The 72,089-nt window shown below is 40.2% G+C and overlaps 1 protein-coding gene across 1 annotated transcript; it reads right to left on the bottom strand.

Moving 5' to 3' along the window:
• Nucleotides 1–12,955: 12,955 nt before the first annotated feature.
• BARX2 (BARX homeobox 2) lies at nt 12,956–70,912 on the bottom strand. Its single transcript, XM_073603308.1, has 4 exons — nt 69,769–70,912; nt 25,175–25,481; nt 21,063–21,147; nt 12,956–19,731 (listed from the first exon to the last, which is right to left on the bottom strand). The coding sequence occupies exons 1-4, from the start codon at nt 69,953–69,955 to the stop codon at nt 19,441–19,443; spliced, it is 870 nt and encodes a 289-aa protein (XP_073459409.1). The 5' UTR covers nt 69,956–70,912; the 3' UTR covers nt 12,956–19,440.
• Between the last annotated feature and the right edge of the window lie 1,177 nt (nt 70,913–72,089).

Below are 72,089 nucleotides of genomic sequence, written 5' to 3'. Positions count from 1 at the left end.
GACGCATGAAGCCCAGGTGCATGGGTTCATCTTCACTAACCGACTCTGTACCAGGAGCCATGGAAGGTGAGGGAGACAAGGGTGGGACTGCAAAGCTTGGAGACCACAGGAGGCTTCTGCAAGCGATCCTTAAAAGAGAGTCTTTCTCCGAGTCTGGAGGCAATGAGGATGGCAAACGTGATCAACTTCTCTTGCTCAGTGGGTATATCTCGGGCTGCTCTCTCATTCTTGATGTTATCCGAGAGACCATAAGAAAAAGCTGCCACAAGGGCCTCATTGTTCCACGCAACCTCTGCTGCCAGAGTACAGAATTCAATGGCGTAATCGGCAGCAGTTCTCGTAACTGTTTGATGGATATGAGGCACTTGGCAGCAGAAGCAGAGCGTGCGGGAACGTCAAATACCCTTTTAAAAGAAGCCACAAACTCAGGGTAACTCAAGACAACAGGTTTTTGCATCTCCCATAGAGGGTTTGCCCAGGCCAAGGCTCTCTCAGAAGTCAAAGATATCACAAAACCTACTTTGCTTCTGTCCATGGGAAACGCCTGGGGCAGCATCTCAAAGTATATCTCAACCTGGTTGAGAGACCCTCTGCATTGGACTGGATCACTGCAAATTGCTGGGGAAGCGGAGCGGAACCAGACATATCTCTTATAGAGGTAATACTCGAGGCGGGTGCTTGCACAGAGACTGGAGCAGCAGCAGGGACAGCCTGCAACAAAGGTTGTACCAGAGCAGCCACAGTGGGAGATTCCAGGTGAGCCGTGCGACTCAGGAGCGTTTGTAATGCCATGGCAAACTGATCCATGCGGTGATCCTGCTCATCCAATCTGGAGAAAATATTACCAACAAGTGGATTGACTGCATCTTCACATATTTAATAATAAAAGTAAATAGAACATACCTAGTCAAAACATAGCCAAAGTTTGGTAACCGGAACAGATATTCAGCCAAGCCAGAAGGTCAGGGATCAGTGTAGTGGAACAGCAAGCAGGATATGGAGCCAGAAGGGATGTCAGCTAAGCAAGTCTTTAACAAGAACGCAGGAGATCATCTCTGTGATGTTGATCAAGGCGAAGGCAGAGATACTCTGGGCTGGATGGCTTAAGTAGGCAGGACTGGCAAGCAGGATATCATAAACAGGTGAGTCACGTGGAGAGATCGGAGCTAGCAATTAGCCGATAGCTGAGTGGCAAGCTCAGAGAAGGAAGGGCTGAGCCCAGCCCTGACAGTTGCCTTCCTCAGATGGGGTGTTCTCACCCCTCTAAAATACAAAATTTGAAGCCATGTACACATAGAGGCATAACAATTAAATTTCCCTTATGATCTCATGCCGCAAATGTGTGTAATTAAAAACATCTGTTTTTCTAAATCCACAAAACACACAGTGTGTCAACATGTGCTATTCCCCATCACGGGGTATCAATTGACGTGTTTTGGGGGTGCAACCCCTTCCTCTGAGCTTCTTTAGTTATGAGGAAGGGGTTGCACACCCAAAACGCATCCGTTGATACCAGTGATGGTAGATAGCATATGTTGACCCACTGTGTGTTTTGGGGCCTTTTGCAAACTAGACTTGTAGAATTTGCCACAGGTGATGTTGTCATGTTCACTGTTAGTAATTCACAGTCGTTTTTAGAATGAGGAAAATACAGAAAACATGACCTGGTGGTGCACCTAGAGGAGTGGAGTATAGAAAACACTGAGTTGTGTCCCTAAACTTTCACATTTCAAAGTCAGCAAAACATGGAAAAGATTAAAAGGGCAAACAGGAACAATACAAGTCTTTGCAAGGCTTTGCGACATGCTAATGATAGGTACAGACTTCATACTGACCGCAGACGTCTGCCTGCACCTTCCTACCAGGTTGGGGACAGGGTCTGGCTGTCATCTCGCAACCTCTGACTTTGTGTTCCCTCACTGAAGTTCGCACCTCGGTTTATTGGGCCTTTCCGTATTCTTTGCAGGATTAACCCAGTGGCTTACGCATTAGACCTTCCTTCTAATATGCTTATCTCGAATGTATTTCATGTCTCCTTATTAAAACCTTTGGTCTGCTACAGGTTGAGAACCATGAGGAGTATGAAGTACAGTCCATTGTTGACTCCCGTAGGTTCCATGGGCTCATACAGTGCCTGGTTCATTGGAAAGGGTACAGTCCAGAGGAACACTCTTGGGTCTTATCCTCGGACGTACATGGCCCTGTCCTCCTCTGTGATTTCCATGGACGTTTTCCCCTCAAGCCTGGTGGTCCTCCGAGGGGGAGGGGTCATTGAGGAGGGGGTACTATCAGGGCTGGGCTCAGCCTTTCCTTCTCTGAGCTGGCCACTCAGCTGTCGGCTAATTGCCAGCTCCTTTCTCTCCCCAGTGACTCACCTGTTGATGATATCCTGCTCGTCAGTCCTGCCTACTTAAGCCATCCGGCCCAGATGATCTCTGCCTTCGCCTTGGTCACATCTCTAGAGACGCTCTCCTGTGTTCCTGTTAAAGACTTGCTTGGCTGACATTCCTTCTGGCTCCAGGTCCTGCTTGCTTTTCTACTACGCTCATCTCTGGCTCCCTGACGTTTTGGCTTGTCTGACTATCCGTTCCAGTTCCTGAATTCTGGCTATGTTTTTAATACGTTTACTCTGTTTACCTTTTTATTATTATTATTGTTATTATTATTAAACAAGTGTGATTTAACTGTACTTCTGTCTCAGTCTGATTCATGGTTTCTGACAGTTTCCTCATAGAAGTCATAGACTGGGAAACACAACTATCAGTGGTGTATCATCCATGGGTGCAGGGTGTTCACTGCACACGGGCCTCCGAGGGGAGGGGGGCCCACTGTGACCCACCCTGCACATATGGATGATTGTCCCTTGGTTTACAGCCAGGGATAATTGGTGCGGCGAGAGGGACAGCTGTAAGCACCTATCTCCCTGCATGACAGCCGCTTCTCCCGCTCTCCCTCCCGCGGCTATCAGTGCTTACAGCTGTCCCTCCCGCCGCACTGATCCTCCCGGGCTGTTTTCAGTGTCCTTCTCCCGTTCTCCTCCTCTGCTCCGTGTGTTCTCTCCCAGTCTACTGTGTCCTCCTTCTTTGCTCCCCCGTTCCCCTTCTCCTCCTTCCCCCCTGTTCTCCTCCGGCCCAATGTGTCCTCCTTCTACTGCGGGGGATGTGTCAGGATGGAGAGTGGAGGAAGGGGCCAGTAAATATGTCATTTGAACAATAGATATTCCAGTTAGGACATAATTACCACACACAGTTGACATTCCTCTCCTATTCTTTCAATAATTGAGAAAAGAGTCTTTCTATAGTAACACCTCTGTGATTTGGTACATCTACCATCAACTCTTTGATGCCCAATCAATTCAGATTAAATTCTTTTTTTAATTGAAAACCATCAGCCTAAGCAGCATGAACTTTTACAAGCCTCATGCAGTATATAATGCTTGCATATCTGGGCGGTTTCATAAACCACAGATATATCAATCATTATTGACAGTGTAATAATTAACATTTCAGAATAGGAACAGGCACCCACATGGATGTTTATGACCCAGGTTATGTTTACCATTGTTTGCAATCCACTGTTGTGTTTACTGCTGTAAATTAGAACACACATGCCCTCAGTCATTTCACCTCTGTAAATTAAAAGCTAAAAAAGAATCAGAAACAGTAAACACTTTAATTCTTGCCTATATTTAAATGAGCAATTCCACTTTTTTGAGGAAAAATTATATAACTATGAGGCAGTGGCTAGCAGAATTGTTGACAGTGTATATATGTCACCTAGATTTCTCACTTTTGCGTGGTGAGGGGCTTCAGGATCTGTGTCTGTTAAAGTGGTTGTAAAGGCTGAAGGATCATTCTCTGCATTAAGGTAAAAAACCTTCTGTGCCAAAGGATCCCCTTATACTTACCTGAGCCTGATCTTATTCCAGCGGCTCTCTCCCATCTCACTGGGCAGATTGACAGCAGCAGAAGCCGTTAGCTCCCCTGCTGTCAATCAGATTCTGTAATGAGGGAGCGGGGCCACCCTGTCTAGGTCAACAGATGCAGACAGGGTGGATTTGGAGCAAGCTTGCATGAGTACCCCCATAGACAGCAGCTTTCTATGGGGGCATTTGCTGAAGACGTGGAGCCAGGAGCACCGGTGGGGAACCCAAGAAGAGAAGAATCGAAGCTGCTCTGTGCAATACCATTAGAGACGACGTCCTTTGAGTGATGAAATGCGTAGGGAGGAGCGACGTGTTGACGTCACCACGTGTACGCCAGTCCCGGAAGCAAATGGGCTGCTATCGAGAGCTGGCCGGCTCGATTTGCTTATTGCTGTTTTTATTATACTACATTGTAAGTGTTTATTCGTCTTTTAAACTTTAATAAATCTAAAAGGTTTTACACTACTTTTGTTCTTATATGGGGACCCACTGACCGTGTCAACTCTTTTGAGGATAATTACTGCAGAGGCTGAGAGGTTCGGTGCACGGCACAGAGACCCCATGCTGGGTTATAAGCCACAAGCGCTCCTTGATCTCCTGTAATAAGGGATCATATCAATCTGGTAAGCGGCAGTGCGTGCTTAGGTGGAGGCACTTTTCTATTCTCACTTCCTCTGGGGTGTTTGGATTACGTGTCACCGTGGATGATATGTTGATACACCTTGTATGGACTACAACTTTTGGTCTTTACCAACTATAGACTCAATAGTCGCCATCATTGCATCCATTTACAATCACTGAGGGTCTTTTTTCTCTACTTTTTTTTTTTTTTTTTTTACTTTTTATATGGACTCACTTATGTTATTTATTTAATACATTTATTGATGATGATTTTTTTTGCCAGTGTCACCTAATTAGGCTGTTCATTTGTATTGTGTGTGTTTCACATTTACTGGTATTTTTCCAAGCTGTTTATTCAGACACAGTTTGGATATTTTTCCTATTTGATGTTTTCAGTGTAGTTTTCTAGATTCACTGTTTGTCTTATTGGTTTACTTTGTTCATTTTATTTTCTGGTTTCTTTACACAGTATCAATAACCTTTTTTTTGTGGTAATATTTTTTAGGCCACTTATTAGTCACATCATTTTATTGGTTTTTCAACCAATCATTATCTCTCTAGTTGTGAGTGCATCCATAATTTGATTGGATAGTGCTTCACAGGTCAATTGATATAGCTCAGCTTCCTTTTTTTGTGTTTTGTATTGGTGTTGTATAACATCTTGAGTTGCAGCTTGGTTTATTTGTTTAATAGCGCAGTTTTTTCTATGTACAAGTATAACATGTTTATTATTTTAATACAACACAATTTGAAGCTTTAATATCACTTTAAGGATAAAACTGTATTTTTGTTTTCTCAGATCTTAGGACTCATGCACATAAGTTGAGGTGCAAATCTGCTCTTGTGTAAAAATCCTGGTGTCTTTCCTTTCCTGGAAAGCTGCAGGTGGTACGTACAGGTGGCCATAGAAATGAATGGCTGCACGCAGCCATGCTCAGATAAACACAATTGCTTTTGTGTGTCTGCATTTATTTGCCCATGTATTTACTATATACTGTATTCTCCAAACACAAAAATTGTGCCATCTGGGAATACATCATGTACATGTAAACACTGGTACACAAAAGGATTGGTCACAGCGATCACATGGTACCGGCAGTGTGCCAGTACACTCTATACTCTAAAAGCCTTAAAGGTTATCAGAGTCCTGTAAAAGCAATCTGGCAGTTCTAAAGCGGCCCGGATCATTTTTATACAAAAAACAATTGCTGTCAGAAATAATCAATTACAAGCTTGTTTTAACCTCTTGGATATAGAGACATTTATAAATGTACCTTAGTAACAAAGGGCCTTAAAGCTGAAGTTTAACATACCGTATCTCACAAAAGTGAGTACACCCCTCACATTTTTGTAAATATTTTATTATATCTTTTAATGTGACAACACTGAAGAAATTACACTTTGCTACAATGTAAAGTAGTAAGTGTACAGCTTGTATAACAGTGTAAATTTGCTGTCCCCTCAAAATAACCCAGCACACAGCCATTAATGTCTAAACAGCTGGCAACAAAAGTGAGTGCACCTCTAAGTGAAAATGTCCAAATTGGGCCCAATTAGCCATTTTCCCACCCCGGTGTCATGTGACTCGTTAGTGTTATAACGTCTCAGGTGTGAATGGGGAGCAGGTGTGTTAAATTTGGTGTTATCGCTCTCACTCTCATACTGGTCACTGGAAGTTCAACATGGCACCTCATGGCAAAGAACTCTCTGAAGATCTGAAAAAAAGAATTGTTGCTCTACATAAAGATGGCATAGGGCCTAGGCTATAAGAAGATTGCCAAGACCCTGAAACTGAGCTGCAGCACGGTGGCCAAGACCATACAGTGATTTAACAGGGCAGGTTCCACTCAGAACAGACCTCGCCACGGTCGACCAAAGGGGTTGAGTGCATGTGCTCAGCATCATATCCAGAAGTTGTCTTTGGGAAATAGACGTATGAGTGCTGCCAGCATTGCTGCAGAGGTTGAAGGGGTGGGGGGTCTGCCTGTCAGTGTTCAGACCATACACCGCACACTGCCTCAAATGGTCTGCATGGCTGTCGTCCCAGAAGGAAGCCTCTTCTAAAGATAATGCACAGGAGAGCCCGACAAACGGTTTGCTGCAGACAAGTAGACTAAGGGTGTGGATTACTGGAAGTTGTAACCATGTCCTGTGGTCTGATGAGACCAAGATAAACTTATTGGGTTCAGATGGTGTCAAGCGTATGTGGCGGCAACAAAGACAAGTGTGTCTTGCCTACAGTCAGGAATAGTGATGGGAGTGTCATGGTCTGGGGCTTCATGAGTGCTACTGACACTTGGGAGCTACAGTTCATTGAGGCAACCATGAATGCCAACATGTACTGTGACATACTGAAGCAGAGCATGATCCCCTCCCTTTGGAGACTGGGCCGCAGGGCAGTATTCCAACATGATAGCGACACCAAACACTCCTCCAAGACGACCACTGCCTTGCTAAAGAAGCTGAGGGTAAAGGTGATGGACTGGCCAAGCATGTCTCCAGACCTAAACCCTATTGAGCATCTGTGGGGCATCCTCAAACTGAAGGTGGAGGAGCGAAGGTCTCTAACATCCACCAGCTCCGTGATGTCATCATGGAGGAGTGGAAGAGGACTCCAGTGACAACCTGTGAAGCTCTGGTGAACTCCATGCCCAAGAGGGTTAAGGCAGTGCTGGAAAACAATGGTGGCAACACAAAATATTGACACTTTGGGCCCAATTTGGACATTTTCACTTAAGGATGTACTAATTTTTGTTGCCAGCGGCTTAGACATTAATGGCTGTGTTGAGTTATTTTGAGGGGACAGCAAATTTACACTGTTATACAAGCTATACACTCACTACCTTACATTGTAGCAAAGTGTAATTTCTTCAGTGTTGTCACATGAAAAAATATAATAAAATATTTACAAAAATGTGAGGGATGTACTCACTTTTGTGAGATACTGTATATTAGCGGGGGGGGGGGGGGCATTATTCAGGGACCCCAAGTGTCTTTGTTCTGGGACTCCTAAGTATCAGTGTGTCTTTGTTCTGTGCCACAATTCTTGCACCTCCCAAGTGTCAGTGTGGCACTGTTCTGGAACCCCCAGGTATCAGTGTCCCTTGATTGGGACTCCTGAGTGTCAGTATGTAATTGTTCTAGGAGCCCTAATTGTCATTGTTCTGGGACCCCAAAGCGTCAGTGTGTCATTGTTCCTGAACCCCCAGTGTGTCATTGTTCCTGAACTCCCAAGTACTGGGAGTGCCAATTATCATTGTTCTGGGACACCAAGGTGTCAGTGTGTCCTTGTTACTGAACCCCCAAGTGACAGTGTGTCATTGTCCTGGGACCCCTCAGTGTAAATGTGTCTTGTTCTGAGACACTCGATTGTCTGTGTACTTTTGATTGCAGACCCTCAAGTGTCAGTAATTGTTCTGTAATCCACAACTGTCACTGTTTTTGAACCCCCAAGTGTCAGAGTTGTTGTTCTTGGACCCCCAAGTTTCATTGTGCATCATTCTGGGACCCCCAAGTATCATTGTGTCCCTGGTTCTGGACCCCCTCAGTGTCAGTGTGTCATTGTACTGGGACCTCCAAGGATCAGTATGTCATTGTTCTGGGACCCCCAAGTGTGTCATTGTTATGAATGTTCCAAATGTCATTGTTCTAGGACCCCAAGTGTCAGTTTGTAATTGTTTTGGGACCCTCAAGTGTCAGTTTGTCTTTGTTCTTGGACCCCTAAATGTCATTGTATGGGAAACCTTAAGTGTGTTGTTCTGGGAGCCCCAAATACCAGTGTGTCCTTGTGCTGGGAACCCTAAGTGCCAATGTGTCTTTGTTCAGAGAGCCTTGAGCGTCAGTGTGTCAATGTTTTAGAACCTCCAAGACTTTGGGGTTGATTTACTAAAGGCAAATGCAGTTGCTCCAGAGTGTAAATGAGGTACAGCTTCACTTTGCAAAGAATACCGAATCATGTACAAGGGGGGGAAACAAAACAGGTTTTTTGCTTGTACATTATTGGATGATGAAAGTCAGCAGAGCTTCTGCTCACTTACTAAGCTCTGGAGCAACTGCTCTTGCAGAGTGCAAATGCACTTTGCAACATGCAGTCTGTTTCCGTTTAGTAAATCCACCTGATAGTGTGTCACCCCCAAATGTCATTGTTTGGGACTCTCAAGTTTCACTTTGTCATTTGTCTATGATCCCCAAGTTTCAGCATGTCATTGTTCCGGGGACCCTTACAGGTCATTGTCTAATACTGCTGGAACCCCCAAGTGTCACTTTATCATTGTGCTAGGACCCCCAAGTGTCAATAAGTCACTGTACTGAGACCCTTAAGTTTAATTGTCTTGGGAACCCCAAGTATCAGTGAGTCATTGTTCTGGGATTTCGAAGTGTCAGTGTGTCATTCTGGGACCCCCCAAGTGTAAGCGTGTCTTTGTTCTGAGCTCTCCAAATGTTAGTGTCTTGCATTTCTGGGATGCCCTGAAAATCAGTGTGACAATTTTAAAAGTCATCCGAGAGAGATCAATTGTTCTGGGAGTTCCAAATGTCAATGTATAGTGTTCTGAGACCCCTAAATGTTGAGACACCAATTGTTAGTGTTTTCCTGTTCTTAGACCCCAAAGTGTCAGTTTTTTTCCCTCTGGGACCCTAAGAATCAGTATCAGTAGCATTAGTATCAGTATTGTAATTGTGCTGGGATTCCACATGAGAGTGTGGAAAGGTACTGCCTGCTTTTCTTGAATTCTTTAATAGATCTGCAATTAATCTTTGGCATCACTCCTGAAGTACATCAATTTAATAATTGTAATTTAGTGTTGCAGGCACATTTTGATATATTTAATTGAACCACCAAAAACAACAATGATTCCTCTGATCTGGTGCACTCCCATGGCATTCTCGACCCATCTTAGAGGAGCACAATAGTGGCAGTGTTGTTGTAGAAGCTTATACACAAGTTTTAACAGAGATTCAAGGTGAGGCTGGATATTGAGTATAAGGCTGGTCCTTTCTTTTATCATCACGCCCTGCCCTTGAAAACTGTAAATATCAATAAGCTGTTTATTTAACTTATTTCATAGATAATAGGCATATAAATCATGAGCATTTATTAACACCCCAGCAGGATTTAAACCACAAACTCGTGATACACGTAGGTGTAATTATTAAAATGATATTCAAGTTCTTCTGACACTTGAATAGGGTTACTATAGCTTTCTGTATACAGAATAATATAAAACAGGATAATAAATATATTTGTGTAGGGGCTCAGCATAGGGCAATAATGAGGATGGTGTTCCCCACTGCAGTGAGTGGACATATTTATGTAGAAAGTCAGATGCAAACAGCAATAGAAGGCATTAGAAAATGTATAAAAAATGTTGAGCGTCATGTTTCCTTTTTTTTTGCATTACTTTATCTAGCGTTACACAAAAATATTACTCTTAGTAAAAAAAAACAAAGAAAAAACTTTCAAGTTAAACTGGTAGTAAAGTTGTTTCTGGTACTCTTACCTACAGGTAAGCTTATAATAAAGATGCACGTTAATGAGAAATTCTACAGAGCAGCAGCTGATGACATCACGGCTGCATGCGCTCTGCAGTGTGCTGTTCCTTCAGGGGTCTGTGCCAGAAACTGTGACTCCAGCGCGCATGTGTGAGAGTGACGTCATCGCGACTGGGCCAGTCAGATGGCTGGTGCCTGCGAACCCGGAAGAAGACGAAGTGAAGATGGAAGTCCTGTCAGCGATGACAGCGTGCCACTGGAGGGTTTCGTTTTAAGGTAATTTGGGCTCAGAATACAACGCTGTGGCACAGGCTGCAGGTCTGCAAAGATGACTTTACTACCGCTATAAGTTGATCACCCCTTTTTATGGTCACTAAATCATAATATACATCAAATAAAACAAGTCCATAGTACTCACTGCTGGATTGAAGGTTTATTATTAGCGTTAAAAGGAACTGACAATAAGACATCACATACTGGTTGCTTAATCATAAGAACATGATGGAAAAGCACCCAAAATGTGTTAAAGTGTATGTTACCCTAACATTTCATATTTCTGATATGTGTCTGTGTTACCAAGTACTTGTATTAAAAAGTATCCTGTTCTCCTTGCATTGCTTCTTTGTGTGAAATTGCTGGTTATTCTGTCAGTCCCTTTGCTTTCCTGTTTTAAACTGACCACACCAGGGCATGGAAGCACAATAATGCAAACATGGTCAGTTTACTTCTTTGCATTCTACTTGGGAGGATGGTTAGACTTCTGCCGACACCCCCCCCCCCCCCCCCCCCCCCCCCCGCACAACTCTTCACTGGTAATATCAGTATGCTGCAGTTTCCCTGCCTACTGCTGACATGCCCCTTGCCTGGCTCCTCACAGTGTATTCCTGTGCTCTGTTCAAGATGCTGTTACCACCTCATCGTCATAAGGAATCTCCTCCCCAACCTCTCTAAGCCCCTTATGCAGCTGAGAACAGAGGCTTTGTGATCACTTATAAAAAAAAATGCAGCTGGATTCTCAAAAAGCAATAACAATCAGATATCAAAATAGAAACCATAATAAATAAATATATATTTATATTTATTAAGGTTTCTCTTTTGATATTTGATCGTCATTGCTTTTGGAGAATCCAGCTGCAATTACCATGGACCCATTTTGTTTGATAATATATTCAATGCAGTGGGTTTAGACAAGTTTTTGGATTTACTTTTGACTGGGTGTATGGGAAAGCTAGTTTAATTTGCTGCAGCGGGAATGTAAAAAAATGACAAATAAGTAAAAAAAATTTTATTTTTATTGTTATGTAAATGAATACTTTTATTTGCAGTTCCTTCTGTTCATAGTTAGTAAATTAATTAAAAAACAAATAGTCTAACCAGTTGAGGAAGGAAAATGTCCCTGAAATGAATTTTTATAGTCAGGAGGCCAACAGCATACCTAGCGATGGGCGCAGCTATCTGACAGCAATTATATGTGAGGAGAGAGGAGAAGCATGAGTGGTGCATGGTGTGCGAATGTCGGAGCTGACATTTCTACCTCGCCTGATCCCAATATCATTGGCCTCAAGTGGCTATGGACAGGTGTGCTGCTTATACTGTATGCGCTCTGTATAGGATCTCTGCTTGCATCATGATACTTTAATTTTATTTCACATTAAAGAAGGTACTAGACTATGCCCTTGCACTTTAAGGTTTCTCTTTATGTTTTGTACCAAAAAGAGTGCACCTCTCTATATATGCCTAGCTACAAGTTAAAGTGGTGTTCCACCAAAAAAAAAAAAAAATGCATGAAAATGCCTAGAAAAAAAAATACAAAAAAAATTTGGATTTTTTTTTTTTTACTCACCTCTAAATGCCTGTTGCTAGGGGGTCCCTCGTAGTCTGCCTCTTCCATTGCCTGGGCTGGTGACATCACTTCCCCCTCGGCACAGGAAGGGCTCAGCTCTGCTCCCTCCCTCTTTTCAATCATCTGGGACCCATTACAGGTCCCAGGTGACTGAGCAGCCAATCACGGCGCGCGGCGCCGCTCGCACATGCGCAGTGGGTGCCCGGCTGTGAAGCCACAGCCCGGCGCCCACAGTTGCAATGCCGACGCCGCTGAACGGAGGGGGAGTCGATCCCCTGCATCACTGGACCCTGGGACAGGTAAGTGTCCAATTAAAAGTCAGCAGCTGCAGTATTTGTAGCTGCTGACTTTTATTTATTTATTTTTTTTTAATGGGCCCTCCTCTTTAAAGTTGTGGGAATTTTAATGATTGATTTATTATATTTGTTGGATCTCTGTGGACCTTCTTATGATATTCTGTTGCTTACTACAGCTGCTCAGTGTGAACCACTATAGCTGTTTGTATACACTACTCAAAGCTTTACATACATCCTTTGAATCTTTTTCTCTCCCTGTAGTGCAGATCAGTTCCAGATGATCATTTCTGGCATCTTCATAAGAAGGTTAGCAAAGGCAGCCTTCATATTTCTCTTAGTACAATTCTTGTAAATACTGTGCTGCAAATTGCAATAAGAAGTATATAATTGTTTTCCTTCCTTTGTTCCTGCCAGCCTTGTCCATAAATTTTATTTCTTGAATTTGTCTCAGTGGTAAATCAAAATTCCAGAATTCCCGATAGGAATTGGTTCCGTCGGAAAAATTTAGAGCATGTTATCTTTCTTTATCCATCAGAATTTTCGACGTAAAAGCTCCTGTCGGACTTTTTCTGTCGGACATTCCGCTCGTGTGTACACGGCATAAGAGTTAATTCAAGTAACATGCCTCCTACTTCCATCATTGATAGCTTAGTGTGTTTTGTAAATCATACTGTATATATGAGAATGAAACGATATCTTTTGTTGGAAACAAAATAAATGTTTACTTCACTGATTTGTTATTACAGATATTAGACAACAAACAAACACACACACAAGATCTAAATAGGTCTCTTCTAATTTTATTTTCAAAAATAGATACCATATTTTTTATTCTAAATCTTACTCCAAATTCATTTTTCGTCAGAAACGCGAGTCTGAGACTTTGTCCTAGTAGGCCCCACAAGCATTATCATGGCAGATCAGTCAGTATCCCTGAGATGTGAGACATCATCTAATGCAGAATGTTCCTCCTGTTGGACCAGTTTTCTTACCATATCTGTTCTCTGTCGTTATATATCATACTATGCAGGAGTTGTCACTCTTATCTGTACTAAACAATACGTCTTTGGTAACATTATTGTTTACAGTTATTGTTAGTAAAGTTTTCAAAACACATATACATTTTTTATAGGAAACTGAGGAAGACAGAGAATCTAGAACATAATAGAGTAGGCACAGCGAAGCCTAAAATATTCCAGAACAGAGACTGGAACTACGTTATGTACAACCCAAATTTCAAGAAAGTTGGGATGCTGTGTAAAATTTACATAAAAACAGAATATAATACAAATATTTACATATTATAATACATATTATACAAACGTATGTAAATATATTAAAAAAAATAAGGTAAGTTTGAAATTGATGGTAACAACACGTCTCCAAAAAATTGGAATAGGGCAACAGAAAGCTGACAAAATACAACTCAAAGTCCAGAAAAGTTGGGACTGGGCCATTTTTACCACGGTGTAGCATCCCCTCTTCTTTTAACAACACTCTGTAAATGTCTGGGAACTGAGACCAGTTTCTGGAGTTTTGGAAGAGGAATGTTGTCCCATTCTTGTCTGAGCATATGCTGGTTTAAAACCCTGGATATACTGTATCTTTCAGCATTGATGGTGCCTTTCCAGATGTGCAAACTGCCATTTCATACACACTAAGGCAGCTTTCACAACAACAAACGACTCAATAAAAGAACCAAAGATGCAACCGCAGGTTTTCCATTCATTTCAATGGGGAGGTATGTTTTTGGTGCATCTTTGTTACCACACCAAAAATGCAGCATACCGAACTTTTAAAAATGCAACTGAACCACAACAGATCATTTTAAATGGGCTTTGGCCCAGAGGAGATGGTGGCATTTCTGGATCATGTTCAGATATGGCTTTTTCTATGCAAGATAGAGCTTTACCTTGCATTTTTGGATGGCACGGCAAACTGTGTTCACAGACAGTGATTTTTGGGAGTGTTCCTGAGCTCCATGCTGCGATGTCCATCACAGAATCATGTCTTTTTTTAACGCTTCACACAAATCGCCGTACTCGTACATCGGTACTTTGACACTACATACCAGGGTTATGGCAGCAGCTAGCTGCCATGACCCCGGTATTTTCGGGAACAGCATGCGTTTCTCTTTAAGATACAGGTGGTCTCCGCAGCGGATTCGCGAGATCACTTTTATCGGTGGCGGGAGAGGTGCCAACCCCCCTCCTGCCGCGCTCTGGTAGTCTCTGCCGCTTACTGGACCCGTAGTGGCGGAGGCGATTGCGTCCTCTCCTGTGGATGCTTGGCTGCCGACTGAGAGGAAAGATGGCCCCTGCTCAGCTCTATAGCATGGGAGGGCGGAAGTGACATTAAACGTCACTTCTGCCCATAGCTCTTAAATGAGAAAGTGACTTTTTTTGTTTATTTTTTATTGCATTTTAGTGTAAATATGAGATCTGAGGTCTTTTTGACCCCAGATCTCATATTTAACAGGTCTTGTCATGCTTTTCTTCTATTACAAGGGATGTTTACATTCCTTGTAATAGGAATAAAAGTGACCCATTTTTTTTTAAAAAGACAGTCTAAAAAAAAGTAAAATAAATAAGAAAAAATTTTTTTTGGTAAAGCGCCCCGTCTCAACGAGCTCGCGCGCAGAAGCGAACGCATACGTACGAGTAGCACTCGCATATGAAAACAATGTTCAAACCACACATGTGAGGTATCGCCCCGATCGTTAGAGCGAGAGCAATCATTTTAGCCCTAGACCTCCTCTGTAACTCAAAACTGGTAACCTGTAGAAAGTTTTAAACATCGCCTATGGAGATTTTTAAGGGTAAAAGTTTGTCGCCATTCTACGAGCAGGCGCAATTTTGAAGCGTGACATGTTGGATATAAATTTACTTGGCGTAACAATATCTTTCATGATATAAAAAAAAAAAAAAATTATCTTTACTGTTGTCTTATTTTTTAATTTAAAAAGGTGTATTTTTTCCCAAAAAAAGTGCGCTTGCAAAGCCACTGTGCAAATACGGTGTGACAGAAAGTATTGCAAGGACCGCCATTTTATTCTCTAGGGTGTTAGAAAAAAAAAAAATATATATCTTAACTTGTAAACAACAAGTGTCAAAAAGAGGCTCGGGGCTGAAGTGGTTAATGCAGTGCCATCTGAGGGCGTGAAGTTCATGGCCATTCAGTATTGCGTTTTGGCCTTGCCCTTGCACACAGACATTTCTGCAGATTCTCAGAATCTTTTGATGATATTATTTACTGTGGATGATGATATATTTAAAGTCTTTGCAATTTACATTGGGAACAAATTTTAGACAGTTTTTCCCAGATTGGTGAACCTTTACCCATCTTTACTTCTGGACGCGCTGACTCTAAGATGCTCTTGCTGCCATCAATTTCAAAATGACCTTATTTGTTTTTTAAAATTGTACTTTTTCTCAGTTTAAGGATTTAATATGTTTTGTATTTTCTTTTGTGAATAAATAATTGGTTTATGAGATTTGCAAATCATTACAATCTGTTTTTATGAAGATTTTACACAGTGTCCCACCTTTTTTGGAATTGGATTTGCAAGTGCAGTTGCACCCATTTTCCACAGACCTCAGTGAATGTGGTTAGGCTCTGTTGATTTTCATTATCCAATCATATACAAGCAATAATGCTTGTTTCTTTTTGTTTTGTTTTTTACATTTTTCTTGCACCTGATTGGGTATTCTTTACAAAGTGAAGCTTCACCAGATTCAATAAGCTTTTAGGAAAATTGGTGCAACTGCACTTGCAAAGTGCACAGTCTATTTCCCTTTAGTAAATCAATCCCATTTCATCTAAAATCTTACATTTATCTCTATTTTTCATTTGGTCTGACAACCTTTCTATCTGTACGTGAGCCTTGTACTTAACAATTCCTAGTGGAAGCAGTCATTTATGCAGATGTTGTCACTGGCACAAAGATCAGATCCCCTGTTCTCTGGGTAAAGACTCACCAGAAAATTCTCTTTTAAGGAGATTGTAAAGCTTTATTAACGTTTTGTTATAGAAAAATGCAAAGGATAGCTTGGTATAAAGTATAGTGTCGTATATAGTATCTTGTTCTCTGTTAATCACAGGAGTGCACGTACTTTTGCATTCTTGTGATCCTTAATCAGCCAACAGCAGGCTAAAGCTGCTGTTGGCTGACATTACAGAGCCGCTCCACGCTCTGGAAGGATCTCAGCCATATTGTCGGGATGCACCCAACTGCCTGATTGACAGCTGGCTCTGGCTTTCAGCGCTCAGCTGAGAGTCAAAGCCAGCTGTGCCCCCCCCATCTCCTGCCTGACAATCCAGTGAGTGCTGGAGGTCACAGCTCTCTGCTCAGAGCTGACCAAGAACTGAAAGATCAGCGATTATGTGATCGCCCAGTTCTCGGGATTAGAGCCAATGGGGGACAGCTGCAGAATCATACAGATGCTGCAGCATAGAGGTGAGTAGGGATGTTTATTTTTTACACACACACTACTTTTTCTTAAATTATATCCTTTAAAGAAAGGGAAGGCTTTTATATATTAACAAATATGTAATAATATAGTGTATGCATGGCTGCAACCTTTTTTTTGTTTTGGATAGAGTAGAGAAAGACAAATAATTTTTGGTGTCTGTGTACATTGAGGAAGTCTCCCTTCGCGTCCTGTACCAGAGACACAAAAGGAAGTTAGAGGAAATATGCCAAATTCAAGAATTTTGCCCTCTAATGCTACGTACACACGAGCGGATTTTCCGTCGGAAAAAACTTGGATGGTTTTTCAGACGGAATTCCGCTCAAGCTTGCCTTGCATACACACGGTCACACAAAAGTTCTCTGAACTTTCGACCGTCAAGAACGCGATGACGTACAACATTACGACGAGCCGAGAAAATTAAGTTCAATGCTTCTGAGCATGTGTAAAATTGTTTCCGAGCATGCGTAGGAATTTTGCGTGTCGGAATTTGTACAGACAATCACATTTTCGGATAGGAACTTTTTCTGACCGAAAAATTGAGAACCTGCTCTCAATCTTTTGCTGGCGGGAATTCCGCCAGCAAAAGTCCAATGGAGCATACACACGGTCACATTTTCTGACCAAAAGCTCTCATCGGTCTTTTGCTGACCGAATTTCCGATCGTGTGTACGTCGCATTAGAGAGTTTTCCCAGGAACAAATGTCCTCAGAGAAAGAGTTCACCTTACCACTTGTTTTTGGAACAATGCTAAAAGTTTGGATTTCCTCTTTTTTTTTCTTTTTTGGTGGCAATGCTCATCAGTTCAAATAGGGAGTGAATCTTCCCAGCAGAGACACAGACAGCATTAAAAACTTGATAAAGATTCTAACTATTCATAGCTAAAGAATATACTTTAACTCAGGATTAGTTATTGTTGGTAATATATAAAATGCTCTCCAACATGAGTGCAGGTTTGTGAAATCCTGAGAACTCTTCACATGTAACATTTGCCAAGCAAAAAAAAAAAACAGCATGCATCTGGGATGTTGCAAAAGGAAAGACCAAAAGACCATGGTTATAGTAAATGAAATAAATGTACCAAGGATTATGCTCCTTTCTAAAGATATTTTCCAGTGAGTCTTTATCTGTTCCTGATCCTCTGTGTAGGCATGTTCAGAGCATTGTAATGTTATTGAACCCACCATATTACTTGCACTTGTACGGCTCTTTCTCTCCCGCATCGATGGGGCCCATTTATAAAGATCAAAACCCATATCTCACTATCTTATTTTCAGAGAAATATTAGCTCTAGCATATCGTCCTTTTGTAAAGGGTTTACTATATTTCAACAAGGTGGTAATGACGACGTGACATATTTTGTGCACAGAAAACTTGTGGTTTTACATAATGCAGAAGAGACATTCAAAATGTAACAACTTTTAGGGTGTAAAAAGCAAGTCTCTTGATTATCTTTATAAAAAAAATGTTGCCTTTTTTTCTAATAAAGCCCAAATATCATCCACCCAGCAGAGAGACTGCTTTGCTCTGTGTGTGTGTGTGTGTGTGTGTTAGATCTGTCCCAGACAGTAACATTGGTTTTATGAAAGCAGGAGCAAAGTTATTGGCTATGGCAAGGAACCAGGTATCACTTTTCCTTCCCAGACCTTCACTAGGAAAACAAAACAAGGAATCGAGTTATGTTGCTGCGGGCAACAGCTCCACTTCTACTTTAATTTTTTCTGATAAACTCATCCCAGTGATTCTGGTCTGTGTGTACGGCCAGAGAATGTAAACAGCTTTGCTAATGATATTGAGGCCATGCTGGAAAACACAGAAACATAAAAGAGATAATGCAAGTTTTGTTGCATGTAAATCATTTTGTAACAAAAAATTGTTAACATTTGTGTACTTATATAACTTCAAACTGCACAGTAGTTTTCGCTTGACAGATGAATCGATGTTGTTAGGCTACTATGTGAAAATGTAGACTATGGCACCTCTTAAACTGGCAAAACATGTAACAGTCTGAATAAACAATAGGAAAATCACTTTTCGATTTACCAACAGCTATGTAATGTGAAAGTATACCAAAACAATGCATTTATTGTCTATCCAATCAGAGAGGCCCATTACGATTGCTGGCCAATCTAAATAAGAAAATAGAATCAGATTGTGATGAGTTTAGCCAACATAAGTGCATGGTTTCTTTCATGTGACCATGTTCTGATTGCTTGGTGTTATCTTTTATAAGTCAGAACAGCACAAACACACTGGTCTTTTCTCTGTACACAGTACATTATGTCTTTTCTTCCAGTGTTCTTATGGATAGTGGCTTGTCAATAAGATATGACCAACATACTTGAAGGATTTAAATTGCAATATCTCTGAATGAACACATCCACGTGCTTAAAAACATGTAGCATGCAAGAAAGGCACTTAGAATTAAGGCATCCACCAGTGGGTCACACTGGGAAAAGCAGCCTCTTTCAGGCCGCCTGGCTTTTTTTTTCACCCTTTTTCACTACAGTTGCTGGCACAAAAATAAAGAAAACTATATATACACTGTCCAATTGTTTTCAAACACAGCAAAAATTCCCAGTCTTGTCTGCGCAGCCCCCGTTAGTCACAGAGATTCTCTGTTCTACTCCCTCCTGCGTAGCAGCTTTAACCTTTTCCTTTCTAAATGGAAGGATGGAGGGAGGATCTAAGTAATGATCCGGGTCTGTGTCTAAGATAAGTTCATAGAACACACTTCAGAACTTCCAAGGGCTTCCTAAGCCACATTGTACAGTTTATTGTTGTGCTGTCCTCTATTTATCTTGAGGATTCCCGTTCGTTTGGTGGGGCCTCTATTGATGTACAAGGCAGAGGTGGCGATGGAGTTTCTGGATTCCGGGTCTCTTCCTGTTCATTTTCTTCCACAGTTGTGTCACCCTCTTCTGCCTCTTGGACCTGATTCCCATTATCATTATCTGCCTTCATCTGTGTGTCCTCTGCCAGTCTGTGTAGCCTCTCTTCTGCTTCAATTTCTTCAGAAGTTGGGATGGAATTCTTCTTTGGACGCCCTTTTGGCTTGGTGGGGGCCTCCTGGCCACCCTTAAGCACCTGGTGAAAACAAAGATTCAAATTCTTACATGCAGGCAAGAACAAATCCTAAATGTTTTGCAACAAATGCTTTTACCATCTACCACTGTCAGAGAGCTGCCATATTGACTTCACAAAAAAACTGTGTTTCCCACAGTAACAGATAAGCAACATTGGCTAGCATACACAGCGGCACCAGATTTTGCACTCTCCAGTTTTAGTAAATTAACCCCATAGAGTATGGTTATGGTCATTTAAAATGATATGTTACTTACATTTTACCTTACCCCGTTTCCCCGAAAATAAGACCTAGCATGATTGTCGGTGATGGCTGCAATGTAAGCCCTACCCCCCAAATAAGCCCTACCCTGTTTCCCCGTAAATAAGCCCTACCCTGAAAATAAGACCTACAAGGACTTTAACTAGGACTTATTTGGGGGGTAGGGCTTATATTGCAGCCATCACCGACAATCACGTTAGGTCTTATTTTCGGGGAAACAGGGTAGTACAGTATACTTAGACTTACATGATAGTAATAAATGGATTGCTTGTTATTGCCATCATACTCTGTTGCCTGCACAGATAATACTCTGAGCTCTATATTCCCGGATTTTATATTATCTACTGCTCTTGTTTCCTGAATTCTATTGGGGAGTCCGCACAATTTTCGGTTCATGCCCTCCTAAAGTGGTTCCAAGGCCTAAAGGTTTTTTACCCTAATGCATTCTATGCATTAAGGTAAAAAAAAACATTCTGTGTAACAGAATCTTCCCCTCCTTGCCCCCCCCCCCCCCCAAACTTACCTGAGCCCATTCATGATACAGCGTTATGCAGTAGAGCCAAGGCTCTCCTGGATCTGACCCTCCTCTCTGGGCTGATTGATAGCAGTGGGAGCCATTGGCTCCCGCTGCTGTCAATCAAATGCTGTGACGCGGGGCCAAGCCGCCCGGTCTGTGTCAATAGATGCAGACAGGGTGGCTCAGGAGCGAGCCCACATGAGTGCCCCCATAGGAAGCGACTTGCTATGGGGGCACTCACCGAAGAGGAGGAGCCAGGAGCATCGGGGGAACTCCAGAAGAAGAGGAGGGGGGTTGCTCTGTGCAAAACCTTGCACAGAGCAGGTAAGTATGACATGTTTATTTTTTTATTTTAAAAAGGAACCTTTAATATCACTTTAAGACTAAAATTGGCTTTGTATATACCTCGACCAACATAATATTGCCCTGCGTTATATTCTTCTTTACTTGCTTAATGAGGGTCCTGCTGATGACTCTATTTAACCCATTGTTTATTGCTGTGTATATCAATTTACAGGAAATAAACTTAGTTAAAAGACAAAGAAGTGAACTTACAATTTTTTTCCATTTCATCCTGCGATTCTGATACCACGTCTTGACCTGCAGCTGTGTCAGACCCAGAGACTGAGCCAAGTCCAGCCTGAAAAACGCACATGAAAATCAGGCATTAGGTAATAAACTTAGTCTGGATAGGTATGCATAGCTGATTAGTTGGTTGTTACAAAGTGTCTATTCTTTGTAAATGTTTCATCAACCCGGTAGCAATTATAGAGCTTATACACTACCAACTAAGCCAAATCTAAAAATATTTTTGCAATAAACTACAAGGTTTTATTTGGGGACCAGCATCATTTCTGGGGAAGGGGCATTAATTTGGGAGATTAGAAGCAGATATAATCAAGGGGGACAACCCTTCTACCATCATGTGACGAACGCGGGTGTCAGATCCCTGCCCTCCTCGCTCACTTGCAACGAAGGACCGGCCAACCTCACACCACGCTGTCACTTATGTAACAATACCATTCTCAGCTGCGCCCAGCACAAAGATTTTCCAGCTTGCGGGACCACAATCTAGGTGCGAGCAGCCTGAGAGTGATTGTCACTGGGCTAATTACACAATTAACCCTTTAACTGCCACCACCCCCATTTAAAAGACCGAGCCTGGGGAGACCATCATGCTTTGGAAGATATCTCTGATGACCTTATAGATGTTACCCAAAACTATTAAATGTCTCTCTGTGAAAATTCACACATTTCTTGGTTAGCTATGAGACTAAAGTTTCTTTTGTCTGTTATGCTGTTAAAATCTGGCTGGACTACAAGCGGTGGACCCGGCTCTCCGTTACCCACAGACGATTCACTGAGCCTCTTAATGGTTTCAGCTGACATTTTAATGTCTATGAGATGAATGTCTCAGTCCAGAGCCATTTCTTTCAGTTTGCCTAAATGCTTGTGATCTTCAGCATCTGGATAATAGGCGAAGCGATTGATCTCACTCATACTTGTGCCAACTCAGATGCCAAGACCATATAGAGGATTTGCCCATTGTGTCTGCTGACAGTGCTGTGCAGCTGGGGTAGCATTTAAGCCTGAAACAGCTGGACCCGCCAGGCCAACACAGCATTTGGGACAGAGCAGAGAAATTGCATTTTTTAAAAGCCCTTCTCAATAAAAATGAATAGGATCATTTATTGTCTGCAGAGCCTCCTATATATCTCTATGTGCCCACTGCTGGAGCACAGAATGTTCTGTTCTAAATCCACGGGTAGCTCCTTAGATCACTGCTTGTGAATTTACATGTCTGATTGAAGCTGGAGAGCTGCCGAATGGCATAATACGTTTTGTGCTTCGGTGTTTCCTTTTATGCTCAAAAAATAAGGTGGACAAGTTATTTTAAAGCCTAGTAAATGCATCATAGCTACATTACAAAAGGACCAATTAAAATAGCACATAAAGTGATAATTTCCACAGCATAAAGAAAACTTTCATTTTCTGCAGAGAATGAAAAGTAAACTTTGTCTCCTGTGACTTTGTTCATTGGTGTTGCACTTTTTGCAGTTTGTAGATAGGAAACTGTGACTTGCTTGTTTCAGTCTGCCTAATTTAACTTATTTTTTCTGTTGCTATATGTAAGTAATTTTTAATTACTGTAAAATTGAGCTGATATCTCTTATTTGCTAATAAATCTAATCTCATGGGGGAGAGCTAGATGGGGAGACCAGCTTCAGGATGCCCAAAGACTCAAGACAGAAGTTTCTTTAGACCACTGTATAAACTTTTACACGTGGCACAGCCAAACATATAGGCTTATAGCACAGTAAATGAGGATAGAGGCACACAGCTCCGGAGCTTATCTGCATTGCAACAGTAGCAATTGGTCAAGGTTTATAGATTGGTCTGATCAATTGTATTCCCATTCAGAACTGTGTTCTGGTATCATAGACATAGGAACAAAAACAGCCAGACCAGCAGATGCTCTTCCCATATTTATGAACTAAAGGTACAAAAAGCTTTACGTGTGAGCAGCTTGGCTGAATAAAATAAGGGTTTTATTTAGGGTGTACCCCCTTCTTTAAGGCCCAAGCAGTACAATCACCTCAAGCAGCTTGGCTGAAACACCTGTTGCACGTGTCCTAACTTCACAGATAAAACTATTTTCTAAGACTTGATCTCCATACTTGATTGTGATCTGAACTAAACTTGTAGCACCGGTGTAAGCAGGAAGAAGTTTTCTCTTGGTCTCCAGGCGTCAAAGCAAGCTCATCCAGAGAGTGTCAAACATATAGGTAAACAGAACACCGCTCTCCTGACTGACCTACACAAGATAGAAGTAGGAAGCGGCCTCAGACATCACTCCTCTGCAAACCACACCCTGACGCGTTTTGCCCCCCCCCCCCCACTGGGGGCTTTGTTATTGTGTCTCGGGAGAGCGGCGTTCTGTTCACTAATATGTTCCATGCTTGATTGTGCTGTATAGGCGCACACATCAAAATAAATTTATGTATATAAGTTATTTTAGAGGTATGAGTGATTTTTCAAGGCTTACATGTACTTGAGCTGTAAAGAAGTGGCTGTATAATGGGCACTATGTAAGAGCAGGCAAGTTGCGCTTAAGACCACAGTACATTGGCGTTGATTTATTAAAACTGAAGTGTGCAAAATCTGGTGCAGCTCTGCACAGAAACCAATCAGCTTCCATTTATTTTATTTTTCTCAAAGCTTAATTAAACAAGCTAAAGTTAAAGCCAATTGGCTACCATGCACAGCTGCACTCGATTCTCCACTCTCCAGTTTTAGTAAATCAACCCCCACTGTCTAAGCATATTCACTCAAAGCAGTTGTGTGGTCAGAAAAGGCACCCTGTGCAAGAACAGTTTTTGGTCCCACCAATTCAATTGACCACTTCAGCTTTGGAAGGTTTTATCCCCTTCATAAACTGGCTATTTTTTGCTATTTAGCACTTTAACTGGTACTTGCGCGGTTATGCAATGGTGTATCCAAACAAAATTTCTATCATTTTTTTCATACAAGTAGAGCTTTCTTTTGGTGGTATTTGATCATCATTTTTTACTATATTAATGAAAAAAGATTGAAAAATTGGAAAAAAAAAAACAATATTTTTTACTTTTCCTATAAAATATATTCAATAAAAAAAAGTATACAAAAATCAAGTTTTTTCACACAGTAAATTTAGGCCAAAATGTATTCTGCTACATGTCTTTTGTAAAAAAAAAATAATCCTAATAAGTGTATATTGATTGGTTTGTGTGAAAGTTAAAGCATCTGCAAACTATGGTATATGTACTAGAATTTTTAGTTTACATTTTTTTATATTAATAAATAATGGCGGTGATCAGCAACTTATAGTGGGACTGTGATGGTGGAGCGGGCAATCTGACACTGACACTGGTTGGGAACTCACTAACTGACACTGACATCACCAGTGACACTAATACAGTCACCAATGATAATACTATACACTGTCACTGTACTAATGACACTAGCTGGGAAGGCGTTACCATCTTGGGGTAATCAAGGGTTTAAGTGTGTGCCTAACAAGTATTAATGTGTGCATTATGTACTGCTTTTTACTAAAAATATCTTTGTTCCTTCTCCCTGCATTGCTCTCCTTGCATGTGTGCCCTGTATCTGGAAAGGGCCAGAGACGTAGAGGTACGTCGCTGTACCTGTAGGAACTGCCTGTTTACAGTACAATGCGGGCGGGCAGTCCTTAAGAAGTTAATGCCAAATTATAACACTTAGCTCTGCCCTATTAGATGCAGGGAAAGAATAAAATGTATAATGCCCTGAAGTCTCTCATAATCCATTATATGCAACTAGTGTCAGAAATCAAACATTTCTTCTACTTGCTCCTAAATGGCATCAAGAGGAAATGGGAGGAGCATTCTGCAAGTCTCAGTGCTGGTCAGGCAGGAAATGAGGAGAGGTTATGTGACACCACTTGAATTTTTGACTCTAGGAGCATGTTTAGGGCATCTTTAAGAATATCTCCTATCCGTAAATGCCTGTTCCAGGTCTGAGTCACATCTGAAAAAAGCCCAGCACTCATCTAACCCTCATCTCATATAATTTGACCCCTAAATTCCAGAAGGCCCTTGAACAGCTGCACGGTTAGTACACATTTTTTGCAACCACCTTTGACTCACCGGTCTGGAGTTGAGAGATACTTCTGTTTCTGGAACTTCTTCTCCAGGCCCATGAGTTGCATTTCAGTGAAGATAGTTCTGCTGCGCCGTGGCTTTTTCACACGAGGTGTTGCCTGCTCAATCTCAGACTCACTACTTTGGGGGGCTTCACTGGCGGGAGTCTCAGAGCGTGCACAAGGTGAAGAGAGATGTGTAGGGGAGAGCAAAGGAATGTGCGAGGATGAAGGTGAAGGGACCAAGTGGGATACAACATTGGGCTGTCGGGTGATGACGGAGAGCAGTGGGTATGACCTGAGCGGAGCTGAGCCTATTAAGAAAGGATACAATTGAGAACCCTGTTATAGCTGTGTTGTACAAAGAAATGTTCCTACAATGTTAACAACATACATATTACATACTCCCATGATAACGGTTAGCTTTGATAAGTGCCACAACTATAAAATAGCTATTGCCTTTGACCTTGCACTAAAAATGCACTTACCGTACCTTCCATCTCTGCCCACTAGGTGAGGGTGAGGTACCCATCCCTTTGAGAAGAACCAGGAGACTACTGAGTATTCTAATTATTGCATTGTGTTGGAGTGTCTTCTCGCAAGATTTATGCCGCGTACACACGAGCGGACATTACGGCGGACTTTGCCCGGCGGACTGGATTTCGTCGGACAATTCGATGTGTGTGGGCTCCAGCGGACTTTGTTTTCTCAAAAGTTGGACGGACTTAGATTTGAAACTTGTTTAAAATTTATCCGTTGAAATCGAGTCCAGTCGAAAAGTCCGCCGTCTGTATGCTAGTTCGACGGACAAAAAGCCATGCTAGGGCAGCTATTGGCTACTGGCTATGAACTTTCTTGTTTTAGTCCGGTCGTACGTCATCACGTACGAATTCGACGGACTTTGGTGGATTGTGTGTAGGCAAGTCCGTTCATTCAGAAAGTCCGTCGGAAAGTACATCGAAAAGTCCGCCGGGCAAAGTCCGCCGTAATGTCCGCTCGTGTGTACGCGGCATTAGGGTATTCAGCATTCCATGGATCTTGTCAGAATTGATAATGTCACCCCCTGCAGTATGGAAACCGGGTAAGGTAAGTATATTTACTAATGTTTTACTAACGTTTGCTTTTCTAATGGACTTTTTTTTTTTTAACAACTTTAGCATTTGGCCTGGGGAGGTGGCAGCATGGCTAATTAAGCTGTCCTTACTTGCAATGCAAGATCCACTTTATTAAAAAATTTAGAATAAGTATTTTTGCTATAATAATGTTTATAATCTATATTTTTTACACGTAGCTATCTTCTCTACAATCCATTTTCTAGTATTTCATCTTTGTGCAAAATATGACAGCCTATAATATACTTTTGTAAATCAGGTGTCAATGCATTCCTGAAGCTGAGTAAATGCTTGTTAAATTTAGTGAATCAGACTTAAGGTAGAGCCGAAGGCAAAGCTTTTTTTTTTTTACATTATGGATGGAGAAAAGAAAGATTAAAACCTCTGTCATTTCAATCTGTGTCCCACAGGGGAGATTTTCCTTCACTTCCTGTCTTATATCGAAAGCAGGAAGTGAGAGGAAAGCTCTCCAAATTGAAGGAATCCCAAGGTGTCACCAGAACTAGTGTCCACATTGGAAGATTTCTCTCTATGATCTGGTTCTGGGGTCAACCCAAAATGTGGGATTTTCTTTTGCTTTCACTTTCAATAATAACGGTAAACAGGACAAACTTAGAGGGCGAATGTCCATAACTGGGGCACAGACAGCAATAAAAACAGGTGTTAAGTTCTCTCCCCAATCTTTCCGAAATTTAAAAAAAAAAAAAAAAATGTTTGCCTTTAGTTACTCTTTAAAGTCTGCTGGTGGTGTTTGTTGTAGGAGAGATTTCAATGATTTGGTTACTTGATATGACAGGCTGGAGAAATCTCAAAAGACTCAAAGATAATTATAATAATAACATCACTGAGTGCCGGTTCACACTGGTGCGATGCGAGAACACTGCGAATCCACTGCGTGTTCCCGCATCGCATGTCAGTTCACACTGCCATATGCGAATCGCTGGGGAGTGTCAATACATTGTTAACGACACCCCCAGTTCAGCTTGCATATCGCACTGCGAACTGACAGTTCGGACATGAATCGGATCGCATATGTGTGAACACACATGCGATCCGATTCTGGTCCGAACAGAAAAAAGGGTCCTGTGCGTGTTTGCACCGAATGCGGTGCGATATCAGCCATACTATCTCTATGGTTGATATCGCACCACACAAACATCGCATGTATTGTGAATGGTAGTGCGCTGCGAATTACATGCGATGTCTGTGCGATGTTTGGCATTGCACCAGTGTGAACCGGCATGTGAATCACAGTAGCCATCCAGCATTATATGGTGAAGAACACTATGTAGAGTATATAAAATGTTATTGTAGTGTTGCAGTTAAATATTCTCAGTGCTTTATCTATCGAGAGTGCCTCAATTACATCTATCTTCCATGGAGAGAAGGCTGAAGGAAACTTCCTTAAGCTTCATGAGGTTCATAGAACTTCCACGTGTATAATTAAAAAGCCACTAATAATGCTGTCAACTCTATGGCTTTGATAAATGAACAGCTGCCTTAATTAATCAAGACCTTGAAGTGAATTGCTCACCACAGTGGTTTTGTGTTGGCTGTGTGTGCTGTAAAGCTGTGCACCTCCAGGCGCAGACTCAAAGGATCTGGGTGGCCAGAATAGGGAACATTAACATTTTCCTGCTAGTTGTACTGAAGGAGAATGATAACCTGCGAGGCTCACAGCAGCTTCTCTGGGACTGCACAGGTTAATATGTCACTGTGAGAACTGTACACCTCCCTCCCAGGCAAATACTACCTGTTCTGTAATAGAAGGTAAGGGGAAAATGGGAGATTAATGGATGTCATCCCTTGGCAGATTAGTGCAGACAGCAGCCAACAAATTCTGGGCTGGCGCTAGGAAAATAATCACTGAATGTGCAGTGCAGTGAGTGTTCTCTGTTTTTCTGTATTATGCTTCTATAAGTGTCATTCATAATGCAGCCTGGAACAATGGAATGAGAACAGCCCCCCTCCCCTCCAGCAGCACTTCGAATTTACAAATATAGGAGCTGGTGGAAGGAGATTTCCCCAGCACATCAAATTTTTAACATGAATATGAGTTGGTGGAAGGAGCCTCCAGAAATGATGTTTCTAGAAATTGGGATTTTTAATTGTGGAAAAACAGATTTCTGTGGTTGAGCACAATCATCCATAGAATACATCTTTGTAATGATTCCTTAAAGGGATTCTAAAGGTTCATTTAAAAAAAATAAAATAACAAACATGTTATACTTACCTACTCTGTGCAATGGTTTTGCACAGAGCAGTCCATATCCTCTTCTTCTCAGGTCCTCTGCCAGCGCTTATGGCCCGCTCCCCTGCCCCCGCCATGTGCTCACCATAACAACCTGCTTGCTATAGGGACACTTGTGCCAGCTCTGTATGGGCATAAGACACACAGAGCACAGCTCGGCCACGCCCCTGCTCACTCCTCACTGGCTCTGATTGACAGCAACAGGAGCCAATGGCTCCCACAGCTGTCTCTAAGCCAAGGAGAAGTAAGGGAGCAGAGAAAGCCTCAGCTCTCTTGCACATTGCTGGATCGAGATCAGGCACAGGTGGAGGGGGGGTTCTAGCTGCACCATTAAGAAGGTTTTTTACCTGCATGCAGAAGATGCATGCAGATAAAAAACCTTCTGCCTTTACAACCACTTAAAGGAAAACCTGTACCCAGACTATCCACACTAATGTCCTGTACACACGATCGGATTTTCCGATGGAAAAAGTGCGATCGGATTGTGTTGTCGGAAATTCCGATCGTGTGTGGGCTCCATCGGACTTTTTCCGTCGGAATTTCTGACACACAAAGTTTGAGAGCAGGATGTAAAATTTTCCGACAACAAAATCCGATCGTTTAAATTCCGATCGTGTGTACACAAATCCGACGCACAAAGCGCCACGCTTGCTCAGAATAAATTAAGAGACGAAAGCTATTGGCTACTGCCCTGTTTATAGTCCCGACGTACGTGTTTTACGTGACTGCGTTCAGAACGATCAAATTTTCCATCAACTTTGTGCGACCGTGCGTATGCAAGACAAGTTTGGCCCAAAATCTGTGGGAAAAAATACGATGGATTTTGTTGTCGGAATGTCCGATCAATGTCTGATCGTGTGTACAGGGCATTGGGCTGCATTCACACCTGAGTGTATTGTTTTCAGGCAGAAAGTCGCACAATTTTACAGGGATTTTGCCATGATTTTGTACAGGTCAAAAGGTCATCAATGTAAAAGCAGAAAAACGCCTGTAATCTGCCTAAAATTAAGCTCATGTACTTTTTTGAGCTTCAGGCCTTTTGCTTCAGGCAACAGAACACTCAGATGTGAACAGGTGACATTGAAATAAATGGGTTTTTGCTTGTTGGGCGTTTTGGAACTTTTGAGATGAGCGTTTTACGAGCTGAAAAAGCTTAGGTGCGAATGGAGCCTAAAGTAATTCCATATTCTGAATATGCATAAATATAAGTTTAAATAAAAAAAAGACAAAAAGATAGACAGCAATAGAGCCGTATGCTGACAATATCTCTGTAGAGACATCTGTGGTCACAGCATGTAACTGTAGAATCTGAGAAGAGAAAGAACAGTCTGCTACGAAAGGTTCTGTGACACAAATTTAAAACGTTTATATTGGCATATAGCCAGCATAATTCTCCTGAACAATTTTTACGGTACGTCAGAAGCTTTAAGACCACTAGGGGGGGCACGCAATGCGACGACAGAGCTGATTCTCTTGTCCAGCAGCCGCGATGTCCGCCGGGCACCCGCGATCGCTCCTGAGAGAGACAGAACAGAGATCTGTCAATGTAAACAGTCAGATCTCAGTTCTGTTAGGGGAGAGGAGATAGATCTGTTTTTCATACTAAGTATGAACAGCAATCGGTCTCCTCCTCCAGGCAGTCCCATCCCCCCACAGTTAGGAACACTCCCTAGGACACACATTTAACCCCTTGATCGCCCCCTAGTGTTAACCCCTTCCCTGCCAATGACATTTATACAGTAATCAGTGGCTTTTTTTAGCTCTGATCGCTGTATAAATGTCAGTGGTCCCAAAAAAGTGTCCGATCTATCCGCCGCAATGTTGCAGTCTCAATAAAAATCGCAGAAAAAAATGAATACTAAAAATGCCATAAATATATCCCCTATTTTGTAGACGCTATAACATTTGTGCAAACCAATCAATATACGCTTATTGTTCATTTTTTTTTACCAAAAATATGTAGAAGAATCCATATCAGCCTAAACTGAGGAAGAAATTTGTTTTTTTAGATTTTTTGGGGGGATATTTATTATAGCAAAAAGTAAAAAATATTGCTTTTTTTCAAAGTTGATTCTCCTTTTTTGTTTATAGCGCAAAAAATAAAAACCGCCAAGGTGATCAAATACCACCAAATGAAAGCTCTATCTGTGGGAAAAAGGGACGTCAATTTTGTTTGGGTAGAGCATCGCACGACTGCGCAATTGTCAGTTAAAGCGACACAATGCCGAATCGCAAAAAATGACCTGGTCACTAAAGAGATGCCTTTTGCTATTTAAACTGTACTGAATGAACATACAGGTTGCAATTGCTGGTCTCCTTTTAGAAATGCTAGTTGCCTGGCTATCTTTATCGTCAGTATTTTCTGACTTCCTGACTTGGAACAGCATGCAGCAAGTGAAGTCAGAACTCCTGTATACTTTTTCCAGATGAATGACTCAAAATATTGAAGCCCATGGATTGGCATGACAGCCAAGCTGCCAGCATTTTCAGTTTAGCAGTGGGAGTCTATGTATTTTTTTTATAACACAGGAAATGTTCTGAGTGTAACAGTGAATGTAGACAGACAGTTTTGTGGATTAGTGGAGTTATTCCAATCAACTATTGTCACTCATTTCAGTTTCATGCCTAAATGTGAAAGAGTGGAATTTTCTCTAAGGCAATTCTATACAAAATGCAAAAAAGGTGGAATAATCATTATGTCTTTATCTGAACGCTGGTGATGTGACAGGAGACTCTGCGGGATCCTTGCTGTAGGGTGGATGGAGCTGACATTGTAATGACATCATTGCCAAACAATCTTCAGCCAAAGAAGAAATGGAATCCCACACTAACAGGCTGGGGCCCACATCATTGTATTTCAAAACTCAGTCCTTCGGGTGGAGATAAAAACAGTCCGATTACTGTATGAAGTCTCAAACACTTCCTCAAAGCAGTAAGGGTTTTCACCAAATCTTAGGTTTATTTATTTGTTACAGGTATTCATACTGTATAGCATCAACAATTTATGCTGCACTTTACATATTGTACCTTCATTTCAGTTATGTAGATAAATGTAAATGATATGTAAAGACTCTTCAACTTTATTTTCAATGACAGAAAGGTGAATCATAAACTTTTTCTCATTACTGAATAATTTTTTCCCTTTTTTTAATATTTACAAATTTTTTATCGTACACCAGAAAATGTAGTGTTATTTGGTGCAATATGAAGAGACAAAGAGAAGTCTTGATAAATGTTTGTTTATATAAAGAATGTCAGATTTTTTTAGTGCTACTTATTATTTCCACATCTTTATTGCGGTCAAGGCATTTCTGTTTAAACTGTTTTATTCTGCTTTGGTGATTAACGTGAAATATGCAACGTTTTATCCAATTGACAATGCATTGTCTTCCATGTCGGGCCCTTTCTACTCTTTCCATAGGTTCACTCTGAAAGGTGCACTCAGTAAATGTTCTCTTCACCAGCTCCATAAAGAACAAAAGGTGTAGGAGAGAGACTTCAAGGTGTGCAGATTAATATTTACTTAAAGTGGTTGTACACCCTGTACAACCACTTTTACCTACAGGTAAGCCTATATTAAGGCATACCTGTAGGTGCTGGAAATATCTCCTAAACCGTTTAGGAGATTTTTACAATAAAGCCGTGCGCCGATGTCTACGACGCATGCGCGATGTCTACGGCGCATGTGCACTTTAGAAAGGGCAGATCGTGCCGTTTCTAAAGGGGTCATGCCGTGACTGGTGGCTCCCACCAGTCACAGAACCGGAGTTCGCACCTCCGGAAGGAAAAGGGGTGAAGATTGACGCTCGCTGCTGGTGGGGACAGCGGTGACATCGCAGGCATCGGTTTCAGGTAAGTGATACATAATGGGCTACTATGCGATGCATAATAGCCCATTATGCTTTACCTTTGCAGGGAAATAAAGAGGAAGTAAAACCCATCAGGGTTTACTTAATCTTTAAAGTGGTTGTAAAGACAGAAATTTTTTTTTTATCTTAATGCATTCTATGCAGTAGCCTCCCTGACGGTATTCCCGAGTGTGGCTCGGGGTTAAATTTCAGCACCATTAGCGGTAACCCCGAGCCACACTCGGTATTGCATTGCAGGATCCTGGAAGATGTCCTGAAAGTCCCCCGCTGTGTCCGTGGGCTTTGTCCTCCGCCCTGATGTCCTGTGTGCCGGGCTCCGTTCCCTGTGAGCGTCGCCACATGGCCACACTAAGATATAAAAGGAAAATATGTCCTGCCTGTAGATGGTGAATCCTGACCCATTGTTCTTCAGAACCTATTTGTGCCTACTACCTCGGTTTGCATAATCTTTGCCTTTCCGTTTAAGCCTGTCTGACAATTTTTATAAAGGGGAGTGCCTACATTAAATGGCAGCTATGGCAATAGGAGGAATACATTTAGGGTGCTTTGGTGCACACACTACTTTACGGCAAAGGTATGCAGTGAGGTGGCCCAAACAAAGGATGGACTCCGAATAAAAAGGCCTTAGCAAAATAAAATATACCCCTCCCAACATAAATAAACACTAAACACCAACCCAATTTCTTTTTTAAACTCATCAGAAAAAAAAAAAAGTTCTTAAAAAACATGAAATAGAAGTAAAAAACACCAATCAAACAAACAAAGCAGATGGCCAGGGAAGGGACAGCAGCTAAACAGCAACTTCAGTTAATCAAAGTCAGAAAAGAAAGTACAGTAGTTGCACTCCAGAGGAAAATGCCCCAATCTGTGTTTATTGATGGATTTGATGTTGTACATCAGACCATCTGAATGGCCCCTTCTGATGCATTTCATTCAAAATGAGCTTATTTGAGAGCATCAACAGTAGTTGTTGACACAAAAAAAGTAATCCTTAAAAGGGCTGTTCAGTCTCTAAACTGTAAACACATGAGAGATAAAACAAGATACACTGCAATTCACAGTAATTTAGTGCGTTATAGCAAAGTATACCACTGTATAGCAACTATCCTCCCCTACACCATACCACCAAACTCTTTGCTATGAAAACAAATGAACCTATTACCAAAAGTATGTAGTCATAAGACTCACATCCTGCCACGCCCCCTTAAAGGTGAATTATACAAAAAAAATGATTAGCTAAACCCACAAGTGCTTTTTTGTAACTACTACTATTGCTTTATATTGGCTTTTAAAATGTAAATAGTGCATTTGCAAAATGAGGGACAAATGATTAGGAAAGAGGGACAGTCCCTTGAAATCAGGGACAGCTGGGAGCTATACCTACCCACAGACTGTCAGCTCTCCCTGAACCAGCCTTTCTAAACCAGTGTGCCATCTGTGTCTGTCAGGAATGCCACAGCATCTCCAGTAGACAGTGAAGTGTTGATCTATAGAGTGGAAACTGGATTAGGTTAGCAATGAGCAGAGCCGTAGATGGAAAAAGTCTGCTTCCTGAGTCCCGCCGACCTGCCCTGCCTCCATTTACAATGCATGACTTTGTAAACAAGCATTTTACCTGGCAGTGCATGTGCAGAACTTGAATTTTGGCACATGAGTGTGTCAGCCATGTACAGTAAAAGGTGTTTTTTTCTCAAAAGGCTGTGAGTCCCTGAATGCACTGTAATTTCAGGGACCCTTACCCACACAGATGTCAAACTGGGAGCAGTGGCTATGTCCAAGCTGCCCCCCCCATCCTTCCCATTCATGATGTGCAAGCTTAGAGGATCCTAATCACTCTGCAGCTCCTGATCTGTCAGTCAGGTTTTGCATTGTCTTGTTAGTGCACCTGTATGCTGAAGCCACTAGCTGTGGCAGCCGCTAGTGATAATCGCAAGAGAATCCGGTAGCCTGGTGTTACCCAAGTTGATTGATCGATCAACTTAGTACATTCAGCCTGCCCATTAACAGTTCTAATCTCAGCAGGAACCAGCCAAGATTCAAACCGTGTATGACCGACCTAACGCCCCGTACACACGGTCGGATTTTCCAACAGAAAATGTGTGATAGGACCTTGTTGTCGGAAATTTCGACCGTGTGTAGGCTCCATCACACATTTTCCATCGGAATTTCCGACACACAAAGTTTGAGAGCTTACTATAAAATTTTCCGACAACGAAATCCGTTGTCGGAAATTCCGATCGTGCATACACAAATCCAACGGACAAAGTGCCACACATGCTCAGAATAAATTAAGAGACGAAAGCTATTGGCTACTGCCCCGTTTATAGTCCCGACGTACGTGTTTTTTTTGATTGGATTTTCTGACAACTTTGTGTGACCGTGTGTATGCAAGACAAGTTTGAGCCAACATCCGTCGGAAAAAATCCATGGATTTTGTTGTCGGAATGTCTGATCAATATCTGACCGTGTGTACAGGGCATAAGACTCTACCCGAGTGCCAGTTCTGTGTGCGTTTCCAGCACTGTGTTCAAAACGTGCTGTGTCTGTGATCTGCAGTAGGTGTCAGTGTAAAGTTAACAACACCCCAAATGCAGATATCACATGCAGTGCGTCTGCCTGTACTGGATCGCACGGTACCCAAGTACCATGCAATCTGGTTGTAGTGCCTTTTTAAAAGTAGTACACTACTTTTGGTGCAAGCTGAAAGAGCACTGCACTCAAATCGCACAGGCATCCTGGTGGCCTTAACCTCTACACCCCTGACCCCTAGACTCTGTATGATCAAAACTTTTATAAGGTAGTGGGACTGCTTTTTTAGACTGGGGTGCCTTTGAATCTGAAAATACTTTCAAAGAGTCCCTTGAATGAAAAAAGGTGAAAAACATTGCCCTAAACAACTTACAAATGCACTGAAAAATGACAGCTGGAAACCTACTTTTTTAGGGTGAGGGAGCTGGCACATAACACTCCCATTATTGGCACTTCTTAGCCAGCTAACCTAAGTTCAAAGGTCATTGAATTCAGTCTGGCTATATTCCACATTAACAGCTAATTTCAAACACGTTGGATCTGCCGCAAACCCTAACCTCATCCCTATTTACAAACATATTTGATATATTTCTTGACGGTTATTACATCTCATTTCATGCACAGTATATTCAGTATCATCTTGTCCTCAGAATTCCTCTGTGAACAAGTTCCTGTGTGTTTCCCGAATTAGTTACAGATAATTAACTGCTTGTGTAAACTTTGCTGCTTCTCCTCTCCTCTGTGTCCAATTACTTCACTGTCAAAAAAGTTCTGCAATCACCTCCAAACAATACTCAATGATTGTAAAAGATTTTTACAATTGTCACCTAGATGATTTTCCATCAAGTCAGACTTATTGCAGAAATATAGAGCTTTGTAAGTGAAAATTCAAGCAAAAGGAGTGGAGAGATGGAAAAGGCATTTTTTTTCATGTCTAACAGCTGTTGACTTTACATCAGAATTCAAACAAGAAATTCTATTTCCTGACCCTTCTTACACTTGGTTTCCAAAATCATAGCTATTTTTTCCTGATGTATTTTCTAAAGTGACACTTGAGCTAAAAAATAATAATAATAATAATGTAAAAGTACCTTGTTGAGAGGATCCCCAAACATAGGTAAGGCCATTAGAGGCTCTCTTTGGGGATTCTCCTATGAATCCCCATTGGGGCTATCTTACCTTTTCCTGTGGTTGAGGTTCCTACCCCTTCCTTGCCACCATCTTACCTAGGATGCCTACATAACAACAGGCAAAGGCTCTTTGCGCCTTGTATGGGAAAGAAAGTATAGCAGGGTCTTGATCAACACATATAATATTTAAAGGCCTAATCCCTTTTTGCAAAAAAGTAGAAAATGTAGCAAAACTGATGTGTGTTTACTACTTATTTGCAGTGAGGCCTACAGAGCATTGAACCCACAATCAGTGTGTTGCGAGTACAATGCACAGGCTCTATCAATGTATTCCGGTCAGCCTCAGGTCTGTACATAGGTGCAGACATGCTGTTATGGAGTTGGAGGAAGTGAAGCTGAATTACAGAGCAGGGGTGTTGAGAAGGGATCCCCAGCACATTCTACACAGTCCCTCTCAACCACGGTGGAACAGGGGACTTGTAGAACTTTTCATTAAATGATCCCAGACCTTGATGACATACTAAATTCAAATAATTACAAGATGCTGGGGGAGGGAGCGGTTTGAGTTTTGGTACTGTTGTATGAAGTTGTGCTTCATGTTACACCCTAAATAGGAGTTAAACTAGAAACATGGTCTGAAAAGTGGAGCTAGCCTTTAAGGAGCCCTACTCTCCGATTATCGTCCCTGAGGAAGCAGATGTTGCTCCGTGAAATGCATAACACTAATATTGAACTTCCTCAATAGTGATGTTTATAAGAACTGTGATACCTTGTTATATATGTTATCACATTATACTACAAAATAGTGGAGTGCTTAAAATGGGTGATATACAGTAAATAATGTGATGCTGTATGGATACTTCTTATTTTTATGCAATGAGATAACTTTTTAAGCCCTGTGATAATAAAAATAATCATTTTAAGTAAAGATTGATGGTTTTAAAACCTTTTTAATGATACAGCCTCTATCAATTACAAGATTACCTTTTGGATACAAGTCAATAACTAGGTAATAATCCTTGTAGTTCTGTTTTAAATAGAAACTTTGACATATTTGTGAGAATTCACGGGTATAAAAAGCACCTTTATATTTAGATCTCATTAAATTTGGTACATGACAAAATGTTTCGGCCCACGTATTTACATGCTCTGATTATATAGGAACTTTGTTGATCTCTGTTACAAACTGCGTGCCAGGTTTTACAGCATGTCGACACCTGCATGGTAAGCAGAGCCCATTTCCAAATAAGAAAAGCAGCTTTAATGCAAATTATTATTCTACCACGGCTTGTCATCGTTAAATAATAATACATGCATAGCTGGATCTTTGTAATTAAATATGGTAAAGGTATAATTAAAGTTTCTTGATTGAAAATAATAAACTTGTCATTAGGATTTTCATGATTAAACAGCAATGAGGAAAACTGTTAGTGCGGTGTCATTAGGATGGCAGAGGTGAAAGGCTTCCTAATGGAACATTATTCTTCAGTGTAAAAATCTCCATTAATCAGCCCATGTGTTGTATATTTGGGCTTCCATTACCTCCAGAGCAGCTGACACGTACTTCTTCTGGTGACTCAGGACCTGTACATACCAGTTTACTCACTTTTGCACTTATTAAAGGCATTTATCTGTTCTTTTGACTGGAGTATGATAATGTAGCCTGGTTTCCAAGCCCCTACTTTCTTGAATGTGTTGATAATAAAATAATAAAATAAAGGAGCCGAATTAAAGAACAAGTTCACTTTTGTTACACCTGTATTTAGAGTGCATTATGTTCCAGTGCTTGCAATGCTCACCTCCCCCACCCCCACCCTGTGACAGTGGACGGGGGTTCCTTTCCCCTGCAGCCACTGTCACACCGGTGCGGCTCTTTCCGTCTTCCCTTCCACCTGGCAGACAGAGCCACACCGGTTCATCTTAAACATAAGATTATATGGCTACTCCAGCCTGCTGATAGACTCCTGTACTAATGTATGCCCGGTGATGTCTTGGACACTTATATTTAGACATAGACTCTATTTGATACCGACATGATCTGTTTCTGGAGGACGAATACCATTTGTCCCATCTAAAGCGTATGTGAATACATATCACGGTCAAATATACAGACTAGTGGCACTTGATGGACTCTTCCTCTTTCTCCATTTGTTGAGTTATGACTTTCTGCTGTTTGCGTGGAGCATTTACACTTGGGATTTAAACCACAGTTTTGGAAGTTTCAAGCCCTTTTGTCCTTGAAGAAGATCTGCACTGTTTTTTCGAAACGCGTTTGACGCTCTGTCTGTTGACAGTTCTGGGCTTTTTCTCTCAGCTGTTTCCATCTCTGCCCCCAACATACGTGTTTGTTTTGATTTCCACCTGAATGTTGTTCATTGTTATACATGTTAATAAATTTGTTAATAAATTTGTACTTTTTAACAATTACTGTTTGTGGTCCGTTTAAAATCCCAATTTGGGGAACTTGCCTTTTACTTCATAGTCCATTGACACTTCCTCCAGCTTTCTAACAGAAAGCTTGTACAGAGGTAGGAAGACATGTCTGCTGGAGCCTGCCATGCAAAGCTATGCAGGCTTTTGTAGGGAAAAAAATTAAAAAATGCACATTTAATTCCTAAATGCTAAAAATTTAACAGGGTATCAAAATGTATAGGTAATAACACTAGGGACTGTTTGATCCAGGTAATATCCAATTGCCTCCTGGGGGATCAAGAACGGTTTTTTTTCCCCCCACTGGAGCACATTCGATCATGCTTGTTTGGGTTTTTTTCCTTCCTGTGGAACAACTTTGGATATAGGATTGTGTATATTGAGGTTTTCTATTTGTTTACTGTTTTCCATTGGTTGAACTAAATGTAGCAGGGTTTGAAACAGGAAAATCTGGATGCCGCACACCGGATAAAGTTGAAAACATCTTCTTTATTATAAAACTTGGATCATAAAAACTGGACAATCAGGCAGGTAGTACAGACACAGCTGAAGCGTTTCGCACTTGAACTAAATGTACTTGTGTCTTTTTTCAACCTGACTAACTATGTAGGATTTAGGATTGCATGTCATCATGCACTGTAATCTCTGTAAACTCTCCCCGCTCCTTCCCCAGTGTTTATATTTGTGTTGCATGTTGGTGGGTGGGCAGTTAAAGTAGGACACCATACTCTCTGTGACCATTTCTGAGAATTGAATGACATAATCACTTCTCTGGTCTTAGTGTCATCTCTTATAAGTTGGCAGAAAATCAGCATTGCTGGTCCTTAGTGACTTTTATAGGCTTAGTAGAGGTAATGGATTGGCTCAAAGGAGGATCACTTTGAGACCGCAAAAGAGTTTGTGATGTACCATTCTATCTTTATGCTATAGGATGGGCTGTTTATAATATTTGAAAACAACACAATATAAGCTGTGACTTCCCTTTACCAGTGAAATAAAAAAAGTGCAATAACCTATAAAAGATACTAACAGATACTAAGGACTATTTTTTAAAATACATTTCATCTAAGTTGACCTAAGACCTACTTGACATGATGCCTTTGTTGTTCAGAAGTCCTTCTTTCTTGCTGCCCCCAATATTCAGATTCAGGGTGTCTCCTTTTCTTTATAGGGTTCTATGGAGACACCCTTGCATTCTCGCTCTTTAGGAACATCTTAGTCCAGAACTTTGACAACCCCAAACCATTCTTAAAATATAAAGACTTGCTAATGGTTCAGCCTCTAATAGGTTTTTATTGGCTGTTGGGAGCTGAGGCCCTCTACTGGAAGTGGTTTGCACCTTTGTAAAGGAGAATTATGTTGGGTTCTAAAGGCACCTGTTTTATCACTAAGTTTAGGATCAGTAATTTTGGTACAGTGAGGGAAAAAAGTATTTGATCCCCTGCTGATTTTGTACGTTTGCCCACTGACAACACAATGATCAGTCTATAATGTTAATAGTAGGTTTATTTTAACAGTGAGAGACAGAATAACAAAAAAAAATCCTGAAAAAAACATTTAAAAAAAGTTATCAATTAATTTGCAATTAAATGAGTGAAATAAGTATCTGACCCTTTGCAAAACATGACTTAGTACTTGGTGGCAAAACTCTTGTTGGCAAACACAGAGGTCAGATGTTTCTTGTAGTTGGCCACCAGTTTTGCACACATCTAAGTAGGGATTTTGTCCCACTCCTTTGCAGATCCTCTCCAAGTCATTAAGGTTTCAAGGTTGACGTTTGGTAACTCGAACCTTCAGCTTCTCCTACATATTTTCTGTGAGATTAAGGTCCTGGAGACTGGCTAGGCCACTCCAGGATCTTAATGTGCTGCTTCTTGTGCCACTCCTTTGTTGCCTTGGCTGTGTATTTTGGGTCATTGTCATGCTGGAATACCCATCCATGACCCATTTTCAATGGCCTGGCTGAGGGAAGGAGGTTGCCATCTAAGATTTGATGGTACATGGCTACGTCCATCGTCTTTTTGATGTGGTGAAGTTGTCCTGTCCCCTTATCAGAAACCCCCCCAAGGTATAATGCTTCCACCTCCATGTTTGACGGTGTGGATGGTGTTCTTGGGGTCAGATACAGCATTCCTCCTCCTCAAAATACGGAAAGTTGATGCCAAAGAGCTTGATTTTGGTCTCATCTGACCACAACACTTTCACCCCGTTCTCCTCTGAATCATTCAGATGTTCATCAGCAAACTTCATACAGGCCTGTACATGTGCTTTCTTGAGCAGGGGGACCTTTTGGGTGCTGCAGGATTTCAGTCCTTCACAGCGTAGTGTGTTACTAATTGTTTTCTTGGTGACTATGGTCCCAGCTGCCTTGAGATCATTGACAAGATTCTCCTGTAAAACTCCACAAGATGAGAACTTGCATGGAGCCTCAGACCGAGGGAGATTGACAGTTATTTTGTGTCTCTTCCATTAGCGAATAATCGCACCAACTGTTGTCACCCTCTCACCAAGCTGCTTGGTGATGGTCTTGTAGCCCATTCCAGCTTTGTGTAGGTCTACAATCTTGTCCCTGACATCCTTGGTTCACTCTTCGGTCTTGGCCATGGTGTACAGATTGGAATCTGATTGATTGTTTCTGTGGACAGGTGTCTTTTATACAGGTAACAAGCTGAAATTAGGAGCACTCCCTTTAGGAGAGTGCTCCTAATCTCAGCTCGTTACCTGTATAGAAGACACCTGGGAGCCAGAAATCTTGCTGATTGATAAGGGATCAAATACTTATTTCACTCATTAAAATGCAAATCAATTTATAACATTTTTGAAATGCATTTTTCTGGATATTTTTGTTGTTATTCTGTCTCTCACTGTTAAAATAAACCTACCATTAAAATTATAGACTGATCATTTCTTTGTCAGTGGACAAATGTACAAAATCAGCAGGGGATCAAATACTTTTTTCACGCACTGTATATTATATTAATAAATATGGAGTCCAAAGATAATTGGATACATTACATCTTTAGACTTGGTGTATGCAGTAACGCTGCTCCTGACAAGCTCCATATTGAGTAATGTGGAATGTCAGTCCAATCCTATCAATGACCTGTGACGGAAATCATGGCTGGACAATCCAGATGAAGGTCCCTGACACTGAGAAGTGAATATGTCCCTCACATACAGCTCTACATGCTAATAACTGACATGCTATGGCACGGAAACAAACCGTTCCCGTTCTGCTACCTATTCCTCATTAATCTGTCCTGGTAGTGAAACCTGCCAAGAAACTCCCAGAAATCCATTAACATTTCTTATTGCCTCTAAGGCTATCATTACATCTAGTATTTGCTGTGGAGATGGCCAAACTCTCATGTTGCTATCCCTTCTATTGCGTGGGAGTATCTGCCTTTACTTCCAGCATTGACATTGTGCCACAAAGAGTCAATGTCATGGTGTATCAAATCCAGCATCAGCAGAGGAGCTCAGTAGAAGATTTTCGCATCAAATCTGCAGCTTCTGACACTGTGCCTTTGCCCTAACCACACTCAGCGGCCATTGTCTACATTGTTATATAATGCCTGTATGTGACAGCTCTGTGTGCAGGTGGTGTTGACCTTTTAGCCCTATCCAACTGTGAACACCAGATTGTCTGTGATCATGTGTGAAATGTCTTTTTTACATTCTTTGTAAGCTTCCCAGTGGTTTACTGGTTAGCACTTCTGTCTTGCAGCAGTTGGGTTGTTGGTTTGAATCCCAGCCAGGACACTGTTTGTATGTTCTACCTATACTTTTATGGATTTCATCAGTATCCTCTCTTTGCTTCCCACACTCCAAAGACATGCTGGTAGGTTAATTGGCTCCTGTTTAAACTGGCCCTAGTATGTGTATGTGAGTTAGGGACCTTAGATTGTAAGCTCCTTGAGGACAGGGACTCAAGTGAATGTGTAAAGGGCTGCGTAAATCATTGACACTATATAAATGCTTGTAATAAATTAGTTTGCAGGGTCTATTTATCAATGTTTTTACCCAAAATTCAAACACCTTTCATCCAAGTTACACATTCATTGACGACCTGCCCATAGTAAAAACATGTCATTACTTCAGCGTTAAATATCAGTGTTATGGCAGCAGCTAGCTCCCATAATGCCTGTATCATATTTTACTATGGCCAGTTCTCTTTAAGATAAAAGTGGTCCTGCAGGCCATCTTGGCCTCACTTGTCTTCCTGCCCCCCTCACGCCGCTTCCCAGTCATTCCCGGGCTTACCTGACCCATCGGTAAAGCCCAGAAGAGATCCGTTGTGGCTGTTTGCTGGGCAGGAAGACAAGTGAGGCCAAGATGGCAGTCTCCATTCCCTTGGAGAATCAAAGCGACGTCTGATGTCCCTTCCGGTTCAAGGGGCACTAGTAAACAATCTATATATATATATATATATATATATATATATATATTACACATTTGTTTTTTAAAAGTTTAAAAATACATTTTCTTTTGCTTTTAAAGGTATATGAGAGATCTGGGGTCTTTTTGACCGCAGATCTCTCAATAAAGAGTAGACGTGCATTTGTTTTCGTCCAAATGCATTTTCGTCCAAATTTCGGGTATTTTCGTTATCGTTTTAATAAACGATAACGAACGTGCAGAATCCGAAAACCGAAAGATCCGACAAAAACAAATGCTTTATTTTCGTTGCGACAACAGTTCGCTATAGATAGGATATTCGACATGACGCTGACAATAGCGATCTGTGTCCATCTAACCTGTGGTCGAATGTGCCTAACCTTAGCTCTATTAGTCCAAGATTATTCTACATAGAGAGAAAAGATTCAACATTATAGAGACAAAAGCAAAAAAGGTTGAATGTGCCTAACCTAATTCTGTTAGTCCAAGATTATTCGACATAGAGAGATAAGATTCGACATGAAGATTCGACGAAGCAGTCACCACGAGTGGACATTTATGGTCAAATGCGGCACCCATAGGCAATAGAAGAATTCAAATGTTGGTTGACTAGTAATTCTACTATAGCTTGTAGGCGGAACATTCGACCGGAAATGTAGGATTGCGGCGTCGTACAGTTTAGCTGCTCCATCGAATCTTCTTAGAACATTCGACAGACACCATAAGCCTTCAAGGACAGATTCGACCTTGATTATTTTGAATTTTAAGACTAATGCATTTTTTAACGAAATTAAATAAATAAAAACAAATTTCGGGAGTAACTAAATAAATTTATTTTTCGGACGAAAACGAAATTCTGAAACAAAATATTTCAGTGTGCACATGTCTAATAAAGAGGATCTGTCATCCTTATTTCTATTACAAGAGATGTTTACATTCCTTGTAATAGGAATAAAAGTGATCAAAAAATATATATATAAAGGGACAGTTTAAAAACAAAAAGTAAAATAAATAAGAAAAAAAAAAATGAACGCGCCCCATCCCTCGCATATGCAAATGGCGCAAGCATATGTAAACAGTGTGCAAACCACACATGTGAGGTATTGGCGCGATCATTAAAGTGAAAGCAATAACTAGACCTCCTCTGTAACTCTAAACATGTAGCCTGTAAACATTTTTAAAGTGTCCCCTGTGTAGATTTTAAAGTACCGTAGTTTGTCGCCATTCCACAACCATGCACAATTTTAAAGCATGCGATGTATCTAGTTACTCTGCGTAACATCATCTTTCACATTATACAAAAAAATTAGGGTAACTATTGTGCTTTTTTGTTTTTGTATTTTTTTAAAAACAAATTGAGTTTCAAAGACCGCTGCACAAATATCGTGGGACATAAAATTTTGCAATGCTCACCATTTTATTCTCTAGTGTCTCTGCTATAAAAAAAAAAATCTATAATGTTTTGGGGTTCCAAGTTCCAAAAAATACTAATTTAAACTTTTAAACAAAAAGTTCCAGAAAAGGCTATGAATAAACAGACCATTAAATCTCAAATTCTTCTTCTAAAAAAATAAATGCATAGAGTTGGCTCAGTTTGCTGCTTGTAGTGGGATATTTGCAGATTATTATTCACAATGTTCAAATTTGAGATTAAATTAGAATTACAGTTTCACACTAAGGTGTATCAAAGCCTAATGCCCTGTACACACGGTCGGACATTGATCGGACATTCCGACAACAAAATCCATGATTTTTTTTACGACGGATGTTGGCTCAAACTTGTCTTGCATACACACGGTCACACAAAGTTGTCGGAAAATCCGATCGTTCTAAACGCGGTGATGTAAAACACGTACGTCGGGACTATAAACGGGGCAGTAGCCAATAGCTTTTGTCTCTTAATTTATTCTGAGCATGCATGGCACTTTGTGCATCGGATTTGTGTACACACGATCGGAATTTCCGACAACGGATTTTGTTGTTGGAAAATTTTATAGCAAGCTCTCAAACTTTGTGTGTCAGAAATTCCGATGGAAAATGTGTGATGGAGCCCACACACGGTCGGAATTTCCAACAAGGTCCTATCACACATTTTCCGTCGGAAAATCCGACCGTGTGTACAGGGCATAAGAATTAAAATGCCATGTAAGCTCAATTCCAAAATAGTTAAGACTCTATTCACAATAGAAAACATTGTTTAAACTGAGAAAAAAAAAATGAAGGTAATCTTGCAATTGATATCAGCAACACATCTCAAAAAAAGTTGGGACAGGGCAAAAAAAAGCTGTCAATGTAAGTGGTACTGACAAGGAAGAGCCGGAAGAACTTTTTGTAACTAGTTGGGTTAATTGGCAACAGGTCAGTAACATGATTAGGTATAAAAAGAGCATCTCAGAGAGTCAGGGTGTCTCAGAAAGTAAAGATGGGCAGAAGTTCACCTATACTTAAAGTAAAATTTCAAATAATTTAAATATTAGAATACTATATCAGGCAAGAATGGGACAATATTCCTCTCCCAAAACTCCGGCAGCCAGTTTCCTCAGTTCCCAGATGTTTACAGAGTGTTGTTAAAAAAAGAGGGGATGCTACACCATGGTAAATGTTGCCCTGTCCCAACTTTTTTGAGGAGTGTTGCTGCCATCAATTTCCAAATGGCCTTATCATTTTTTTTTTTTTTTTTTAAATGGTACATTTTCTCAGTTTAAACATTTGATATGTTTTTTTTTTTTTTTTTCTATTGTGAATAAAATATGGGTTTATGAGATTTGCAAATCATTGTACAGTATTCTGTTTTTATGTAGATTTTTCCACAGCATCCCAACTTTTTTGGAATTATATATATTGTATATTGCAGCTTACTACTTCTTAGATATGGTGGCTACATTAGTTTTCTTTTTTCCCTTTCTTCACTTGGTGATCCTGTCAGTAACGCACTTCCTGTCTTATGCCCCGTACACACGGTCGGATTTTCCGATGGAAAATGTCCGATCGGAGAGTGTTGTCGGAAATTCCGACCGTGTGTGGGCTCCATCGGACATTTTCCATCGGATTTTCCGACACACAAAGTTGGAGAGCAGGAGATAAAATTTTCCGACAACAAAATCCATTGTCGGAAATTCCGATCGTGTGTACACAAATCCGACGGACAAAGTGCCACGCATGCTCAGAATAAATAAAGAGATGAAAGCTATTGGCCACTGCCCCGTTTATAGTCCCGACGTACGTGTTTTACGTCACCGCGTTTAGAACGATCGGATTTTCCGACAACTTTGTGTGACCGTGTGTATGCAAGACAAGTTTAAGCCAACATCCGTTGGAAAAAATCCTAGGATTTTGTTGTCGGAATGTCCGAACAAAGTCCGACCGTGTGTACGGGGCATTAGACTGACAGTGCTCATTGCACTTTATCCGCGAAGAAGCAACCCATCACCCTAGGACAGGAAGTGTGTTAGGACTACACCCCCCCCTTCTATGACATAGTGAGAGGTGTTCTGTAGACCATCAGGAGTGAAATGGGCAGGGCTGTTAAGATTACTTGAGATAGTCATGCAGAATGCACAGGTACTTAAGAGCTCACTGGGTTTCTAGTATAAATATCAGTCAGCACTGCTGCAAAATTGTAATCAAATACCTTCTTAGTAGAAAACCTCAATAATAACAATTTGGGGCCATTGAAGCATATCAGTTTAGATATAAAAGGGGGTATTGCATGATTCGATGAAATTAAATGGCAATAGCTTGTAATAGATGACCCACATGAAGCAGATATCTAAGCTAATGTGTTTGAATGGCCGTAAAATGTTCTTATGAGCCCTGGTTCACACTGGTGCGATGCAGGAAACACAGCAAATTCTGTGCGTTTCCCGTACAACATTGCAATCACATGGCATCCATGCGATCTGCTGCGGGTGTCAATGTTAGATTAATAACACCCAAAACAGATCGCAAAACGTAGTGCGATTGCCAGTGAACACCCATGGAATACGATTCAGGTGTAGAAATAAAAAGGGTCCTGCACCATTTTGGTGCAGGTGCGATGCAGTTTGAGCCATGCAAAATGTATGGCTCAAATCGCACCACACAGACATCGCATTTGATGTGCACAGGAATGTGGTGTGACTCCTGTGCAAATCACATGAGGTGTTCCGCACGCTCTAGTGTGAACCCAGGCTGAAGGTTTTCTATTGAAGATGGGTTTTCTTACAAAGTCGCAGAGATGCTGATCAATACTTGTTACCTGTTGAACAATGTATTGAATCATGCTTAGATTGTGCACTCCTAATAACTTGCAGGTGGAGCTGTACATATGTTGTTTTCTTTTTTTCAACAAGAAAGTACATATGTTGTTCTCTAAGTGTTTCTTTACATGCACGTGGTTATTAAGTGTGCTCAATTACCTTTGGATACAAAGATGTGAAAAAAATTGCATTATGAAAACAGGCTTGAGAAATTCCCCTGCTAGATAGATAGATTTTGCTGGTGATGCCCATTTCTTGGCAGCGTCACTTCAAAAAACGCACACATATTGCCAGCACAAATATGGCTTTTACTGAAGCAATGCCTTGTGGAACTTACATTTTCAAAGGTACATGGCACACCATATTACTGGCAGAAGGGGATTGACAATAATAGAAATAAACACAAGAGGAAAACTTGGGAAAGTTTCTGTGAGATATTTCTAATCCATTCCTGTAACTGTATGAAAATCCTTCCGTCACAGATAACCCGATCATTATTTTAATATTATCTACCCTGATCAGTGCACAGGACTAATCCCATAATACAGTGTGCTTGTTAAACCAGGGCACAGTGTTCCTGGTTGGCACTGCCTTCATATGCTGCAGGGGGAATTCTGCAGTTGTTGTAGCTGCGTAGCGGCCTCTGGGAACCGTCCTTTCTACAGAGATGAAAGCAGCCGCTGTGACCATCTCCGCACACAGAATATGATGATCTGTCTCCATTCCTTTCCCAGCTCTAATGTCGGGCACAGATCACATAGTGAGCGCAACGCAATGTGCCAGCTGTAATATGAATTACATTACTCTATCACAATATCTGACACTTGGGCACATTCATCAAAATGGTAGTCATCCATTTCAGCCAGTGCTAACTGCAATAATATAGACTGGATCTGTCAGGGTATTCAAATTAAGCTACTATGTACCCTTTTGGTTTATAGTGCCCTATACTTTTCACTGGAAGACAAATGTATACACTGTATTTATCAACATGGTACTGCTGCGTTGTAGAGACCCCTTTTCCCCTAACCAAAGTAAAAAAAAATCATAATTGCCTCTTTTATTAAAATATATAGAAATGTATATGCATTTTATACATATATACAATATATAATATATATATATATATATATATATATATATATATATATATATATATATATATATATATACAGTAAAGCCTTGGATTGCGAGCATGATTCGTTCCCGGAAACATGCTTGTAATCCATAGCACGTGTATATCAAAGCAAATTTCCCCATAGGAAATAATGGAAACTCAGATGATTCCTTCCTCAACCATTTATTCATGATTCCTTCAGTTTATAGTCCATATAAAAAGATTATATCAAATGTGATAGGTTGTTTAACGATAAAATGTCCATCCACAAATGGAAGCCTTCACAAGGGGATTAGAAGCAAAATCCAGCAGGAGCTACAGAGTATAAAAGAGAAGAGAGGCTCCTCTAAGTGTAGCAATGTAGTTACATTTAATGAAGGTACAACATTTAGCAACTCACATGGTTGATGATTAAAAGAGGCACATCTAAGTATGTAGGCATCCGGGGTAAAGCTGTCCACCAGGGACATGCGGTGAGGTCAGTGGCTGGTAAGGCACTGGCTGGTATCAGAGCCAGTTACACACAGGTTACATAAGCCGCGAACGTTAGAGCGAGAGCAAAAAGTCAAGTGCAAGACCTCCTCTGTAACTCTAAACATGTAACCTGTAAAAAATTTTAAAGCATCGCCCATGGAGAAGTACTGAAGTTTGGCGCCATTCCACAAGTGTGCGCAATTTTAAAGTGTGACATGTTAGGTATCTATTTACTCTGCATAACATCATCTTTCACATTATACAAAAAAATTGGGCTGTTAGTATTTTTTATTTTTTTATTCATGAAACATTTTATTTCCAAAAGAAAAACGCGTTTGAAAAATTGCTGCGCAAATAGCGTGTAACATAAAAAAATTGCAGCGACCACCATTTTATTCCCTGTGTTGTCTGCTAAAAAATATATATATAATATTTGGGGGTTCTGAGTAATTTTCTAGGGAAAAAAAATATGATTTTTACATGTAGGAGAGAAGTGTCAGAATTGGCCTGGGTGGTGGTAATATACAAATGATTATTATATCTTGTTTTTAAGGTAATTTACTATATTTTTAAAAACTGTACTCAAGCAGGTGGCTTAGCAGACAAATTACAGAAGTTTGAAGTTATAACTTCAAACCAGTAATTTCACAGTAAATAGATAAATAATAAATTATTATGTTATAACATTTAGCATAATAATATATTATTAAGCTTGATTAAAACAGTACCTTTTCAGCAGCAGCAGATCCTCCCTCTTAACTGTGTGAGAATAACATGGGATTATGGGTAAATCTTTTACTCATAAACCCATGTATTTCCTTGTAGTTAAGAGGGCTGGGCTGGGCTGGGCTGGGCACGTGTCTTTTAGACATATGCCCCCTTCTATGACACTGCAGTGAGAGGCATGCCTCCACTGCAACATTTTTATTGGACTGCTTGGGCCAATGGTGCTTTACCATTGGTCAAAGGCTCCAAGCTATCCATTGAGCTCAGTGCCTCTGACAAGAAGTGAAGAGAGGCAGTTTGAGCTCATCCTCGCAGTCTGCTGCAAACAAAGTGTGCCAGCTTGTATTTAATCTAGCCACTCTGTATGTAGCTTCTGACAGGCTGTGCTAGGAGCCATATATCTCCTGAACCATAGGTCGTAGGAGCCCAAAATTTTGACCAGTGGTGGCGTAGGACTTCAGCTACCTACTCCTAGTGACTCCAGTTCGCAGAGCTACAACCCTCAAAGTCAGTCTTATTTTTTTTATGTTCATGGCTCTGCCTCCCCTGACTGCACATCCCTGCTGTCCACACAGACCATCCTCCGCACCGCCGGCTCTCACCACTGTCAGTCTACCATCGTGACTGGGAAGACTACCCTGCAGTAGAGTGATCTGAAAGCGAGAATTGAAGCGCTCGTGGAGCGCAGAGTGGAAGGGATGATGTTAATGGCGGTGCAGAGGATAGTCTATGTGGACAGCTTTACATACATGCCTACATACTTAGATGTACCTGTTTTAATTATCAACCATGTGAGTTGCTGAATGTTGTACCTTTATTAAATGTAACCATATTGCTACACTTAGAGGCGCCTCTCTTCCCTTTTATGCTCAGTTGTGACATGACGCTATTTGTACATCAAGACATCGCTCGTTTACCAAGTCAGAATTTATTAAAAACTGTTGCTTCTCTTGCAAAACACTCTCAAACCAAGTTACTCTCAATCCAAGGTTTTACTGTGTATATATATATATATATATATATATATATATATATATATATATATATATAATTTTTTTCATTTATTTATCATTATTTTTTTATCAAATGTAAAAAAAACGTAAAAAGGATAGGTAAGGTGGTTAAAATATGTTTGTATGCATTTTACACTACATGAAAAATTACTGCTAAAATTAAATATAAAATGATTTTATTTACTATGGGGTTGATTTACTGACAGAATAGACACTGTTCACTAAGCAAAGAGATTATTTACTTTGCTAAGCAAATACGGTTGAGCTATGCTTTACTCCAGTAATTCAATTGTACAGTTATTTTTTTATTTCTCTTGCACATGTTTCAAAATGAACACAACTTCACCTTATTTACTCAGCTAAATGAACATTCACGTTCCCAAGAGAACAGTTTCCACTCTTTTATTAATGCAACCACAATGCAGGTCCTGAGAGAGCATCCTCAGATCCTGGTAAAAAAAAAAAAAAGGTCTAGTATGATCGGTGTGATTCCTGATCCACTGATCAAAGAAAAAGTTCCTGTTATAGTAACAAACTTTACCTCTTCCTGGAACTGTGGAGTTTATTTAGTAAAGGCAAATAGACTGTGCACTTTGCAAGTGCACTTGCACTCTGCAAAGGAATTTGCTCCAGAGCTTAGTAAATGGGGGATACTCTTCTGACTTCCATCATCCAATCATGTGCAAGCAAAAATGCATTTATTTAATTTGCCTGTGATTGAGTATTCATTGCAAAGTGAAGCTTCACTTCATTTTCTAAGCTCTGAACAAAATTCCCTCCAAAGTGCAGTCTATTTTGCTTTCGTAAATCAGCTCCTAAACATACACTTGTTTTCTTGCTAAGAAGAAAAGTTATATTGATTGGCAAAAGTGATTTTATTTTTGAGGAAATTTAAGTAAGAATTATGTGTTTGTATCCCCAAATAAAGAGTGACTAATAATATATGTAGAAGTGCTTAAATATCACTCAAAATTATGAAAACGACAGCAATCATCGATATCTGAACACAAAAAAAAAAATAAAAAAGACATGACAGATCGCAAAAACACCACCGTTGGAACATCTTCCAGTGGCATCCAATGCCCCTGAAAGTTGTTTGGTAGGATAAAATGTGTAGGGTGGAGCTAAGCGGTAATGTCATTACGTCCGTTCAGACGAACGGCGGTAGTTTTGCGATATAATCTATAGTGCTGTAATACCTACTGTGTGTTGAGGTCTGGGCTTCTGGTAAGCAGCCGTGTGTGTTGGTGGTTGGAGCACTGGAGATGGTGGCTGCACTGCAGTTTTTTCACAGTGGATTTTTTAAATTATATTACATAGGACTTTATATTATTTATCGATTTATTGCACATTATTTATATATGTTTATGTATTGTTAACTATTTGGTGGATTTAAGGAAACAGCACAACACATTTTTTGTATATATCTAAATAAAAAATGGCCTAGACAGAAAGGCAGATGGCTTAAAGTAAAGAAAGGGCACCATAACATCTACAAATCCTCAAATGATTTAGACCAGGGGTAGGCAACCCCCGGAACTGGTGCCGCAAGTGGCACACAAAGCCTCTTTTGTCGGCACTCGACTTCCTGCCCATCAGCAGAGCAGCACAGGGAAGTGTCAGAGAGACACTAATGCATTCCAATTTCAGAATTCCCTACGCCGCACCTGCACTGACGGGGAGGCACTGTGCCCCCACATATTGTAAAAGATGGGAAACATTGTTTGGTTCTCTAAATTTGCTGTAGCTGCGATCATCAGCTTTTGTTATGGGGAAGAGATTGGGTGTAGTTCTGCTGGGAGGGCGGTTCCTGTTTCCAGGAGGAGGAAGACTGTCATTGGCCACTGCTAAAGCCAATCACAGTCCTGCTAGCCCCGCCATCTGGAGGAAGATGACTCGCTTGGTTGCCACTACCAATCTCAGAAAAAAGGGATTTCACTGTGATTGAGAAAACCACAATCAGGTGACAGTTTGTGGAATTACTTTTGAGCTTCTGGGAACTTTGTTGAAATTATTCCAGACCCTTTGAGTCACTTACTACTGAACCCCGGCACTCTGTGTCCCTTTAAGCCACAGCCAGTATTCAGCGCAATGATAATCACACCCAACTTTGATCTCCGCATTTTTTCTCAGCTGCGGGGGCCCAACTTGATGATCCTGCACACAGGCCCACTGCTTTCAGAAAAAGCCCCTGACCTGAGCTTATCATTGTGCATCCATTCCATATGCTTGTATGTGACATCACATACATCCCATACATCCCATACATCAAATACATCACATACAAGCACGTGTGCTGGATGCGAGAGTTGGATCAGCAGGATGAGTGTGCTAGGAAAGGTAGATGTGTCTCATCTCTGCTTTCTTTCACCACTCTGCATATCATAGATGAGCAGGAGGGTACAACAGTGGGGAAAATGAGCAGGAGGGGTTCTGAGGTGGGACAGATGAGCAGGAGGTTACAGTAGTGGGGCAGATGTGCAGAGAGGTACAGTGGTGGAGGAGATGAGAAGGGGGTTCAGCAGTGGGACAGAAGAGCAGGGGGGTACAGTGTTGGGCCAGATGAGCGGGGGGGTACAGTGTTGGGGCAGATGAGAAGGGGGTTCAGTGATGGGTCAGAAAAGCAGGGGGGTACAGTGATGGGGCAGATGAGCAGGGGGTTACAGTGGTGGGAGGGATGAGAAGGGGGTTCCGCGGTGGCACAGATGAGCGGGGGTTACAGTGGTGGGACAGATGAGCAGGGGGGGTTCAGTGTTGGGCCAGATGAGAAGGGGGTTACAGTGGTGGGAAAGATGAGCAGGGGGGTTCAGTTTTGGGGCAGAGGAGAAAGAAGGTACATTGGTGGGACAGATGAGCAGGGGGGTACAGAGATGGGGCAGATGAGAAAGGGGGTACATTGGTGGGGCAGATGAGAAAGGTGTTGCATTGGTGGGGCAGATGAGAAAGGGGTACATAGATGGGGCAGATGAGCAGGGTGGTACAGTGGTGGGGCAGATGTACAGATGGTTACAGTGGTGGGACAGATGAGCAGGGGGGTACAGTGGTGGGACAGATGAGCAGGGGGGACAGTGATCTGAGGCGTGGAGGTGCAGGAATTGGGGCTGATCTGAGGCGTGAGAGTGCAGGATGGTAATTTCGCATTATACTAATAGTAGTTTAAAAAATCCTTTTCGTAATTGAGAGCGTGAAGTTGACATTTTTTTGTTATAAAATCGGCACGCTCAATTTCTTTGAAAACATTTTTTTCAGCACACGGTGCTCAAAAGGTTGCCAACCCCTGATTGGGAGCAACCTCCTTTTTCCTCCTAATGTAACAGACAAATAAATGCAGTGGATACAGATTCACAGAGTGAATACTTTCTTTCCTTTTCTCCGTTGAAAAGGGTACAATCAACTATCAGTCATGAATAGATATTGCATCTTGTTAAAATAACTTTTTGTAAAATTAAAACTATCAATAGTGGAAAGTGCCCATTACTACACCAGGGTACCAAATAACCACAAGGAAAACGCAAATCAGCAATGTTGTTTTTGTTTCTCAAATTGTGTACAGCCAACCATAGGCAGGGTATAGATAGTGGGACATCTTGCTGAGAAGAGGAGGCAGTGAGATATCGCCTTGTCCTCAAACCAGCTCATAACATGGACAAAGGGTGCTAGCAGCATCTATAGGAAGATAGTTTTCTTTCCTTTACCCTATCTCTACTCATCAAAACAGAAGTTTCCCACCAAGCTGGAAAATCCCTCTGTGTATTATTAACAAGCACTTGTGATTTGTAGAAGACTTTGTTATTATGTTCTCTATGGCACCAATACAAATAACAGAATGTAGCATCTCATTTTGTAATATATAATGAGGTTTTAGATATATGGATTACATTAGGTAGGTTAATTAACATTTTAGTTAATTCGGCTCTAGTTATATAATACAGGGAAATATGTTTAGGCTACTTAGTTTGATGACTAATGTACATTAATTTATTTCAGAGAAAACATTTAAAAAAGCTAACATTACAATATACATGTGATTTTGTTGATTCGGCACTTCCGGGCCATTACACAGTATAATGTCAGGACATAAACTAAGGAAACAATACAACTTTAAAATCTAAATAAATATTGGCTCTATAAATGTCTAGGTGCCTTTCTTCATCGAGCTACTGTGCATGTGGAAGAATTGCCTCTGAATTTATACATTTAGGAAATAAAAATGACATTATACCTCTCACTGAATACTCTGGGGTGTACTTTTATAGATACAATAAATTTAATAGCAAAGTTTAATCCTCAACTCAGATTAGAGACATTGAATTTGAAGCTTAGTATAAGAAAAAGTCTAACCCTTTAACAAACTTCTTGTTATTCAGCCATATACCAGTATCATATATATATATATAGATATATATATATATATATATATAGATATCTCTATATATATAGAGATATCTATATATATATATATATAGATATCTCTATATATATAGATATATAGATATATATAGATATAGATCTATATATCTATATCTATATATATCTATATATATAGATATAGATATATAGATATATATCTATATATCTATATATATCTATATATATATATATATATATATATATATATATATATATATATATATATATATATATATATATATAATGTATATAGTATTAAAGCCTACAGCCTACTCCACAGTAATGTAAATTAGTATTATTTATTCAAATAAATTATCCATTTAAGCATGCTAACAGTGACAATTTTTTTCATTTTTTTTGCTTATAATAAAAAATACAAGGTATTTATTCAAATTGTCTACTTCATAAAAGCTTTAAATGTCCTTAAAAAAATATGAAAATCATTTTGGTAAGCAGAGCAGTTATAGGGGTTGTTGCTCTGTACAGCAACAAATACCAAAACTACAAAAGCATGTCTAGTCACCGGGGCTTCAGATGATCCAATAGATGGGATGCAACAGACATGATCACTATGTCTTTTCCTCTTTTATAAGTTTGAACGGCTACTTATTGTAATCAGAGGGGTGTGCAGTATACATCAGCCATATCATAACTGCTGTATGTTATAGCTCTTATGGAAATGCTTCTTATCTGGAGGGATGCTAATCCTCCCTATAACTCTTATAACTTTGTAACGTCTTTTGTTTAAAGAAAGCACAAATGAAATATAAAATCGACCCTTGAGTCCAGCTGGGCATTCATAAGAACATAAAATAAATGTTTGTAAAATACTTCTAGCATATTTACTGGAAATCTGTCTTTATTTTATCTTCTCAGATGTCAGACCAATAGTGGAAATTTACACAGTTGTAACCAATAGGACTTTATTGCATTTCCAAGTGCTGTCATCATTCTAATGCCCCGTACACACGGTCGGACTTTGTTCGGACATTCCGACAACAAAATCCTAGGATTTTTTCCGACGGATGTTGGCTCAAACTTGTCTTGCATACACACGGTCACACAAAGTTGTCGGAAAATCCGATCGTTCTGAACGCGGTGACGTAAAACACGTACGTCGGGACTATAAATGGGGCAGTAGCCAATAGCTTTCATCTCTTTATTTATTCTGAGCATGCGTGGCACTTTGTCCGTCGGATTTGTGTACACACGATCGGAATTTCCGACAACGGATTTTGTTGTCAGAAAATTTTATCTCCTGCTCTCCAACTTTGTGTGTCGGAAAATCCGATGGAAAATTTTCCATCGGAAAATCCGACCGTGTGTACGGGGCATAAGATGTTTCAGGCATTGGGGGATGAAGGAGCTGAATTTTAGTTAGAATACTGGAGGAGGAACACAGGTAGAGGACCTCACTAATGTGATGATACTCATTTATAGAACAATGAGCTGTGTGGAGGTGACACAGGAAGGTGCAGCACTATATGCTGTAAATCAGGGGTAGGCAACTTTGGCACTCCAGCTGTTTTGAAACTAAAAATCCCATGATGCCTCTGACTCTAGGAGTCAGGCCTGTGATTGTCAGGCTCTTGCAATGTCTCATGGGACTTGTAGTTTCACCACAGCTGGAGGGCCGAGGTTGCCCACCCCTGCTGTAAATGGTGAAGCTACCGTCCTATATAGTGTGGTAGGAGAATATGAAACGCAAGCAAGGCTGAACAGAATTACAAATATTGTGGTAGGTAAATCAGTCTGGATATTTGTATATCAACAGTGTACATAGGTGATAGGTTGGTGTTCCACTTTAATGTAAGACTTTATTAGAAGATGATTTGTGACTTCCCTGGTGCAGGGTGAAATGACATAATGTATTGTGCTTTACATAATGTAAAATGAAGGTGATGAAATCCTATCTGCTCATATACTGTCCATCTTCCCCCTTAAGATATGGATGTATCTCATAATTCCATTTCATTATACGTATATAGATGTGCTGACACACACACCTGCTTCTCTATCTCTAGCACTGCCACAGTCACACTTAAATCCTCAATTAGCATTTCTTTGTGTGTCCGACCGGACATTATTATATGTGCCTGTCATCCAGACTGACAAATCACAGTATATTATGGGGGGGTGTTCACTTGTTAGCACCTTATACTGGATATACAATTAGAATTGTGCCTGTGACTTGATTTGCTGACATTTGGATGAGATCCGGTTTCACTACACCAGAATGTACAGAGCCAAAGGCACTAAATATACAATATGTTGGTGTATGCATTATAGAAATGTGAACTTCATTGTGGTAATTTTCCTGAAATTTTAGATCATCAGAAGGTCTGTGTTAAACAATATGATTGTTAAGTTGTGCATGTCTTTGGAATAGGCTACCTCATATGTCTGTTCATTAAAGCGGAGGTCCACTGACCATTCATTTTTTTTTTCCCAACCATTCAGACACTTACATAATCTCAATGTAACACTCACTTTTTAGGTGAACCAACCCCCCCCCCCCGATGTCCGGTTTCGAATTAAGAACGAAGTTTTAAAAATTGAGGATGGCCGGTTCCATCTTGCTTGTGGGCATGTAAAGCCCACAAGCATTAACTTCCTGGATGCAGTGAAGACTGAGCTACCAGCATTCACCGCTCGTTCCCGCGCATGCTCAGTGTTATCGGCGCGGAGCGCTGTAAACTTCCAGGTTGCCGTCACTGAATCCTGGGAATGCTGACACTTAGCTCCCAGGAGACAGTGCACCGCCGGGGATGAAGAAGATACACGCCTACTCCCGCTGGGGTCAGACACAGGAAGTGCCACAATAAAGACTGCTAGAAAGGTAAACACACAGAAAAATGTTTTTATTTTTATCCATTTGCACATCTGTTCAATGCAATGATGGGATTAAGATAAAGTTAATAATTTGTGTGGACCTCCACTTTAACCTGGATGTAAGACTACTATTGGCAGTTCAAAAAATGAATTGTTTTTTGGCATATGAACCTTGTATGTAAGATCTGCCCACTGGGGATTAGTAGTGAGAACAGCCAGTAACTGATGTGGCAACAACACTGTGTTTGTATAAATGGTTCCCGGTTATAGTGTGGGTTGGTTTTCTGCTACTTTAAAACATGGACAGCTTCTCCGTGACACTGGAAGGAAAAGATTATAGGACATTTCTTTTAAATATAAAAACCATGAAGGGATGATTAGCTATAAAGGTAGAAATGTTGAATATATTGGATTTATATACTAGAGCAGTAGAGAATGTTCATATAGCTTAGTAAATATGGGAAGCTTTGTTTACTTTGAATACCCAATCACGTGCAAAGGAACTAAAACAAAAATAAATACATTTTTGCTAGCAAAATTGGATCATTGAGGTGATCGCAGGTCAACCTTAAAGCAGTTTTAAACCCAAAACAAAAACTATAATATATATAGCAGCTTTCCCATCATTAGATGTGGTGGCTGCGTTAGTTTTTTTTTTATATACATTTTTTCCCCCTTTTTTTTCAGCTAGTGATCCAACCAGTAATAAACCTCTTGTATTAGAGTGCCCTCACTCTGGATGAAGGAGGACAGTGGATGGCAGCATTGTCAGTCTAGGGGGGGGGGACATTATATGTACTAGCAGATTTAGATACACTAACAAATTAAAGCTGAACTCCACCTCACACTTTTCAAGCAGTCACAACAAACAGTTTTTGGGATAAAGGTTTTACATAAATGAATAAAATCTGATCACTGTAAGCAACTCTGTAAGTAGTAAATGTTTTGTCTCAACACTGTAACTGCTACATCTGCAAAAGAGCTTGTTCTGTTGAAAAACAACAGACTTACTGGACAGATCACCAGGTGAAAATAAAAGGAAAGAAAGCATTAAAAATAAAAGTAATGCAGCCATCACATCAACTTTAAGCTAGCTAAACATTCACTTTCACAAAGTGCAGATTCTCAATTCCTTCAGTAAATGATTCGTTCAAATATACTTGCTAAATAATTGCATAAAAAAAAAGGAAATGTGTTTTCTTATATTGTACGGAGAAAGTGTGATGTATAAGTGATACCCTTTATTGGCTAACTATAAGTAATACCCTTTGTTGGCTAACAAGCTAATTAAATATGCAAGCTTTTGGGATTCCTTAGATCCCTTATTCAGGCTTTATACAGTTTATCATATATAAATTGTATACAAAGTATAAATACATTTAAAACCTCCATCAAGACAAATTTTAATGATAAATAATATTTCATCACAAGATTTTGCTGAAGACTAAGAAATGCACGCTGACAGCTCTTTATTTCCAAAGATAGGAGGATTTCTCATTTGCCCAAAAACTTCTGGGTACTTCAACCACCCAATCACGTGAAACTGCATTTAAAATTTATGAACTTCCCCACACATCGTTGGATATTTGAAGTAAACACTGATCACCTAGGAAATGTTACATGACTCTTTATGTTAAACATTTCTAATCAATTCTTGTGTTTCCTGCCTCTGGGTCATGTAATCCCCCCCCCCCCCCTTCATGATTTAGCAAAATAAATTGTACTGGTAGAACTGGTGGGCAATTAGGGCTCATGCATATGGGCGCAGAGGGCCATACAATGTAAATACCAGCTGTATTTCTGTACCCGGGAGTCACAGCTGTTGCATACAGCCGCCTATGTAAATCAGTGACAGGATGAAGCTGTATGGTGGTAAATACAGATCCAAGCATATGCATGCGTACAGGTACGGATGTACGTCTCTGAACATGGGGAAAATCTAGAAGCGTAAACATGAATCTTATAACATCATGGCACATTACTGGTTGCAAAAACTGGTATTCTGATAGTCTGCTTAATTGTAAAAAAAATAAATAAATGTGCATTCCCAAGCAGTAATAATGCAAATGTGTACACAACAGTTGAGCACAATAAAACAGTTTTCTTTCATAGAACGTCCTGGACAATTTTAAAATAAGGAATTAAAAACAGTTTATTATGGTAAACGTGGCAAGTTGATGTCCTTGAACACAGTGGGGGTTATTTACGAAAGGCAAATCCACTTTGCACTACAAATGCACTGAAAGTGCACTTGGAAGTGCAGTCACTGTAAATCTGAGGGGAAGATCTGAAATGAGGGGAAGCTCTGCTGATTTTATTATATAATCATGTGCATGTGTTATTTTCCTTGCATGTCCCTCATGGATCTACAACGACTGCACTTCCAAGTGCACTTTCAGTGCATTTGTAGTGCAAAGTGGATTTGCCTTTAGTAAATAACCCCCAGTATCATTATGAAGACAGGTCAGTTCTGTAGCAGAGCCCGGCGCTCCTTTAGTAACTAGCAGTATATCTTCTGTCTGTGTTTTTATGTTCAAATTGTATATTTGAGATATTAGCTCTGTATAGTTGAGAAATTATTCAGTTTTTCCTCTGCAATGTATCTTTATTTTTTTACTGAATTGTACCAAATTGATGGTGTTTGTTTTAGAAGTTATTGTTGCCATTTATCTATTCTATCATCAGATTCTAGTTGCCTGTATGCTTTAGATTTGGTGATGTCAAAGTTTCTCATTTTGTTGGAGCTTGTTTTACCCTACTGGCTAATAGAAGTGTAAAGCACGGTACACACGATCAGAATATCGTACAAAAAACACCACTTTTGAAGCGATCATACGATAATCTGATCGTTATTACACAGCTTTCGTCCAAAGTTTTCCGAAGTGACAAACACAAAAAATTTTCTCCCACGGATCCAGATTTTTGCTTAATCAGTAGTTTTCATCCGAAAATACAATACAAACACACTACATTACATCGCTTCCAAATGTTTATTCTGTTGTACGAGAATTTTCGTACTTTAGTAAGCTATTCTTTTCGATATGGAGACGATCATTCCATCCAATAATATCACTGTGTGTGCTAGGCTTAATAAATCACACTAGTTGCTTGACCTGGTGAGATATGACTGATAAGGGCTGCAGTGGAGCCATTCCATTTTTTTCCTGTTACATTCTACCTTGGCTGAACAAGCACACGCTGATTCCACTACTGATCTGAGATACTATTGAGGATATTAATACTGGACTTTATTGGCACTGAGATACACAAAAGTAACTTAAAATTTTAATATTTTTATTACAAATTGAATTTCAAAGAAAAAAATCAGATAAACTTTCTCTTTTAAATTAAATTTGTAATAAAAATATTATTTTGTGTATCTCAGTGCCTATAAAGTCCAGTATTATTCTCTCCACTAGTATCTGTAATCAATAGGACATCTCACCTACGTACTATTTTGGTATCCACAGTACAGTACCACTCTGTGGTGACATCTTAAATCTTTTGTTTTCAATCCACTACTGATCTGACCAATCTGAGCATCTTTAACTATAATTGAACTAAGGCTTGCCATACATTATAACATTTTCTTGTAAAATTTTCCTTTAAATTTAATTTAAACCATATAATATGAAGTCAAATCTATACACTTTTAATTTGTATGCAATCAGGCAGGCCCTTGCTCTACATAGTTGAAGGTAAATCTAAAGGAAATTGAATAAGAAAATTATATAATGTATGGCCAGCTTTAGATTGGGCATATATGAGTTGATTTACTGAAAAGCAAGCAGGCAGTTGCACCCTTTGAGGGATTTTGTTCCAAAGATTAGTAAATAAGATGTCCGCTGACTTCCATTATCCGATCACGTGCAAGTAAAAATGAATTTTTCTTTGTGTTTTCCTTGCGTGTGTTTGGGTATTGTTTGCAAAGTGAAGCTTCAACACATTCACTAAGCTGTGGGGATAATTCCCTTGCAGAGTGCAACTACACTTTCAAAGTGAACAGTCTATTTCCCCTTAGTGTATCAACCCCTTAGGCTCGGTTCACACTGGGGCGACCTGTCAGACAACTTAGCCGCCTGACAAGTCGCGCTTAATTCAGTGCAATGGAACCATTCTAATTGGAGTGATTCAAGTCGCTCCAACTTAGAAAAAGGTTCCTGTACTACTTGGAGGCGACTTCGGAGCAGTTTGCATTGACTTCTTTTAAAGAAGTCATTTGCAAGCCAAGCTGAATTCACGCTGTGCAGAGGAACTTCATAGTCGGGCGATTTTCACGCTGCCTCAGTGTGAACTGATTTTTACAGTACAGACTAATGTTTCTTACAGAGAGATGACGATGAACCACGTTTGTCCCTGAGGAAGCCATAAGGCGGAATATGTAGGATTAAGATGTGGGAACAACTATAGGAGCTACAATAACACGTCTTGAATGACCATTAGGCTGTTCATGTATTGTATAATATTGTTTTTATGTACCCTTGTAACTTTAATAAATTGTGATTTTGTTCAATTTGGTATGTCCTTGTACTAATTGTACCTATAAAGTCCTATCTCCCCTACTCTGTATTTACTGATCACCCTTCATCAACAATGCTAACAGGCAGCTGTCTTTTTAAAGTGTGTTGGGATAAATGTGGATGTTGGTAGCTTGAACACAATAACTAAAGCAGTTGGCAGATCTTTTATTGTGATTGATGATAAGTTTGCTTGTGTATGGATGGTCTCATAATGGGGTTATATTTTCCACTTATCAAAGTCAACTTGTGTTGATGTTGGACACTCAATTATGTGCAAATACATTTTAAGTTAAAGCAGCCACTTTTGGGATTGTCATTTTTTCTGCACTTGTATCTGCTGTCAGGGGTGGAGAATTTGTATTACCAGCAAAGTGCACTTTTGTGGCACAGACTAATTTGCAGTCCATTGATGCAGTTATAGAAATAGAAGCCTGTGTTGTTTTCAGCCCCATAAAATGTTAAAACAGACTTTATACCACATCTTCTCTCTCCTCCCAATGGGTAGTGCTCTAAATCTCCTAATAAAGGACTAAAACCAGAGTTCACTGCTCACAAGATAGTGGAAATAAATAATAATAAAAGTATAGATGATAAATGATATAAGTATAGCCTCCAAGAATTTCTGCCCTCCATACCCAACACAGTGGGTAGTTTTATTTTTTAGGGCATGTTGTGTGGGACACATCTCTGTACGGTCTTCAGTTCATTACAAAAACAAAACAGTGCCAGCCAGCAGCTGCCACTGACAGAGGGATCTCATATTTGTTAGCGCCTTATGGACCTCATCCATGCTAGTATATGGAGCATTCTATTTTTTTTAAACATCACATTAAATATTGCTGTGAGAAGATTTTATCATTTACGGTATTTTATATTTTGTAGCAAGGAATTCTACAATAAAATGAAAATCTTCCTAATGTGCAACAAAATCCAGAAAAGATAAGTTTTATCCTCACTGGCTTAAGTTTTAAAGGTTAGAATTAGGTTTAATAGGGAATGATACGACGGTCATTCCTGAAATATGGATCTGCTCAATTCATATTTTATGAATATTACAATTATGATCTTTGTTCTTTAATATAAATACATATTATGCTTTATTATCATTGCAGGGATCTTATGCACACAATTTACAGTATTTTAAAGTTTATTACTATTTTAATATTATTCACTAACAAATTAGAATTTATTCTGTTTCTGTCCTATGGCAGTCAGTTTTATTCCAGACTGAACACAGTTTTTTGAGCTGACATTACATAGAAGCAGACATGTCTTCTAATTCCACAGAGTTCACAGGTGACTATTATGTTTGTGTAACGTTTGTATGCTTGTAGTAATGAATTACTGCTTCTTCACAATATTCATTAATGTGTCCTAACATTTCCAATCAATATTCTCAGTGTCCTTTTATTTATTTGTTTTAAATGTAGATTGCCAACAAATACATTAAGCCATTTTTAATATGAATATATGATGTTCATGCGTGGAAAAGCTGTAGTAAAAATTGTTTTCTAAATTTGGGTTTTTGCATACTTTCTTTTGTAAAAAATATAAACACACATTTGAATTTAGGACTTGAGAAGTGTAAAATGTCACGTCCAAATAATTTAGGGAGTGATACCAGATTGTATTTATCAAAGTTATGATTATCGTCAATGAAGAGTATTGCACTGAGGGATCGCATATTCTTACAAGAGGATAAGAGGAGAAGAAACGCATCAGTTACGTCAATAAATCCTGTTTTCTACTGTGATTGATTATTTGTAATATTTTAACCAAGCTCTTTGTATGAAATGGGAAAGAAATGGCATGAAGAATATAGTAATAAAGTGCAGAATATTCCCCTTAACAGACTGCCTATGTTAGTTCTGCTGTGTTAAGTAAGAATCCCATTATTTCTGTTTATTTGAATATAATAAATAATTTATAAAAATGCATATCAATTTATATAAAACTTATTTTATCTTATAAATAAGAGAAATAATATATAAACACCAGTTAGGGATATTTTACTTTGATATTAGTTCTGTGGTTTTAAAAAAATATATTTTATGTATAGAAGAGTCCACATGGTTTGTTTCTACTTCTTTTTGGCAAACAAATACATATTAATGTTTATATAACTCATTATATTCAAATACAAATACACTTCCTTTTGTATACACTGCAGCTAAATATTTTGCTTCCTTATTTAAAGCAAATCTTGTGATGCCATTGTTGTGCCTTATGTTTGCAGAAAGCAGTCCATTTGCTGCAGAATAGTCTTTAAAATAGCGGCAACTATGAGTTAAATTCTTAACTGTAAAAGAAATCTGGAGTCAAAAAGTCAGCAAAAATGTTATTTGTCTAGTTAGTGAAATTCCGGATCTGCAATATTTTTAGTATGTAAATATTTACTTTAAGTTATCTTTCAATAACTAATCAAAATTGTTAACAATGTCATTGATATCAGGAAGGGGCAATGCTCCAGTGATGACATTTGTATATGTTGTGTCAAGTTAAGAGATCCCATGGAAGATAACATATGAACACATTCAAATCTAGTTTCGATGTTCAATTCTCCGATTAGAATGAATTCTCTAAATTTGGTTATTTTTGCATATTAGTGATGATTTTATAGCAAAGTCATGTTTGAAAAAATGCAGGTAAATCTACACTTCAATTATCATAAAATAAATATTTTAATTGTCTTATCCAAGTGCTCACCTAATATTAACCCTTTTCACATTGGCGAGACGTGTTTATACAGTTTACACTCTTTTCAGTTTTAGTTTTGATGCTTTTATCTAATACAGCGTTTATTTGTTTTTCCTAATATCTCTTCACTAATGTTTTATGTGAAATTTTAAAAGGAAACAATCAAAATTCTGAATGATTTCCTAAAACAATTCTTATCTGTCAGCCATTAAAGTATTTATTTTTGCTGCCATAATGTTGGTGTAACCCTGTAGCAGATCTCTGTCAGCTGGGCATATAATGACAATAAAACTGTCCAGTATTGTGAACTTCTAGTCCATGCCAACCATTCATTGCTTTGACAGGCTGCATTGTGAAAATACACAAATGTTTCCTCACACAAAAGCCCAATTGTGCACTGATGGTTTTTACTGTCCAAAAGTCTCTTTTCATTCAACAAGTCTCATAAAATGCTCAGCCCATAAATATGTTTCAGCAGCCCTCCACCAGTCTACATCCTCCGCCTGACCTCTCCCAGCATTCTGTGCAAGCAAATAGAGTGTTAGCTCTATGGAAGAAATGCTCAGATTCTGTGAGCAAATATCTATAAAATAGAAGGGTCTTTGGCTGCCAAATTAGAATGTATATAGTCATCATGTGAATGGATCCTCCTATATATCATACATACAGTTCTGTGGGAGGGAGGGGGGAGTTCATTATTTGGTTTGCCTCACTTTTCTATATCTCGTCTGTAAAACTGTCATATTGGGGGAGATTTACTAAAACTGGTACACTCAGAATCCCATGCAGCTGTGCATGGTAGCCAATCGGCTTCTAACTTCAGCTTGTTCAATTAGGCTTTAATAATAAAACCTGGAAGCTGATTGGTTTCTAGGTAGAGCTGCACTAGATTTTGCACCCTCCAGGTTTAGTAAATAACCCCCATTGTCTCATACACAACTTTGTGTGACCTTTCCTGCTCTCCTGACTATATAAACCTTTCATTCAGGTCTCTGTCGTTCTTTGAAAACTTACTTTGTGTAAAGTTTTAACATAGCTGCATCTGTTTAATCGCAGCTCGTTCTGATTTTGCCCTGTTTTTCTATAAAAAAAAAGTTTCAGTTTCTAAAAATTCTAGATGAAATGTTGTAATGTCATAAAAGTATTAGACTTGCTGAATAAAAAAAGAAAAAACTATAAACTTTAAAAAAAAAAATTTCCCTAGCCTGCATCCATCGATAAATTATGTGTGTGAGGTGTAAATAGTTTTTTAAAGAATTGACAAATTTTTCACCCACAAAATGGATCTCTCTGGCCTGTTTTCTTATTGGATAAATGATGGTGCAAATGAGTTGAAAATTTGAAAGTTGTTTTGTGAATTCCAAAACCAAGGAGAATAAAAGTGAATTTGCACTGTTTATAACTAGACCTTTATGAATACATAAAGATAATAAAAATCCCTCTCAGCTTTGTTCTTTATTATCGGTCTTGTTTTCAGTGTTGTGCTATGCTCTATAGTCTTTTTTTCTCCCTCGCGCATTCATTTCCCTTTTGTTTATTTTTAATAGATCAGAGACTTTTGCAAAGAGACATGGGCAGCGGAAAAAGACAAAACAGTCCATGGAGTCTGTCCATTTTATTTCTTTTTTACTAAATGACCAGATCTGCACCTTAGACAGAACCCACCAGTGGAATTATATTTGAAATTTGAGGTTTGGGTCTAGCCTGAAACCAACAGTAATATTACAATGAAATTGTAGGGTTGGACTTTGAAAATGTGCATTGAAAACGGATTTTCACAGTCACGGAAGATTTTTTACATTGACATTTGTACAGGTAGTGTGTATATAGCCAGAATGCATGCTTTTACGTCACATTTATACATCTTATGATCCAGAAAAAAATTACATCTTACAGACACAAGTGACATACAGGCATTGCAGTCACCTGTAAGAACTAAGAGACTCAACTATATATTCAACTATAATCTATAATATAGATGTACAAGAACATGACAATTGTTTGACAAGAAGACTTTATATTATATATATATATATATATATATATATATATATATATATATATATATATATTTTCATGTTAAAGCCATTGATTCTTGTCTTTATACAAAACCCACACATGCAATATATATATATATATATATATATATATATATATATATACACACACATAATCTATATCTCAGAGAGGGGTACTTCTGCTTCTTAAAACTGATTGCAATGAAATTGTATCAGAAAACAATAAAGCATAATTAAAATGTAAATTAATTAATGTCAGTCCATTTTAGTTAATTAAAGGCATAAGGGTTTGTTGCTGGGGTAGACACACTTGTCAGAGATAAACTAAACCACAATAAGAGAAGTTGGCAAACACTGGATGTAATAATGGGAGAACTGATGAATAATATGGCCTATATTATCCAGTCAAGTTTATCTTTTCTGCCAACCCCCCCCCCCCCTTGGTTGCTTGGGTCAGTAGTCCTCATTTTCCCTGCTACAGTTTTCAGGATTGGTTCCTTCATTCTGTGTACATCGATTAGAGTATGTGATGGTATCAAATATTTGTGCAGTACTTTACCTTATTGTTACAATGACCTGCTGTTAAATTTTTAGCAAAAAAAATCAAAGAACACCTTTCAAGGCCAGAAAATAATCTGATTTTATAACCCACCAGATAATGTGCACTGTATATAATATACACAAGTAGGAATCCAGCTGCCGTAGAGCAGTGACATCAGGGACTGACACTTGAAAGTGTTATAGTGCTACCATTAAATGTGATCCAAGGCAGGAACCCCTCCAGGCAGATAAAACTACACCAAGGACTCAGACTAATGCCATCCAAGCAGATAATAATAAATATGTGTGCTGTTCCAAATTTCATTTATCACCCTAATACAAATTACAAAGACCAGAACATAAAGGGGTTGATTTACTAATGTCAAATTTACTGTGCACTTTTCAAAGTGCATTTGCTCCAGAGCTTAAAGAGAGTAGATGAGGGAGAGCTCTGCTGGCTTCAATCATCCAATCATGTGCAATGCTGTTTTTTTTTTTTTTCCTTGAATGTAATTGGTTGTTCTTTGTAAAGCGGAACTTTACCTCGTTTACTTATTTACAAAAGGCAAATCCACTTTGCACTACAAGTGCAATTGGAAGTGCAGTCGCTGTAGATCTGAGGGGTAGATCTGAAATGAGGGGAATATCATCCAATCATGTGCAAGCTAAAATGCTGTTTTTTTATTTTCCTTGCATGTCCCTCTCGGATCTACAGCGGCTGCACTTCCAAGTGTACTTTCAGTGCAATTTCAAGTGCACTTTGCACTTGTAGTTTGCACTTGCAGAGCAAAGTGGTTTTGCCTTTCGTAAATAACCCCCATTGATTTTTACAATGGTTTCCTCTCAGCTGAGGGGGTGTGTAACTTATAAATGACTTAGAAAGTGAAGTGACTTAGAAATTCATTGATGTATTATGACTCTATCCCCGTCCACACCAGGAGTCGGCAACCCTTTCCACATTAGGTGTCAATTTACAAGCATGGGACCGACATGCCAGTGAACAATAGTGTAGCCGTCGTTTTTATTTTTAAATATTTGCACTCACAGTTGTACTGTTAATAGCAAGTCAAATTCATTAACGATACTGTCACAACAGGCCACAATGGATGCTGCTGGGTAAATTTAAATGTCCAAAGTGAAGAAGTTTTGAGCTCAATCCGGTGTATTTTAAACTCCTCAATCTCCATCCACTCAGAGGTAAACACAGATTTGCTCCTCCAAGTTTTTCGGACTGATAAAAAAAACAAACAAAAAAAAAACGCTGAGTCGCTTCGCTCAAAGTCTGTAATGTGTAAGAGCTGTTGGGCGCGCAGCAGCTCAGCAAGGAGCATGCGCATGCAGAATATTACTGTTCATTTTTTTTTATTTAACTATTTCTTAATATAATTACTAGAATAAACTTTAATGCCACTACAGACTAGATAATACTTTACTACAGTTATGTTTTAATAAGAAATATCAAATCATTTTCTCCTGTGCTACTGAAATGGGCTTTGTGTGCCCACTGTGGTAATTCACATGACTTGCTGACCCCTGACACATGCTGCCCCCTGTATTACACAATATAGTGTATGTAGATGACATCAAGTATACATCAGCCAAAATTATGACATTATTTATGGCAGGATGTGTACCATGGTGCAGCAACAGATTAAATAAATCATATCAGTACAATATTATTATTATTTAAGGTACTTATATAGCACCGTCAATTTACGCAGCGCTTTACATATACATTGTACATTAGTCCCTACCCTCAAGGAGCTTACAATCTAAGGTCCCTAACTCACATTCACATACTAAGGGCAATTTAGACAGAAGCCAATTAACCTACCAGCATGTCTTTGGAGTGTGGGAGGAAACCGGAGTACCCGGAGGAAACCCACGCAGGCACAGAGAGAACATGCAAACTCCAGGCAGGTAATGTCATGGTTGGGATTCAAACCAGCGACCCTGTTTACTGCTAGGCAAGAGTGCTACCCACTACACCACTGTGTCACCCGATATAGTCTCTAGATGGTGTGTGTTCATAACGCAGAGTCTGCTTGTCTCTGTATACAGTTGTCATACACTGTTGCCTGTTGTCACCTTTTAACCCCCTCCAAAAAATACACCTCTATGTGTAAAGTACCAACATAAGAAGTGAGCAGAGAGGTGGAAACATCCAGACAGGCAGAAGAAGATTTCAGTGTCTGCAGTTGATAGCTGACCCCAGGCACTGTTTCTCTAACACTACAGGCAGAGTAAGATGAACTGGGCAGAGTGTGGTATGTGTATGTAGTTCAGCAGGCACTCACCGGGGCACGAATGCAGGGGTTTGGGTCGGACCAGCAGGGAAGGACACACAGAATACAGTGAAAGCTTCTCAAAGTAATCGCACGTCTCCTTGGATAGAATCTCATCGATCATAAAAGATTTGTATCGCCGCCTGGCAGCCTTGATTTGTCCTGGGGAGGAGAGCCGGAGCTCGGCCTGGCAGTGCATGCTGGGGGATCCGGGTGACTCTGTGCTGTCCTCTCCACTCCCCTCTATATAAACTTCATAGCAATTCCCTTTTTAGGAGTCTCCAGCTGTCAATCAGAGTGCTGTGTGATTTCTCCCGGATCACATTGTGTGAATGCAGGGAGGGGGCTGTCTCATTACCTCTGTGCCTGCCTCCTACACACCTCTGTCTGCACTCTCTTCCCTCTCGCTGGATCTCTGACAGTCTGTCTCTCTCCTCACTCTCTGCACCTATCACAGTCTGTCTCTTTCCTCACTCTCTGCACCTCTCATAGTCTCTCCTCACTCTCTGTACCTATCACAGTCTGTCTCTTTCCTCACTCTCTGCACCTCTCATAGTCTCTCCTCACTCTCTGAACCTATCACAGTCTGTCTCTCTACACACTCCTGACTCTCTGCAGCTTTGACAGGCTGTCACCTTCCTTACTCTCTGCAGCTTTGACAGATTGTCTCTTTCCTGACTCTGCATCTCTGACAGGCTGTCTCTTTCTGACTCTCTGCAGCTCTGACAGGCTGTCTCTTTCTAACTCTCTGCAGCTCTGACAGGCTGTCTCTTTCTGACTCTCTGCAGCTCTGACAGGCTGTCTCTTTCTGACTCTCTGCAGCTCTGACAGGCTGTCTCTTTCTGACTCTCTGCAGCTCTGACAGGCTGTCTCTTTCTGACTCTCTGTAGCTCTGACAGGTTGTCTCTTTCTGACTCTCTGCAGCTCTGACAGGTTGTCTCTTTCTGACTCTCTGCAGCTCTGACAGGCTGTCTCCTTCCTTACTCTCTGCAGTTTTAACAGGCTGTCCTTTTCCTGACTCTTTGCAACTCTCACAGTCTCTCTTTCCTCTTTGTATCTCTCACAGTCTGTCTCTATTCTGCCTATGTGCATCCCTCAAATGTCTTTATCTCCTGACTCTCTGTGATTTTCTCTTTCAGTTGTTCTCTCTGCTTCCAGTCCTTTTTCTGCACTCCTTTCTCCAAGTGAGAATTATCACTCCCACCTCCAAGAGAGGCTGTCTCAAGTCCTCCCCACCCGTCATACCTCTCCCAGACCTACAGATGTACCACCCTGAAACTGTTTTACCCTGTTACCCTAAGAATTGGCCATTTCACCCTTAAGGTGCCATGTTGCCTCAAACATACCCCATTACCACAGGCGGTGCCCTGTTACACTAACAAATCCCCCATTACCTCAGGAGTTGCCCTAAATAATGCCTCATCACCTTAGGCTGTGCTCTGTTACCCTCATACATGCCCCTTAACTCCAGGAGGCACCCTGTTATACTCATACATGCCCTTTACCCCGGGAGGGGCTTTTTTTTTTAAGAAATGTCCCATTACCCCAGAAGGTGCCCCGTTATCTTCATATGTGCCCCTTTACTTCTGGTGGTGCCCTGTTACTCTAAGAAATGTCTCATCACTTTAGGAGGTGCTCTGTTACCTTCATACATGCTCCATTACCCCGGGAGGTGCCCTATAGCTCTAATAAATGCTTAATTGCTCCAGGAAGTGTCCTGTTACTCTAAAACATACCCCATCCCCTGGGAGATGCCCAATTACCCAAACAAATAACCCTTTACCCTAAAAGATACCCTGTTGCCTTCACAAATGCCCCTTTTGCTACAGGAGGTGCCCTGTTACACCAAGAAAAGTTTGATTATTTCAGGGGGTGCCCTGTTAACTCCAGGCATAGCCATTTACCCCAGGAAGTGCCCTATTACCCCCTTTACCCCAGAAGGTTCCCTGTTAGCCTAAGAAATGCCTTATTACCCCAGGAGGTGCCCTGCTACTCTATGAACTGCCCCATTACGCCAAGAGGTGCCCTGTTACCCTAGGAACTGCCCCATTATCCCAGGAAGTGCCGTGTTACCCTACAAAATGTCACAATGCCCTAGTAGGTGTCATTACCTTAAGATATGTCCCATTACTGGATTGCAAACGCTAATGAGCATGGCCCTCTGATTCCTCCTGCATTGAATTGTATTGTAATTGTACTGTCTGCCCTCATGTTGTAAAGCGCTGTGCAAACTGTTGGCGCTATATAAATCCTGTATAACAATAATAATACTTTAAGAGGTGGCTGTTTACCTCCATACATGCCCTATTACATGTCCTCTGTTACACCAGTAA

The sequence above is a fragment of the Aquarana catesbeiana genome, linkage group LG10 (assembly GCF_042186555.1).
Source record: "Aquarana catesbeiana isolate 2022-GZ linkage group LG10, ASM4218655v1, whole genome shotgun sequence".
NCBI classification, from domain to species: domain Eukaryota; kingdom Metazoa; phylum Chordata; class Amphibia; order Anura; family Ranidae; genus Aquarana; species Aquarana catesbeiana.
Note: the sequence above shows the minus strand (reverse complement) of the source record. Positions and strands in the feature narration are given on the sequence as shown.

Bases quoted from the DNA above. Each gene is read 5' to 3' on its own strand.
- BARX2 (XM_073603308.1), bottom strand. From the start codon at position 69,955: ATGCACTGCCAGGCCGAGCTCCGGCTCTCCTCCCCAGGACAAATCAAG. The intron at 25,482-69,768 runs GTGAGTGCCTGC...CTTTCTTAATAG, and splicing joins ACCCCTGCATTCGTGCCCCG to GCTCAGCTCCGCTCAGGTCA. The intron at 19,732-21,062 runs GTAAGTTCACTT...TGTTTTCACCAG, and splicing joins GGATGAAATGGAAAAAAATT to GTGCTTAAGGGTGGCCAGGA.